At 46.4% G+C, this 67,186-nt stretch overlaps 1 protein-coding gene across 2 annotated transcripts; it reads right to left on the bottom strand.

The window, feature by feature from the left end:
- MARCO (macrophage receptor with collagenous structure) lies at positions 32,430 to 42,577 on the bottom strand. Of its 2 annotated transcripts, none has more exons than XM_021399903.1 (15): positions 42,353 to 42,577; positions 41,231 to 41,332; positions 40,709 to 40,939; positions 40,473 to 40,508; positions 39,277 to 39,321; positions 38,818 to 38,916; positions 37,386 to 37,493; positions 37,222 to 37,266; positions 36,885 to 36,980; positions 36,736 to 36,789; positions 35,701 to 35,745; positions 35,448 to 35,555; positions 34,522 to 34,563; positions 33,997 to 34,173; positions 32,430 to 33,662 (listed from the first exon to the last, which is right to left on the bottom strand). In XM_021399903.1, the coding sequence occupies exons 1-15, from the start codon at positions 42,465 to 42,467 to the stop codon at positions 33,532 to 33,534; spliced, it is 1,434 nt and encodes a 477-aa protein (XP_021255578.1). In that variant the 5' UTR covers positions 42,468 to 42,577; the 3' UTR covers positions 32,430 to 33,531. The 2 variants fall into 2 exon arrangements, with proteins under 2 accessions (XP_021255578.1, XP_021255577.1); XM_021399902.1 differs by having other exon boundaries at positions 34,519 to 34,563; positions 42,353 to 42,576.

A 67,186-nucleotide genomic window follows, 5' to 3' on the forward strand; every position in this document is an offset into this window, starting at 1 on the left:
AGTCTGGCCACAGGGAATTATCCAAGGACATGGAGACCCCAGAGCCGCCCTGAGTTAACTTCTTGGGCAAAAACCTGGTGCTGACGGGTGTCATTTCGTCTATTCTGCACGGAAAAAGCTTGATTTTTCCCAGGCATTACAACTGAGGAATGGGTGCTGTTGGCTAAACATGTGAAAAAACCATAATGGATATTTCAGTGGTGGTGTGGATTCATTTTCCAGCTTTCTCTGACAAACGGTGTGGGGGGTGCTGAACTTGATGTCTGTCCAGAGAGGGAAAGAGGTGAGAGAATTGTTCTGCTGATTATTTCCAAAGGCAGGATATGCAAACAGTATAAATATTTATTAAGAAACTTTGTTTATTCCAGGATTGTAACAAAGAAAGAGACTTAGACTGTGGTGTTTGTCCTCTCTGCAATGTCTTATTCCCCATTTGTGATTTGTGATTGCATATTTTATTTCCCTTTTGTGAAGACAATGGTAACTAGAATAGCTTAAAAAAGGAAAGTGGCATTTATTCGGCGGCTGGTCCAGTGGTTATATCATTTCTGCTTTTCAGATCCTCCCTCTGTGGTAAAGGCAGCAGCATCCTCACCCGGGCTGACAGCAGCAGTTTTCATGCCAGATTTTGCCCTCCCACCCTTCCTTCCTTCCCCTCAGGAAAAAAGACGGGGAAGTTTTACCTTACAGTGAGACAACTAAACCCACCAGATCTCTGCAGAGGAGCAGCTTTCTTTGTTCATTTCAGCCTAAAGTTGATTTCAAGCAACATCAGGAAGAAGAAAAACCAACGCAGACCCATTAGAGCAGAGCAGAAGGACCTGGGCAGCAGCTCCTGCACCTGGGTTGATGGTGTTCCACCCCGACCACCTCTCCTGACATCCAGATGTGTTTTCTCATTATTAAAGATGAAAAAGTGGCTAAGCACCCTGCACAGAAGACAAGTGCCATCCATGTGTCTGGTATAAATAGTCTGGCTGTGGGATCTTCTGCCCAAAATGCTGATGGAAGGGAGTTTTTACAGTAATTCAACGTGTCAGCTTTTCCACGAGCCATCTCTCCAAGCAGGGACCCCAGTGCGCTCAGCTCTGCCTCCATCAGCAGCACTCTGCTGATTGAACTGATCAAGGGCTGCTCATAGTTGGTCAGAGGACGTGAAGGCTGGGAGCTGTGCTCCTCTGAAGGGTGAATTGGTTCCTTCTTCGGCCCAGGTTGTGGTCTGGCTTGATACTTCTCGAGACAGATGTGTGCTTTATGCACAGAAGCAGCTTTCCCCCCTGCCTGGATTAGACCCCAATACAAAGGCTTTATCTGCGAAAGCCAGAAGGAAAAACACTGAAAAAGTGGAGAACTGTGGCCTCTCAACCTCCTGGTGGCAAAGCCCCTGATGTAAAGCCCCTGATGGTTTTGCTTGAGTCATTCTGGCTGGGGAGAATTGTGGCAATGAGCTGGGGTTGCCTGGCTTGTGCTGCCAGGTATCTTCTCCAGCTCATCCTTTCAACTTTCATAAGGGATGTGCGTGTGCTTCCCCTTCCCCCCATATACGTTACACTTTCAGATCAGTTTTAAAAGTAACCTCTTTAATATTGAATTATTCCTGATCTCTGTCGTCACTTGTAGCTGATTAGTTTAAGGACTGTGCTTGGTTTGTTTAATAACCTCTTGACACTAAACAAACAATCTTGAAAAGGGAACAATTTGCAAAACAGAAAGAAAACAAATAACCTACAAGGGCACTCTCTTCAAAATAGAAAGACTGATTACATTAAAATACCAAAATAATTCCAGACATTAAAAGAAAGCATATAGATATTGGCTTATCTGTATGCAAGGAAGATTTAAAAATACCGCAAAGTTAAAGTTTTCATTAGCAATACAGTGAAATCTCTCAATTAGAATTCCTAGAGCATATTAAGTGGTATTTAGTTTCTAACTTGATGCATCATTTTCTGTTAAATAATTGATCATGGTGCAGAGATTGTGTTTGTGTAGTTTAAGAAAGCGATTAGACCAAAGAACATTTGGGAGGGAAGTTGCATCAGTAAGTCCAGCACTGCTCCTACATGCTGCAGAGGTGCTTCTGTATCAGGGCCAGTCACTTGTTTGGAACAATGAAAGCTGCCATGGGTCATAAGGAGCTCATCTTGAACACAATTAGTGGAGTCTGATGCCTTCAGAAACTCATTTTGGCCAGGAATTAAGTGTACGAGAGAGGAGAGAGAGCTCCCCACCCCAAAATCACATCGCTTAAGTGAACGTAACAGAGATACTGATGGATGACCCAATGAGGAGCCCACGGCAGTCCTGGCAAAGGCTGCATGGCATGAGGTTAGCTTGGGGGGAACAAAAGCATTAGGGATTTCACCAGACTCTTAGAATCATAGTATCATAGAATCATTAAAGTTGGCAAAGACCTCTAAGATCATCTAGTCCAACCCAACTAAACCCCACCATCCCCACTAACCATGCCCCTCAGTGCCACATCTATCTGTTTCTTAAGAACCTTCAGGGATGGTGACTCCACCACCCCCCGGGCAGCCTGTGCCAGTGCCTTACCACTCTTTCTGAGAAGAAATTTTTCCATACATCCAACCTGAGATATCCTCCTGTACTCTCATGACCCATGCCTAATCCTCAATGCTGTTATTCCTCTACGTGACATTATTTTACCCTCTACCCACCTGGTGCCTACCGTCTGGGAACACAGTTCTGTTACACCTCTCTGTTACTGCAGTGCAAACAATTCTCTCTTCAGATGTGTGTACCTAAACATGATTTAAAAAGGTGAATGCTTGTTTCAGTCTATCAGCTGTGTTTGGATGAGGAAGGCCTTAACCCTCCTTTGTGGCTCTGGCGTGGCTGGAGCAGTTCCACTGTGGCTGCATGGAAGGCCCTAGTGGAGTTCCCACTTGTCTGAGGTTAAAGCCAAGATTTTGTTTAAGCTTTTCAAGGGCACATGTCTCTTCGGAAACTTTGGTCCAAGGTGAGCAAAGCTTTCTTCTAGGTTGCACAACCACCCAGATCTTCAGGGCTTCACTCCACTTTATGAGGTATTTAGGCAGATTGAATGGCACAACAGAAAGCCCATAATGTCTAATCATCAAGACTTTGGGTAACACTTCTCCCCGCCCCCTCCCCCCTAAGATTTTAATTTTGATTTGCTTATATTCTTTAATGAGATGCAATTACAGTTTCAATGTAATAGGTAGGAGGCTTTATATTTGTACTGCTTTGTAGTAAGGACATAATTACTGCATTTATGAATCAAATCCCTTTATGTATCATAAATACTTATTAAAACAGCCACTGGCAATTTTACCTCAACATGTTTCTTCATGAAGTAGGATTTATTGCCTATATAAAAATGCCAGTCTTTCATGGGTCTCTCTCCCTTGCAATTGCTGGGCTTGCAGAATTCCCGTGGCTGGTTTGGAGTGGTTCAGGAGGTGAGACATTTTATAATGCAATTAAATAGCTGTGTGTGCATATACAGCTCATGTGCCCCGAAGACACCTTCATGATTACTGTTTGTGCTCCAGTGATACCTCCAATCTGCCTTTTGTTCAGTACTGTATGAGATGCCATCTTCATCTAAGCCAAGTTTAGGACTGTCTTTGCTGTAACCTCTCCTGTACCACTTCTGCGGTAGCACACACCGTGCACCGAGCTGGGGCAGAATCAGCACAGAGCTGCACGAGTCTTCAGCTCCCCAGTTTTCTGCATGAAAGTGGGTTTCGTGCAACTGGAAAAAGTCTCCCTTCCAATACATTTTTTTGAAAGGCAGGCGTTATTCCCCTGTCTCTTCTTCCTAACTTCGGAGGGGTTTGGTGTCCTCTCCATCTTTCAGGGTAGTACAAGGCTGACATGGAAGGCAGCACCTCACAGGGTAGAGTTCTGGGAGATTTGACCACAGCAAGTCACTTGGCACTTCAGAGGCTGCTGACAGAAGCCAGGTTTGATCCATGGACTGTTGAAACAGTAGAAAAAAGTTACTTTGATTTATGAAGACAAAGGATCAGAGTCCCAGGCAGTTTAAAAGCAGTTTGGCAAGGCAAAATCCTGCAAGGTGTTGCCAAAAAACTTTGCACCAGATTGATCTGACTTCTCTCACACCTCAGCTTAGCCAACAAACCCCTTCAAAACAAGTGCAGTAAATATCCTTCCTGGAAATATACACCTGAGAAAGTACTTTACAAGAAGGCTTTGGTGAAACTAGAAAAATTGGTTCTCAACAGGAGAACAAAACAATGTCGATAGGAGTTAGTTTATAGATGGACAACAGTAAGGAGCATTGAAAAGAGAGGTATCAGGTTGGATGGATCTTAATGAAGACTCTTCCCAAAGGTAGATCATGGGACAGATTTTTTTTAAATGTTACTTCCTTAGTGGCTCAAAAGACTGCATTTATCCACCTACCAGCACAACAGCTTCTGGTACAGCTCCCAAGAAAATGTGAGGATGGGTGCAAGCTCATCCTAGTTTATGAATTGGATGTGTACCTCAGACACATGCAATAACAGATGGCAGTAGTTCTAGGGTGTCCCTTTCTGTCTCCCACCTAGTCTTACTGAGTGCCCTTCATGCTACTTTGTCCTTCACAACAGAGCACGTGCCATTTAGAAGAACTCTGTGGGTCCTAGAGTGCCTGCCTGCCCTAATTTATCCAATGACTGTTATTCCTTTTTCATCAATAAGGTGTAATGACACAATGAGGCCCAGTAGGTGGATCATTAATTAGGAGAGTTTTCACTTTTCAATTAAAAAAAGCAAAACAAATGCCTCCAGGATCCTTTTGCTGCAGTCCCAGGAGAAGGAAAGGCAATCACCCTGTACAGGGAGGGCTACTGGGGGGTTTCATTGAGCAAGGCAAGACACTGTCTCCAGGGCTGATTGATTGGCCCAGGAAGCTTGTTTCACCTGATATCATTTATCTTCAAGACTAATCAGGAGCAATGAATAAAAAAGAAGAGAGGTAAGCTTGTTAGTGAGAGTAGGCTGATCAACAGAAAATTACACAAAGTGAAGCTGTTATGGCAATAAATGTGTTTTAACAAGAAGTGACATTGTGGTGTGGGAAGCACCGCAGAGTTTAAATCTCACCATCCCCCAGGAGTGAGGGGGCTGAAGACAGGTTCACCATGTAATGCGGGGATGCCTTGCAGGTGGCAGCTAGGGGCTCTGGGCACTGCTTTACTGAGGTTGAGTGCTGAAGGTTGGTGGTTATTTCCCAAGTACTTGGTCTCTAAACCAGGTGGGACCTCTGACTATGATTCCTCTATCATATCTCTGAGCCAGTGGATGTGGTGGGTGACTGAGTAGATGCAGCAGGGACAAACCTGGGACCTGGCAGGAATGGAGCCAGTTCCCTGTGAGCCTCCTCTGTGCTGGTATTTTGGAATAGCTGTGGGCTCATCAGTGGGGTGGTTGGCTGGAAAGGGGCACAGCAGTTCCCCAGCAGAGCTGGCTGCTCCCCTTCTTTCTCCACAGGGTGGCAATGCCTGCCTTCAGCTGCACAGCCCATTCCATCACAGCCAGTGAGCTCCATGGGGATGTGGGACAACCCGCCAGGCCCCTGAGATGCCATCACACATATGAGTTTCTGGGATGCATTTAACTGGGCGTTGTGGATGCATGCATGGCTCTAGTTTCAGATCCCCTCCTGCAGAAGCTGCCAAGGGATGTATTAGCTACAATAAAAGCAGCTGAATCACCCTGGCTAGCCAAATAGCAAACATGCAAAGGGAAGCACTGAGAAGGCAGGTGCTACAGAGGAGCAGCTCCAGGGGAGAATTGAAATGAGTTGTGCTGAAGCAGCTGGGACTGTTTGTTTATTAAAAACACATACATAGACATGCCTGGGAGGATGCTGTGCCCAAGCACAAGCTCGCATCACTTCCACAGCTGAAGGTTAAGCTGTGACACGGCCAAAAGCCTTGCTGAGCTGAGCAGCATCCCTCTGCTGTGCTGATGCAGGCAGGACAAGGTCTGGGGCTGAACTCTGTGCCTGCCTCCTGTGAAGGGGTGCCCAAGGACGACCCTCTGTGCTCCTGAGCACTCAGGATACACCAAGCCAGGGAGCAGCGATGGGCTGCAATGTTTAGGTGTGCACAGAGCTGAGCGAGCTGTGTGCATGATTGTTCTTGGGACTGAAGTCAAAATTTGACCCCCTCTCTATTTCTCTAATAGTAGGTGAGCCCAGATACATGTCCTCTAACTATGTCATGTATCAGGATTTCTTAATGATGTATTCCTCTCTGATTTCTGTTTAATTTGTTTCCCCCCTTCCTTCTGAAGATTACTCCCTTTTTACATCCCTCAGAAAAAAGAGCGTTTAGTTAGTGGGGAAGAAAAGATTGCCATTGAAGAACTAAGAAAAGCACTGGATTAATTCTCTGCCTGCAGCCAAACTGAGAGTTCATCTCCTAATAGGCCATTTCAAAGCAGTTAGATTTACTCTTTTAGACTAACCATACTGTCTGAACAATATTTTATGCCTGTGCTAAAATATAATAGGCTGGAGAGACAACTCAGATGTCAAGAGTAGATAGCGCTGTCAAAGTAATTTGTCTTGGGTAATAGATAGACTGACATGACTTTGAAATATTCTGAGAAAGAAATCATGCCACATTTGAATGGCTTGTTTCCTTCCCTTTTAAAAAGCCAAGACTGTATTATTTAAATCGTGTCTATCCCAAAGTCTTTATTTTCTATGAAATACCCATTGATATTGCCGGTGATCAGGACGTGGTGCAATGGCAGTGTTTGATACGAGAATTAGGTGTCACTGGTGCGGTGCTTGCAGAGCATCCCCAGACCACCCATTAGAGCACCTCGATCCCTGCTCCTCTCTGCCTCTTCCTGGTGCAAGAATGTTGTTATAGCTTTCTAAAGCTTCTATCTTCTTCCTCCCCTAGGTAGTCAGTAAGTAGGTGTATGCTGAAGGGATATGGAAGATCATTTTATGAATGATCTGTTATGCCACCTTGTCATTTGTTCCAAAAGTTCTGGTAGAAATACTTAGGTTTTTCTTTTTTTTTTTTTTCCTTTTTTTTTCTTTATTAAGAAAGTATGTATGAGAACTTGGAAAAAATCCAAAAAGTCCGAAGAGATTTCATTGCCATGTGTTAGAAGATAAGGAAGTTGGTAGGGTCTTACTTCATAGAATACAGAATAGGTAAGGTTTTTAGTGCTTACTTACTCCATCCACACCTCTATGCTGGATAAAAGAGCAGGTCAGGAAGGAACCGGGCACCTTTATGTTCGTGTTTGGATGCATTTACACTACAGGGAAAGGAACTTGCCATATTAGGGCGCTCATTTAGGGATGAGTATACTGAAGGCTGGATGAGACTTGTCCTCCTGGGGATGGAGAGAGTGCTGGGAAGAGGGTGAGTGCCATGCGGGGAGTCTCATGTGTTAGTGGCAGAACTGAGACTGATGAGCAAAACGTCCCTTTTCTACTGCTACTCTCCTACTACTTGCAGCTATTCCTATTCAAGGCATGTTGTTATCAAATCTTGCGGGGAGCCCCTGGAGAATTTGCAGTTGATAACTAAAATAAACTCCTTTATGTTCGTAATGATAAAACAAAGCATTGAGTCATTTGAGCTGATTTTACCCAAGACATTTCCTGAATTATTGCTCTCTCGCAGCTGTCATGGGCTTGAAGCTTTCAAAAGCCCATTTTGTTTCTGTGCGTAGCTCAAAGGCTGGGGCCGTACTCCTGGGTTTGCTTTTTCAGCTCAAAGAGGACCGAGCAATGCGGCTCCTCAAAGTTAAACAAAAAATCCTCACGGTTAATGAACTTGTCTAATTTTATGCAGAAAATGCTGCCATCTTTCCTTTTAAAACTGACACCAACTTCCAAGTCGATGCCAACAGGGATAGTTTCAAAAACATCTCAGACGTGGATGCAAATCCCTTTGACTTTCAGCCAGACCTACGTGCTCCTAGATATTTTTCTGGGGAAGTTTTCAGTTGTCAGAGCCTTGCAGGCAACATCACACAAATCCACCTGGTTTCTCTTAAGGGCTGTGCCCAACCACCGAAAATTGGTGCCTCTAACTCAGCTGAGCCAATCCCATTTACTGTAATTGCAGGGTACCCCAATAAGAAAATGATGTGTCTCTACTTTAAAGGTCTTCAAAGTTCCTTTATGATCATCCTATGGTATTTTTATGCGTGTGGTTGGGTGTCTTTTTATATCTTCAGCAGCGAGCATCAAAATAAGAAGAAAACAACCCGAACACAGAAAGGCTAATAATGACCCTAAAATGATTAAACTCCTATGCAGATGAGTGGGTAGAAATGCTCTTGTCTACTTTGAGATCAAGTTGGCCTAAATTATATGGTACAGATTATTGAATTTAGAATAATATTGGTGCAGTGGATATAGTGGAGTGATGTTAAACCATGGATGTACAGCCTTTGCTGAGATCCAGTCAGGTTTCTTCATCTGATTTATGATGCAAAATTTAGGTCAGGTGGATTGATTCCTAATAGAGACATAATGAATCAAAATTCCTGGAATGGCTTTATTTTGCACAGAAGTGTCAACAAGCAGTACTTCTCTATTTGTGCACTTGGCATGTAATGATTCTCTTGCAAAAATCATAATCCATCAAGTCCTCCATTCAAGAATATCAATCAGTGCCAGGAACAAGACTATTTTAGCCAGGAGTTCTCAGTCATTTTGTTTTCCCGTTCATGAACACATAAGGCGCTGTGACATTTAAATTGTGCTTTGACATGTAATCATTAAATGTTTGAAAACGACTCATTCAGTTTTTGTTGCCTCATCCATTTGCTTACACCGGCTTCTTGTTTTGCCATTGTTTCAGCATCATTTTTTTTTAAAGCATATGATGCTCCTTACTATTGCTTTTAATACCTGGAGGCAAAATTATCTCAATTTCCTGACAACAAATGTACTTGTAGTATTAGCAAGCTAAAACTAATGAGAAGTTTGTTCCTTCAATAATGCAAATGAAAACAAAATACCCAGACCTTTCTTTTAACATACCTGTCTTGACCTAACAGGCCAACTTCATGATGTCTTTCATAAAACTTGTGATATAGACATGAATGTGGACCGATGGGAACTTCTCGCTAAGATTTATGTCCTACTTGTTTTTCTGTGTTATGCATATCTTTTTTTCCAGGGTAAAAGTAAAATGATTTGGTCAGGACATTGTAATTCTCAGCTTTCTGACAGTGGGCATCCTGATGGGGATTTTTTCTCACTCTTCTTGATGAATGGGAGTATAGATTTCTAAGCCCAGAGTCTGGTGGTGCAAGGTGCTGTGGAGATACCATGGAGAAGTGGTGTCTCCCCCACAGAGCATGACCGAGTGAACACGTTTTTCATGTTGGTCACTGAGCTGTAAAAAATCAGTTTTAAATAGATGTAAGGTGGAGACCTCTCTGGATCTGACAGAGCTGGAGGTGATCTTCGTACCTCTTCTTCCTTATGCTTGGGTGAAAAAATAGCTGCTGGCGGAAAGACTGGAGATCTTTAACCTCTCTTCCCCTTTAGAGAGGGCTGTATTATTTGATGTGCTGGATGCAGGCACATCATCTCAATTTCCAATCTTGCTTTTAGTACAAGCAAGCTAAAACTAAGAATGACCAAGTCTTGGTGTCCTGTAGGATGGTTGTGTCCTTACTGCTTGTCCCTACAACGTACATAAATCAAATTGCTCAGCCCTGGCAGGCATGCCCAGCGCTCTTCCCTCCAGCACAGGGAGATACTGCGTGCTCCCAGCCTTCTGTAGATCACCTGTTTTCCCTCTCTTGTAATTCTGGTGCATAACTGAGAAAATTATCCCTCACTTCTTCCTGGTGCAGATTGCTGCAGCTGCTTGCAGTCAGTGGGGCTGTGCCAGATTGCACCAGCAGCGAGCCTGGCTGAGAGCCAGCACTTGGCACAAACTTGCTGAAAGCTGTGTACAAGCAATGCTTCTCACTATGTATGTTATTACCCTTTTGTTTTGGATATAAATATGTCCCATACGTGCTAGCGAGCCTCTCGCTCGCTATTTCAATGGAAAATCCTGTAAAACATCTGTCATGCTGTCTCCTGTCAAATCAGTTACAGATGCATGTGTCCTTCCACATAATAAACAGGTATGAAATTGTCTTTATGCAGTGTGCCAGCCCTTGTCACCGCGAAAGGAAATGAGGGAAGCTTAAAAAAAGAAATCACCCTGAAAGCTGGTGCTCTGACAGAGAGCAAAGAGACTTACGGGCACAAAGTTTGTGGGCACTAAGTAATGAACAAACTATGATGGGTGGAAAAAAGCTCCTGGCTTGTCCACCTTCCTGTGCTACCGGCAGGCAAAGATGCTGGCACAGCAGCCCTGGTCCTGGCCAGACCTATCACATACCCTGTTATTACCAAGGGTGACTGTTAATTTTTACTGATTTTTTTTTTTTGCTGGGTGACTTTGGGTGACTTGGTCCTATTGAGGGACCTGCAAGCACATTCCTTTCCAAGAGACCCAGCATATATTAGAATCATAGAACCATTAAGGTTGGAAATGACTACTAAGATCATCAAGTCCAACCTCAACCCACCCCCACCGTGCCCACTGACCATGTCCCTCAGTGCCAGATCTCCATGGTTCTTGAACACTCCAGGGATGGTGACTCCACCACCTCCCTGGGCAGCCTGTGCCAGTGCCTCACCACTCTTTCTGAGAATATATTTTTTCCAAATATCCAGTCTGAAGCTGTCTTGCAATCCTAGGAGCAAAACTCTGCCCTGCTCTGCTCCCGTTGCAGGCCAGCATCAGCTTGGGAAGACCTGAACAAACGTGAGTCGTGTCTGAGTGTCCATCTGTTCCCCATTTCATAGGCATGCTGTCAAATTTGTTAAACTCCTACAAAACTCTGCTTGTTCCTGAACCAGTGGTGATGAAACCGCACAGGGTGCTCCGGGCCCGCCGGTGATGCACTGATTAGCAAAGTGCTGTTGGGCACCGCATGCCACATGCAAATCATACCTGTGAGACAGGCTTTTAGACAGAGATGCTGAAAGCAGAAGTGCGGCTGTAAATCAGAGCGTGACTTGTTCTGGAGAACAGTGTCATGGGAAAATGGCTGTTTAAAAACATTATATTCACATCATTGAGGACTGAAGCATCATAGGGAAGGACAAGAGATATTTTACTCTGGGCTCCAGTGAATGATGGTTGTAGGAAATAATTACAACTCGTTGCATTTATGTAGTGGATCGAGCATGAGGAACTGGCCTCGCAGAAACAGTAGGCATTGATTTATTGGTGTGGCTGACAAAAAGGCTGCTGGGCCAGGACCACAGACTCTGCCCATCCACTCTCTTTGCTGGAGGTGCATGGAGATGTATCCTGATGCAGCCAGCACAGCTGAGGGAATGGGAAGCCTCCCCTTCACATTGGCTGACGTGCTCACAGGAGCCAAGCTTCAGTGCTGGGGCCCACTCTGAGTTTTGCAGACTACTTCAGATACACCTTTGGCAGAGGCAGGTAGTGGTGGTAACATCCCACCCTGCTGCAGCTCCCTGTTAGTTTTACTACAAGATCTCTCTACCAGGAGGTATCGCAGCCAACCAAGGCATCATGCACATCAAACTTGCTTTTACTAGGCAGGGCGAACCCCATCTAATCTATGTGAAGATCTAGTGAAGATCTAATCTATGTGAAGACTAGGCAAAGTTTGCATGATATATTCACTTTGACACACTGTGTTAATAATCCATGCAGCTCGCAGTGCAAGAGGCTGGGGAGCTGGTTGTCAAAACAGCACTGTTTTCATTGAGGAAGGCTGTGGGGTCTGAAACCCCACAGTATTGACTTCAAGCTCCCAAATCACAGTCCCAGCTTGCCTTTGTGACATATCCTAGTGGATATCTGGCAACCACCCCAAGCCCTCTGCCTTCAGGCTAGGCTTCCATCCGCAACACAGGGGCATTGGATTCACCAGCAGTAGGTCTGAGGAGAGAACGGGGATTGAAGAGAATTCTGATTGAATATCAGAGAGGAAAACACAGAATCATGGAATCATACAATGGCTTAGATTGGAGGGGATCTTAAAGCCACCCAGTCCCAACCCCTGCCATGAGCTGGATGCCACCCATCAGCTCAGGCTGCTCAGGGGCCCATCCAACCCAGCCCTGAGCACCTCCAGGGATGGGGCACTCTCTGGGCAGCAGTGCCAGTGCCTCAGCTCTGACTAAAGAATTTCCTCACATCTAACCTAAATCTCTCCTTGTTTAGTGTAAAACCATTCCTCCTTGTCCTATCACTAACAGACCATGTAAAAATTCAATCCCTCTCCTGTTTGTAAGCTCCATTCTTAGTAAATACTTGGCACTTGCTTAAGACTATTTTAGTTTTGTGCAGATAGAAGAACTGCTAGAACAGGATAATTAACTAATTAGCTAAACATAATGCCTAAGTCTTTTGTTTTCATCTTTATGCCAACTTTATTTTTAAACTCCCTCCCCTCCAGCCAAAAATACAGCTGTTTCTTAAAATTTTGTCATTAATCTTGGTCCTCATTGTAATCAAGAACAAAAAATCCCCTTCATTACACTGTGGCCAGGATTTCTGCTAAGAGGATTTGGTTGATGTTTTTTTTCTTTTTGCATTGCACATTAGAGAATAGCTTTTTATCTTAAAAAGCATTTTGGGGGAAAAAGAATCTTGTTTAAATTATTATTTCTTTAGATGCACTGTATACAAAATATTTTGTGGAAATACTGTTCAAATCATCTTAGATTGAAAAAAAAAAAAAAATCCGGAGAGAAAATTGAATGATACTGCAAATTTTGCATCAAAATAAGGAGTTGCTCTCACCGAACGCTTCCACACTTAAGATGAGGCAGGTCTGAAATTCAGCACAAATCGAAGTTTTCACTCCTGTTTGTTTTGCCTTTCCTTCCAGTGATTTATCACCTTGGCACCCTGCCGCACTGTCTGAGCAGCCTTTCATTACTCTGTTCTTTGCTTTCGGACATGATGAAACTTTTTGGCTCCTCGATACCGCCTCAGCAAGGATGTGCAAGGAGCAAGCACGCATCCCGGTGCAGGGAAAAATACAACGAAAGGCCATTAATTAAATAAATTAATAAATTAAAAGCCAAACCCATGCTCCAACACCTCCCTTCTGCTTGCACGTAATTTTATTTTTCTTTAAAATTCTGCTGAAGGGTGGGAGAGGCTGGGGTGGGCAGGGGTGTGACAAGCCCTCCCACGAAAGGGAAGGTCATAGCAGAGCCCCAGGGAGCCAACTGGCTTCATCACGTGTGTGTTTTGTATACATCCAAGCCTTTGCTTTCTGCCTTTGTTTTGTGCCTCTCACCAAGGCATTGCAAACTCAGAGCAACGAGTCCAGGGCATTTTACTCATTGGTAGTGGCATTTTGAAACACTCAGCCCTGTGATTTTTCTTCAAGCCAGCTTTATGATGGCTGTTTTGTCCCAGCTTGTCAGCTGGGAGCTGCTGGAGTCGGCACCGAGACAACAAGCATGAGATCTGAGCTGCTTGTGCAGTTGAGAGTAGAGGAGGAACAAATAGCTGGGATGCTTCCACAAGAACAGTGAACAACCAGGCTGGCATCAGCTAATGTCAGTCACCCAGCCATGAAAATGTAGAGCCAGGTGTGTTTGTATACACACACAGGGCATCTGGATGGATCTTCCTGAGCTCTTCTCCTGGCAATCCCTGGCTCTGTAACCTGGCAGTAATACAGGTCGTGAAATTCATGGCCTTTCCCAAGTCTTGCATGTGACAGCCTGGTTTTGCCCATGGCTCAGCACACTCAATTCTCCTGCTAATGAGGCATTAATTATGCAGAGCTAGTTGGGAAATGTTTTTTCCACTCCATCAAAGACTCTGAGTTCTTGAGCATTGCCCTGCTCTGCAATTGCATGAACAAGGTCACAAAGGTGGCTCAGTTGCCATTTTGGGGAGTGGTTTTTTAATTACTTTGGTTAAAACCCTCCTCAGATACCACAAAATTCCCACCACTATGCTGCCCAACCACGTACCATGGCAGAGCCTGCACAAGGCAGGGGCTGGAGGGAAGGTGCTGCAGCAAAACCCTGTTGTGGGCCAGCTCCTCTGTCAGGTCACCTTGGTGTGCTGAGATAATGGCTCTGAGGGGGGCTACAGCAAAGAGCCTGGAAGCACAAGCTTAGGTGACCTCAAAGGTTCAGAAATTTAAAAAAAAAAAAAAAAGATTTAAATTCTTTAAGAAGAAAATTTCCCCACATGTGTTTTCTGAAGGCAGGATGGCATCTAATGTGATTTTCTAATACTTTATTTTGGCAATATGAAGTTCCATTTCTACTCATAAGCTAACACTTGAATATGTAAATTGCAGGGTAGGAATTAAATGAGTATTTTCAATTTCAAAGCCATGTATCAGCTACAGCATCTTCTACCACTAAGATCTTGCTAGCTGAGATCCAGATAACCCAACCTTCACACAGACAACACGTTTGTAGCTTGTGCACCGCACACACAGTGATTCAATCAAAACTTTATTCCCCAGCTCATTACTGAAATTACCTGAGTGTATGTGACTTTTGAAGATATTTAATGCTCAGCATGAAACCAACAGATTCCAGATTGAAACTGGTACTACTTCCAATGAAATCAATAGCATTGTTCATCTATCAGGAAATGCACGGAGGAGGGCAAGAAAGATGCCCAAGGGCATGCAAGGGTTGCCATATGCTGAGTGCTAAACAGACCAGGACTTCTCCTGGAAAGTAATGGCTATGAGGGAGATGAGGTAAAAGCAGAACTATATTGAAGAGGATGGACAGAGTGACTGGGGAAGGGTTTTTTTCACAGTGCAGTTGAACACAAGAACAAAGGCCACCACCACCAACAGATGTTTTGGACAGGAGGCTCAAACAAACACAAGGAAAGTCTTCCTCACCTGACACCTGATTGTGCCATGCCCTGTCTGCCTCCATGGAAACCTTTGTGTCTCAAGTGGTCAGCCAAGTCCTGTTTTGCTGTTCTCAGAGTAGAAAGATCTGCTTCCTCTATAGCAGGAGGGGTGTTGGGTTGGCAAGAGCAGGTCACATAACAGTCTGAAGTATTTAATCCAGCTAAAACTTAATCTTCTCTTCATACCACTGACTAATTTGCCAGCCCCAGAGGAAGCTGGGCAGCTCCAGTTTGCCATACAGCAGCAGCACCTGGTGCTTTTCACAGTGTCACTTGCCAGTCTGGAGCAATCAGTCAACTACTTAATAAGCAAAACACTTGAAACCTTTTGTGATATTTTTCTTTGTTAATATGAAGAGGTGACACACGTGTCTAAGCAGCACTGACTTGCCTCATGCTACTTTATATGAATGCATATAAACACCTGCGACCTGCCATCTCCTCATTTGTCAGCGGGGAGCAATCATTCAGCCACTTAACAATTGCCAGGAGTGAAGCTCTGAGGCTTTCAAACTGGAAATTAAAGAGCAGCACTTCGGTGAGCGATTGCAGTGCCCTGACGAAGCATCCAGGAGTCTTGAAAATATCCATGCTTTTTGGATACATTTATGAGCAGCTGACAGTTGATTTCTTACTCTCATTTCTAAGGAGGCTGGGTAAATTCTGTAATTAATGGTCATTAGGGATTTAGAAGACAAATGAGTTATTCATTAGCTCAATGTCCAAACTAATGAGCAATAAATGCTTATGAAAGACATGATTTATTTAGTATTTAGAATCTGTGTCATTATGTGATACCCAATGAAGATGCCAAGAAATTGAGATGACCTACACCTCAGAGCCACAGGAGACAGCTGTGTGCTTCTCAGGAGCGCATGGGTGCCAAGTCTGGGGAACTCCTGGAAGTCAGCAGTCCTTGCATAACTAATGAGGGTCAGCCCAGCCAGCCAAGACCAAGTTTCCTCCCAGTGTTGGATGCCTTCCTATCACGTGGGTGCTGGATAATAATTCCAGGCTATTTGGGAGAGCCTATCCAGGGCATTCAGTATGCACAGGGCACTGTCCTAGGCTGCACATCCTTGTCCCAAAGCTATTTGTGGACTTCCCTTTGATTCCACCCAGATGAGCAATCCAGCTGCTGCAGAAGAGCCCAACTATGCTGCTGCGCCGTAACCATTTGTTCCGGTCTGTGATCTTTCAAGGTTTTCCATTCACCTCACCTTTTCTTCCCTCAGACAGAGCTGGAGTTATAATAGTCAAGAACAAAGCCAGCATGTCAAAATGTCAAAAGCAATGAAAATTGCAGGAGAGTAAGTTACACCTTGTCCCAAGAAAAACCTTAATCTGTACCCTACTAAAGCAAGCCAGGAGAGACAAAGTGGGTGGCAGCTCCCCACACATGGCTCAGTGTACGGTGGGTTGGGGTAGGTCTTCAGTGACCAAATGAAAGACTATGGTGTCTGTTGTGGCAAGAGTATCTGCACCGTGACACCTCCATTGCCATCTGCCAATGTCATGAAAATCTGTCCTTTAATTAAGACATTTTTAAAAGACAGATGTCACTGAAGTGTGCTGAAGGAGACAATTAAGAAATCTGAAAAATAATTCAAAATAAAAGGATCTCTTCAGATGAGTGATTTTTGGCACAGGGGTCCTGTGAACCGCAAGTAATTACCTCAGAGAACGAGGTAAGCTCATTTTGCTCCTGAACCAGCTCCACCACATCCCTGCCCAGAGCGAAGAGGGCAAGCCCAACAACCCAAGGTGAAGGAAAGAAGAGAGGAGAACACGTTGCTGTGGCCCTGCTGTGTCTCTTCATTTGAGATGCTGGAAGCTATTGGCAGTGGAGCAAGGCAGGCTCTTGATGTCTTCCATGTCTTCACAAAGCTCCCTACGCTTTGCATTTCTTTGGCAGGGCACAGGGTTGCTTCTTCAAACTTGGGAAACTTGAGGGGGATCCTTGAAGGGACCACAGGTTTTTCTTACTTGACTACATCAAAGCTCGGCCTCCAGAGAGCTTTGGGTTGACTCTTCTCATCTCAGAGCTGCTGAGTTAATCTTGTCCATCTTGGCAGAGCACTATGGTTCTCAACCAGGAGCAAGTAAAATGACACTTGAATAAGACAAGCAATTTGTGGCTTTGTGAAACACTGGCACAGACTAATTTATACTAGTTAAGAAAGGCATTTATTGTTTCCTTGCATAAGCAGCAGCAGCAAAGGTAATGCATTCTCCCTTGCTGTTTTGAAGGAGGTTGTAGCCCTTTTTAATGTGTGACCTTCAAGCTCTACAGAAAACTTACGAATGAAAAGCTCCCGTGAGTAATCCCATTTGTAGTCACTGTAGTTGCATTCTGCAGAGGTTTGGTATAAATCTCTTACCTCGGAATAGCAGGTGATAAAGTAAGGATGTTTTCTTTATTTTTAATAAATGGATTATTTGGCATTCAGAAATCTTCCCTTAAGCCTCAGGCTCTGAATTATACTATTGCAAAAAATGTTTTTACCTTAATTGAAGAGCAGTTCTTGAAGACTGTAGCTCTGGCTGTGGTGGGCTCTTCTGTCACAAAGGCAGCCCTGGGTGATGCTGTATACCTGTGGGATTACGTGGGTGTGCAAAACCCGGAACACAGCGTGGGCTGGATTGCCCGAGTCCTTTGCAAACACTTCTGATTAACTCAGGGATGAATGAGAAAATCGGGTGTAGGGGTCATTTTTCTTGTCTTCTTGTTTTCTTAGTCAAAGTCACTTTCTTGGCAGATTGTAGAAGTTCATAAATGAATACAAGTGACGGAAAAGTAGTTTTTTTGTCAGGGCCAAAACTGCTTGGTCATGACAAACATCTTCCAAGGGCACCCAAACCAGTGCTCCAGTGGGCATTTGGCCCCACCAACCTCTGGTGAGGCTGCTAAGGGAGTCAACCGTGGCAATTAAAAAGGTATTTGGGTTTCTTGGGGTTTAATTTCATATTTGCCTTCCAGAATGTTGGTTTCAGACTGGACAAGAAGGTGAGCTAGACTCTTGCTTTTTCATTTATTTTATTATATGGGTGGGAGTGAGATGCCAAAAAGAAAGTGTGAAGAATTGAGAGCCAAGTTGGCCTGCTAGTTCTGCAAAATGAGAGCACAGAAATTATATTTTCCCTGCAACAAACAGACTTGATTTTGAGCATCTGCACAGATAAAGCAGCTGGGGGCAGACAAATGGATCCTGGCAGGGGAATGGGTCTCCATGGTAAGTTCAGATGAAAACTGTGACTTCTTTGACTTAGTTATGAGCCTTGAAAAGCTGCAGTTTGCTCATGTGATGGGCATGATTTGCATGGGTATATGTGGTGTCGGCAGGAGAGTCTGCCCCATGCCCACAATGGGCTGATAGAAGCTGTGACCCGTCGCTCACAGACTACCGTAAATCTCTGCTCTTAAAGGGATCCAGCAAATGTATCTTCCTTCTCTTATGGGGATACCAGGCTTCAATTGTAAGGAAATAACTTATTCTCTTTATACCACGTATCAAAATATTCTCATCTATCTCTGTACTCTTTGTAAGGATATGCGTCATCTCTCAGCTGAGCCTTAGAAAACCAGCCCTCCCTGTTGCCTGCTCATAAAATGCATGCTAAGGAGCAAATCTCAAGCCCTTTTCAGATAATGGGAGTGCTGGAAACATTCGAGCCATGAAGCAGCTTCTCAGTGTCAAGGCTCTCTCATCTGTGGTCAGTATTTAAGATACGGAGGACTTGGTGGGATGATTTTAAAGATGCTCTTAGGGGCTCTGGAGCACAAAGAATGACACATATTTCTGCAAAGCAGCCCATAGTGAGATCATAGAATCAAAGAATCATAGGATCTTAGAATCAGAGAGTCACAGAATAGATTGAGTAGGAGGCATCTAGTTCCAAACCCCATGCAGTGGGCACTGCGAATTGCTTTGGCTAGAGTTGCCTTTTGGGCTCCTTGAATGCTTGGTGTCATTTGGTGGTTAAGAGACAGCAGAACAGGACATGGGCCAAGACATTCTCAGGTTACTGCTCTGTGATGGGCAAGCCATGTGGGACAGGGCATTGTTTTGATCTGTTCTTCAAAAACAAGCCAGCAACGCAATGACTCACCCCAAACCAAACTCCCAAGCTGGTGTCCATCAGCAGTGGCCAAGCCACCATGCTCACCAGCAGCACTCTCCCTCCTATGAGCTTCTCTGTGCATCTTCTTTTTGTAGTTAGAGTCAGGCAAACCATTTTTGTGGCTTTTCTGTTTGGCATCATTCTATTTGGGATGGGCATTTTTTTTCTTTTACAAAAGGAGAAAAAAGTAATATGAAGTACTTGAAATGTTTTCAGAATATTTGTTGTGATTAAAATCACGTTGCAGCTGGAATTGTTTCACCTGCCCTGCGAAAGCTTGGTCAGCTTGAAAATGAGAAGAATTGCTCTGAAGTGCAAAGTCATCCCATGGGAACTGAGAACAGAAAATGTCCAAAGAAAAATGCTTGAACCAGTTCAACACGTTTTTTTCTTGTGAAATGGCTGAAACCACTTGTCATATTTGACGCTGTTGCTTTTTTTAAACTTGCCTCTCTCCTTCCCCTTCCTAAAACTGCGTATCTCAGTGAACATATACTGAAAATTTACAGATTTTGTCATCATAATCAGACATCATGCTATAAGAGAGAAAGCATAACATTTCTTTGCCCATTTCTGGTATTTACCATGAGAAGTGCACAATAAAAGGAAGCCCTTCTAAAATACTTCGTGTTATTCCAGAATTGAAATGCTTTGGCAAGGATAATGCTTCACTACACTGAAATCTTTTAGTAGGTTACATTTAAACAAGTTTTAATATTTATATAGTTGGAAATATACACCTCTCTGTACAAATATTTGGAATTTCAATTGCAAAAAAAATTATTTTTTCCTGAAGCTGCCATTACTGCCAGTATTTTCCACCCTGCCAACAAACAAACAAGCATTGTCCCTCTAGACAAGGACAATAGGGATGACTCAAATGTTTTTTATTAAAACTTTCAATCAAAGTTGATTTCAAAGTTGCAGAGAGTCTTTTATTTATGGAAAATTCAATTCAAGAAGAAAACACAGATTTTTAGCGGCTGAGAAAAATTACAGCAATTTGGAAAGAGATCTTTTAAGTTTAAAAAGTGGTCACTTTTTAATAACTAGCATTTAACAGAACCATTGAAAAATATCCAAGAAAATGGCTGTGTTTCAAAGCCTGCCAAGGCAGATGCAGCTTCAAGGCTTTGCCTTTATTTCCTGGAGTTTTTTTCCCACCTGCTCTGTTTGTGATAGGAATCACTTCCAAGGGCTTTGGCCAGCCTGAAGGAAGCTTCTGGAGGAAAGTCTGGAGACGGTGTTCACAAACTCTTTTTTAACCATGAGGAGTCTTTCAGAGGAGGAGCGGATGTCAGGTTTCCTCTCCATGCTGAACATCCTGGGTAAAACAGCCCAACTTCTTCCTGTGGGATCGGTGCAGTCTTTGGGGCACTCAGGACATGTGAAGACCCTGTGTCATGGCTGCAATGGGATGAGGAGGCTGCCACTGCAGAATACATGATGTCTTTGGAAGAAACCAAGGATTTGGATATTTATTTGGATTTGGCTGCAAGGTTTGGACACGGGCTCTTTGTAGGCAGTGCCAATGCTTTCAGTGGTCCTGGCGCATCCCACTGGGTACAGTAGGGAGTCTTGGAGCAGCAGCATTTGCAGTCCATACTGGAGGTTCATATCTTCCTTTTATCCATGCAATCAGACCAGAAGCAAGCTCGTGTTTGGCCAAAAATTTTGGCAAAATATTCAAGGTCAGGGGAAAATGTAACTAAAAAAACAAAAAAAGACCACTTAAATCTTGCAGAAAGAAAAAGAGCTAGTCAATATTAATCAATAGGTAGATGTTAATTAATGTCTTGTTTCTCTAGCCAAACACCATCAAGCTGGCAAACCACTCTTAACCTCACTTCCAGGTAAATTATGTTTAGTTGCCCTTTCATCCAACGCACTTTGTATACAAATGAGCAGAGACTCCCAGTGGGCTCCACTGAAAGGTTAGCAGCCACACACAGCATTCGGGATGAACGTTAGAAATCTTCTCAATACAAATGAGCATTTCAGCCATGAATGCTTGGATGTGATTAATAGGGACAAATTTTCCTTGGATGAGAGTCTGGAAGGTACAGTGGCAGGAGTGGTTGTTAATCATGGTGCCAAGGTGTCTACAGTTAAGTATTGTGTACTCCAGCATAGTAACTATTGTTATGACATCAAAATGTGTCTTTGGGATGGATGGTGCGTAATCCGTGTTATGTTTAAAGATAAGCATGAGAGAGTGGGAGTGTAATGAGGGACCAGTCCCTCATTTACAATCCTTTCAGACTCTGGATTGTCAAAATATCTCAGAACGAGTTTGGCAGATTTGTCACTTCCCCTTCCCGATGCGTGGCTCTCATTTAATTATTAACACAAGTGGCTCAGGATTGTCTCAGCAGGGAGGAAGAAAAGTCTCTGTTGGAAATGATGGGAGTAGACTTGAAAATCTCCAGAGCATAGTCGTCATGTAAGGCCTTTTGAGGTTGTACCAGAGGATAAAATGTCATGAAAAGCTAACTGTGATCACACCTGATCTGAAGTCTGTTCAAGCTGATAAAGAATTTCCATTTCTTCAGTTAGCTTTGGGCCAGTTCTCAAGAGTTGTGATGAAAAGAAGTAAGCACAGAGGGACAGGAGCCATGCCAGCCAGCCACCACTTTGTGAATCATTCTTCTGACCTAGCACCACCCTACTAATTGCAGGTTTGGCTGGCTAATGAGCCTTCATTCCCTTTTCCATCTTGGCTCACATGGGTTTTATGCCTTTTAGATGTGGTGGTCACCCTCCACTTGCTTTGTAACTCCCTGGGCTTGTGGGTGTGGGGCTGGGTGCTGGCAGTGCTGCTGAGGCCGTGATTTTTAATGACATTTTGATGGTGGCAGGAGCAGTGATACCAGGATTCACACCAGCTGAAGAGCGTGTCTTACTGCAGTTAGGAAACGGAAAAGGTTTGCCAGCAGAAGATACGTCTGCATTCAAAAGTGCCAGCAAACTCTTGTTAGCGCAGACAAAACCTTGGGAGAGGTTCCCTCCCTGGATGACATTTTTGGCAGTTTTCTGCATATTTTCCCCTTCTGCAATGAACACAGCTTCGGTGATTTTTTTGACTGTTGGTATCTTAAATAGAAATTTCTCTAAATGGGATTGAGACACTTTAAAAATCTTCACATCTCTTCTGTGAAACATTTTTTTCTTTAATTCAAGAAGCAAAATTACTGAAGTAATTAAGTATCCTTCAAAGCTATTTCTGCGCGTTTTCCTTTTTGTCTTAGTCCCAGTAGAATTGGTGCTGGATTCTAACGAGTAAGACAGAATGAGCTCGTTATATTTGTTTCTGAATTGGGCAATTGATTGTTAAAAAAAATAGTTTATGCTTCCAAGGATAATAGAGATGCATCTGTGGCATTTAGTAGCAGCAGATACATATATCTCAAGCTCAGTAACGGTGGCAATCGAGCAGTAATGGAGGAGGAGCAGACCTCAGGGGATATTCCACAAAATGGTAGATTTATTCCCTGTAATTAGTCTTCTCACTTGCCAGCTTTTTTCCACTGGTGTGGCAAGGAGAAAAACCTCAGGAGGACGCTGTGAAATTTTCTGCTCTTCCCTTAATTTCAAAACAATATTCCCATTGTGTTTACATCTGTCCTTGGTAAAATATATTGCCAGTTTTCCAGTATTCTCTGCCAGTCTGTTAATAATCCCCCTTCTCGTGTTTTCCCAATGACAGATGGTCACCATCGACAGTGTTTCTAGAAAGTAGCTGGGATGTTCAGAAGTCCTTACTGACAGCATGGGTATTGGGTCACCAGAGTGAAATTGGAGTCAGTGACTTAGATAAACACTGGGCCAGGTGGGCTTAAGTCATCTTTTTGGCTACTTTTGCCTAGGGTGTGCTTTCCTCACTGCTGAGACAACCTCTGCACTGCTGGGAGATTGACTTAAACGATATGCAAACTTGGTGAAATCTGTAGCACTCATTTTCTGTATAAAATAGAACGCTTTGCTTTTAGCTTTGGAAAGAAAACAGAGAAATTCCTCTTTTGTCTCAATCTCAAGGCTTGATTTTTTTTTTTTTCTTAGCTGTCACAGAACAAAAAGAGCCTCTAACTGCTCCAGTTCTCATACCTGCATTGCCAAGACTTCCTGGGCTTGTTGTGATCTTCCTTTTTTTTTTTTTTCTCCAGTTTAACTTGATTGTGGTAAGATTGCTTCTGAAACCCAGAGTCTAAATTCTGACCCCAGATTCCCTGAAAACTTTCCTTTGGTTTCATATTAATGGATGATTTTGACAGCCTGTTGCAGGTTCACCACATTTCCACTCATTCCTATGGTGCATGGATTCTCTTTTCCTCTGTCCAATTCTGAAAGCTGGATGCTCTCCTTATCCTTTGCTTGCATTCTTTCCTAACTTAAAGGCAATTGTCCCTTGAACAATACCAACAGCCTCCAGTAACCTGGGTGGTCCCCTCTCAGACCTCAAATTACCCTTGATTTCAGTGAGAACCGCACAAAATGATATGATAAGAGGTTTCGCATGTTCAACTCATTCACGAAGAATACTGGTGGGTATAAACCATCTTGACCTGAGTTTATTTGCCTCAGCTTAAGGACCTGCCCGGGTCTGTGTAAACCTGGCATTGAGCTCTTCCTTTCTCAGCCATGATTAAAATATTTTCTGTCTAAACCAACCTCACACACCTGCTCTCCTCATCTTGTTGTGTTGACTGGGGCTAACATAACATTAATGTTGTGTCATGCAAGACAAACAAGGTGCTTTTTTTTTTTAAAATTAAAAAAGACTTCTGCTCACTGGTAGCATCAGTATCTTCAAATACTATCAGCTACTAAAATCTCATGTGAAAAAGACTGAATATTTGAAAACTAAAGGTCACAAATATCAATAGAGCAGTGAAAACATGAGTTTGCCTCCCTAAAGGCTAAGTGATAGCCATCATCTGGTTTATAAATTTATATCACATGAACATCTTGGAACCATTTACAGCTAAAGAGCAGATGTGCAAATGAATAGGAGAAAAAAAAGCCCTAAAGATGTGGAAAAGTATTCACAAACACTTCGTTAGAAAGCATTAGCTGTGGTACTTGATTTAGCTGGCCAATGAGCCTTTCTGCACCAGAGGAGGATTTTCTTCTATTCAAATGCATTTCTTCTTTAAGAAACATGAATGAAAACTCCAAGCAGTTCTCTTCTGTGCTTATGCATCGACATTTTGCAGATAGTTTTTATAACTCAACATCCTTCATTGTTGTACACCACAGAGCTGAAGGATGATGTGGGACTGCATCCAGCATGATGGGTGAAGAGAGAAATGGCAGTAATCAGGGTTAAACTGCAGAAGTATTAATGTGGGAGTAAGCTGCAATCCAGAGGCTCAGATGAAGTGCTCTTCATGGCAGTATTATAATGCCTTTGTGCCATGAGCCTGCAAGTTATTGCACTTTCTAATAATCACTGCAGCTCATTTTAAAATGTCTTGTTAAAATAACTATCCTGGGAGAGCCTCTACTGCTTTCTGCACCAAAGCCAGTTTGTGGGTCACAGGAGGGCTTGTGGCTGGATAGTGCAGGCTGCCCATCAGGTTTAGGGGAAGGTGCAAGAGCTTAGCCCCAGGTTGGTACCCATCAGGAGCAGTGAGTCTGTTACGCAATGTAAAGCACAGCAACAATAGCAGAGTAGCTAAGTCCTAGGCTGCAGCAAGCAAGGATTTGCTCACTGGGGCAGCCATGGACACAGAAACAAAGGAAAGAATCTGCTTACCCTTAGAAGACTTCAAGGACACAGGAATCTCCAACAAGATCCTCTTGCCTCCACTGACAACCCTTAAATGAGGTCTGAGAAGGGGTGGATCCTGGCTCCAGCCCTTCCAGTCACTCAGATGCATTGCATACACCTGAGCTCCCCTGGGTTGGCTCCACCTTCCCACCAGGTGCTCAGTCACTGGTTCAAGCTGTGACTTGGCATTTCCACTACAGAGTCCATCCCTAATCCTTGGGCAACCAGCAGAAATGTGCTCAATGCACAGGAGTTCAGATGCACCCTCAGATGTGTCTCTGTGGAGTGGGGATGGGAAAATGGGGGACCAAGTGACCTTTCCCACACTGGGAAACTGTACCCACCAAAGGGTTGTGACTGGCAGTGAAAAGGAGGTGGTGAAGGATTTACAAAATTCCCTGAGGCCTCTTGGCAATGTTCAGCTCTGGCTGCTACTTCAGGGCTATAAGTAGCTGAGAAAGCTGATGGGAGCTGTGCTGAGTGATGGACAGGAGGCTCGTGGCCATGAGTGGGCTCTGGGTTTTCAAGAGGAGATGAAGAAGTGGAGTAGGATTTCTTTTATGAGTGCAGTAACAGCTGAGAGGGACTCAGAGCAGCAGAGAAGTCTGGCTCCAGGAGGCACTTAGCCTCTGATTCACTGCTAGGCTAACCCCCAGAAAGACTTTCTAAGGGAAGCTCCAGCTGTTGCTAAGTAATGTCACGGAAGGAGCCAGCCAGCTCAGTAATCACCATAAATGAATTCCTAGGAGATAACCACCCCAGCGTGTGCACTCCACATCGGCCAAAGGAGAGTTCTGTGTTTCCTTCACTACTTGTGTCAGCAGCTTCACAGCTTGTCCCGTGTGCCCTCTCTCCTCCTTTCACTTAGCTTCCTGGGACAGGATAAAATTCTACATAGGAACTGCTTGTTCCTTCTCATTCCTGTCATGAGATGCTTCCCTTAGCAGAATGGCCACAGAAACATTTCCAAGAGGAACACGGAAATGAATTTTATGAACTTTTTTTTCCTTTTTGCCATTTCCCATTCTGTTGTAAAAACCCATCCTGGTGGGATTTTCATCTGGATTCTCTGTGATAAAGAAAGCACAGCCTAAAGAAGTGCTAATAGTCCAGTGGGCATATCAGGGTCCAAAATCCATCTTACTCCTTACTCTTGTAGTGTCACATGTTTCTAGATGAGGCAAATTTGGGTATCTCTCAAGGGATGCTCACTCTAGAGCTTTTGCCTTTGCACAGCTGCTTGTCTGATTCATCGTGGATCTCATGTCTCCATCCCTGGAGACATTCAAGGTCAGGCTGGACCAGGCTCTGAGCAACCTGATCTAGATGTAGGTATCCATGTTCATTGCAGGGTAGTTGGACCAGGTGGCCTTTAAAGGTCCCTTCCAACTCAAATGATTCTATGGTTTCATAATTTATGTAGAGGATAAATTTCCCCCCTCCACTGGAGAAGTATCCATGCTCAAAAGGAATGTTTTTTATAGGTGTGTTAGAGAAGATACTGGGGACAGTGAACTGGCACCTGCAAAATATATTAAACAGTGAAATGAATGTAGCATATCATTATAACAGCTTTTGTGGGAGCTAAGCAGTGTTTGAGAGAGCTGGGCAAAACAAGAAATGGAAAAAAGGGGCCATATTCTTAGCAGGAGCTAATCCATGTAGCTCCCCAGATATCAACAGAGTAATGCTGATTTCTACCAGCTGCAGATGTGACCCCGGTCACAGATCCCTGCTCCATCTCCCGTGCTGGGTGATGCTGGGAGGCCTTTTGCTGAAGTCTTGTCACCCAGGACCCCCTCGCTGAGCCGGGCCCCACGTGTTTACCCAGACCACACATTTCATCCTTGCCTCCTCAGTGCGCTACATCTGCCCCACGGGGTCACAGCACGTCGCACAGGAGCAGGCCGCAGTGACATGCTGGCCTGTAATCAGAAGTGGCACTGCACATCCAGGAGCAACAGAGAGAAAATGTTGAAAAAGTGATTTTTTTTTCCCCACATTTCCCAGTCCATGAGGTGGAAAACCCTAGAGCACTGTGGCCACAGCAGCCCTTGGTGAAGAGAAATGCTTCTCTCCCTTGTCATGCCCTCCCCATGCCTGGAAAGGGTCTCTGAAGAAAATGAACTGGAAGTAGGGGGCTTCCCCACTCTTAGCCTTGCAGTTCTGGAATATAAACATGGGAGACGCAAAGGGTGTTCTTCCTCCACCCATCTATCTGCTAACCGCAGGCAGACCCACTTACAGTAGTGTGCAACTATTGAAGGCTGATAGAAATAAGTAGATCTTTAGAGACAGGGTATCTCCCGTCCCTCCAGCATTGCTACAGGAGTCTGTCCCTGCTTGTTACTGGAGAAATTTTATAGCCTTGCAAGTTAAGTCAACAGTCTTTACCCACGTCTGGGAAATATGCCCTTGTTATTTAGCCCTGGGATCCTTATCTCAGGGCCCTGGGTAATCGGAATTAGCTGTTACTCATCCAAACAGTGCCACTGAAGTTTATTTTGATCTCGTTTCTGCTCAGAAAAGGACTGGAGGGCCTCAGGAGTGTGTTGAGAGCCTTCCACCCCCACAGATCTCCTCACATCGCCACTCCATGAAGTCAAAGCATCTCCTTTAAAACCAGAGGGATGCACCACCAGAACAGCAGCACAGCCCCAGTGCTCATGTGAGCCTCAGCTGGCAAAAACCTTCCAGTAATTCCTTTTTGGATGCCAAACAGAATTAAAACCAGAAAGGGCACTTCCAGCCTGATCTTGGCGTGTGCCAAGCATTCCTCTTCTCCCTAAGCTCCAGCAAGTGTGATTGTACCTCTGTCTGGATGTGCCCCTTGCCCAGGTACAGTAGGTCTTCCAAAATTTGATTGTGGGTTTTCTGGAATTAACTGTGTGGAGGAAAACTCTTGTTCTGTCTTGAATCTAGTTTGAATGAATGTGAGCACTAAAAAATACAGCAAGGAGGAAAGAGCAGCTTCCTCCCTGCCCAGTAAAACCACTCTGGGCACAGAGCTGACCACATCAGGCTGACAGACAAGTCACCAGCACTGCGCTAAGCAGAGCACATTTTAATGACAGCAGTCATTTCCCATTATTTCACCCAGCCGCTCAATGCTACAGCAGTCGGCAAGGTCTCCTGTCCATCTGCTTGGGTAAGAGAAGGGCTCACATGCCCTTGTAACCACCTTTTTCATGTGTTCACCTTGTTCACATGTCCACCTTGACTCCTTGTTCCCCTTGCTATTCCTTCCTATGTGCCTGCACAGTACCAGCGACAATGCTCAACTCAAGCACCTCAGCTCACTCCCAGTGCCCAGCACCAGTTAAGAGTGAAGTTACTGGGAGAGGGCTAGCAGGATAACTCATGTGCCAAGAACGTGGAGGTTTCTCAGAACATAGTGATTTCTCTTGGTGGTTTCTCTCTGCCTTCAGAAAGCTTCAAACCAAGAGAAGGCACCTTCCTGGAAAGCAAGCTGCAGTTTCAGGATGATGCAGGAGCTCTTGGGTGAGATTTTCTGCCCTACACCATGCAGAAGGTCAGATGAGATTATTATAATGGTCCCGCTGGCCTCAACATCTGTGAAAGTTTGCTGCAGTGCCTTTGAATAGCCATTCAGCTTAGCAAGATATGACTTTTTTTTTTTCCTGTTGGCATGTTATCAGAAGAGATCAGACTAATTGTGCACTTATCTAGAATTACAGTTATGAAGCTGCTCTAATAAGGCAGTAATTCATCTCTTGAGTGATTTATGGTCCAAGCCTGAAAGCCCTCTGAATCCCTTGACTCCAGCAGGATTTCCTAAGGCAGCGAGATACAAGGTCATTGTGGAGCTGCCGTTGCATTTTTGATACCCTGATGGAGTGGAACCACCCCCTTCACATTACCACTTCCTTATTAGTACTTACACAAAATATCACCAAGTGGCCCTGGGATACGTGCAATTTGTGTACTACTTTCTGGTTCGCAAGGCATACTTACCGTACAGCCCCGAGAGTCATCTCCTACCTTCCCCCGTGTGGCACCTCAGTTGTCTGGGAGGGGATTTAGGTAAAAATTCTTTTTCCACTTTGGAACTTGCACTGCTGAAATTCATTTAGCTTCAACAAAGAAGAGCAAGGAGCTTTTATAGTCCCTGTGAAGTAGTTTTAACCTAGGACTCAAAAGACAAAGACCACTGTTGAATAGCAATGTTTATTTAGCGCTTGAACATTTAAATCTCTGCATTTGGATGTGTCTTTCGTTTAGAACTGGAGGCACAAGTTCCTCTATTTGCCTGCAAAACTCTTTTTTTTTTTTTCATCTTGCACTGAATCCCCAGAAAATCCTCAAATATTCCTGCAAATCTCAAAGATATTAAGGCATTAGCCCCCCTTCCTCCCCATTTAGACCTTTGAAGGCTGATGTGACTGGAATGATTCTGGAGTTGCAGCTCTGAGTCTGAATAAAAAATGAAGCGAAGCATTTTGTGATACTGTAGCCAGTACAATAACTAATTACTTATAGATTTTAGGTCACATTTGAAAAAGAGAAATACTGAAATAAATGGATAATCATTTGGCGCTACCACTAGCAGTTTGCTGAAATACTTTGGGCTATGTTGAGCTTGGTGTTGTGGCAGAGCTACCTGCCCTGACAAGTGTCCATCCAGCTTTGCACCAATGTCAGTGGGAGCCAGCCTGGCCCCTTCCCTTGGACCAGAACCTTGCATTTCAGGCTGGTTGGAAGAAACGGAATTAAATGGTAGGTTTGAGACCAGATGCTGCCTCCCACCATTACATTTAGCAGAGGAAGCTAAGGAACATGTCCACAGATCTGTGCTGATGAGTTCTGACTCTAATTCACAAGCAACAGAAGACTTCGGAAGAGAGGGATGAAAATACAATTAGTGATCCACATATTACGAGATGAGTTTAATCTTTAGAACCACCAAGCATGTATATCCAAATTTTTACCTCTCTAAGATGAGCAGAGAAGTCATTCTTTTATTACACCTGACATTTAGTATGATGGCTTTAATGTACTTTTAAAAAGAACAACAACCCTCAGACAGAACAATATCTTAGCTGTGAACAAATGAAATTGCCTTTTTACATTTTCATCTGGAATTATTAATAATTTTGCTAGGGTGAGATGTGTACTGGATGCATTCAGCATAAACCTGAGGCTATAAAACCCAAAGGAGCAGGCTTTTAGTTAGAGATGTTTTGCTTTTCAGCATCCCTGTGTACCTGGGTGGTGCTCTGAATTGCATGTGACTTCCGCTGAGACAATGAATATTGCATTCAGCCTCCCAGCACACCCCACTGGTAACCTGCAGCCATGCCCTCCACGTTGCTGTTTTTGTGGTTTGACTGCTATGCCAACGCTGAGACATGGTTAAATCAATACTCTTGACTTATTAACACATATTCTCAGCGCGATCTTCTGTGATCTAAAGCTCCAGGGCTGTGAGATCCTCACATCATTTCATTTACCCAATGGTCTCTGGCCACTGCTTGTTGACAGAACGCTCTGTTTTCTCCCCAAAAGGAGAAATATGTGAGTTGGTGACATGTGGAGACAATCCAAACCATGCTGTTCTCCCACCCCAAATCTCTTCAGATTTGGACAAGAAGTGGTCAGGGACAGGCATCTGGAAATAACAGCAATCCTAAGGGAAAGTATTCCTTTCTAATTAATTGTATCCCTTTTATCCATGACAGTGTAATTGAATTTTGCTTAACTAAATCTTTTTAATTGGTGCTGGGAGGGAACGATAAGAACAGCTGTACAATTCTTTGCTAGCTGTTGTAGACAGCCACCATGGGACGGGGAAGCTGGTTCTTTGGAAGTCCTAAAAGATGAGGCTGAAAGCACTCAGCTGTGTGTCGGTGAGGAAGAGGATGTGGCCACATAGGGTGACCTCAGGGCTACATGTTTTTGTGGGTTGTTTTTCACTCCTAAACAACGATCACATGGTGACATGCGACACTTTCCCTGCCCTGATGAGACTTCTCTTGGGCTGAAGAAGCAAACGTGAGGACATGAGTGCCCTCCAGATCAGACCAGAACACACCAGAGACTGAATCACTAAGGTTTTGTCAATGTTTTTTTGTTTGTTTTTTTTCCCCATTTTTTATTTTTCAAAATACCATTCTGGGAGGACTGGTTGACCACAACTTGGGCCACTGGGAAACCTCCTTACCCTGCCTCACAACTTTAGGCTAACTGCTTGGGTTCCAAGCATGCGTGCTATTGCCTCTCAAAGGGAACAAGCACATTTGCGTCCCTTATGGTTCCCATTGGAATGCAGGAGTGATGGCTTGCTGTAAGAAGAAAAGAGAAGCATGGAAGGATGCTGATACTTGAAATGCATCCACCAACGCATGGCACAGCCAGGACTGGGACAACATGAGGCTGTGCAGTGCTGGCACAGCAGGAGCAGAGTGGGTGGTGGCCCTTGAGCTCCACTTAGTGTCAGGAAGCAGCATCTTTAATCAATAATAAACCTCTGTCAGCTGTGCTGGGATTTGGTGTTGCAGCAGGCTGGCTGTGGTCTGGGCACGAGTGTATGGCTAGTGTAATGCAATGGAAAGCACAATGACAGCAGAGCAGAAAGATCCCACACCTACAGTGAGTGAAGATTCTCTCAAACACAACAGCATTAAACACAGAAATAAGGGAAAGAAGCTACTTACCTTCAGAAGACCTCAGGTAGGCAGAGATCTCTAGAGAGATACCCTCACCTCCACTGCCAGCCCTTAAATGAGGTCTGGGAAGGGGTGGATCCTTGCTCCACCTCTTCCAGTCACTCAGGTGCATTGCATGCACTGAGCTCCCCTGGGTTGGCCCTGCCTTCCCACCGAGTGCTCAGTCACTGGTTCAAGCCCTAACTTAGCATTTCCACTACAGCCTGCCAGTGCTCTTGCTGATCTGCAGAGAAATTATTTGACATTGCACCTGTTGTTTGGATAATTTCTCTCTCCTTGTACTAGTTTTGTCTAGGAGTTCTGAGTGAAATCCATGGGTTTTTTTACTTTTTGGAGTTAAATAAGGACTTTTCTTGCCTCAAGCAAAACACAGTGTAGCAGTGAGTATCACAATTTATACCAGATGAAGAGCTGTCCATCTGAAATCTGAATTAAAATTGGGGAATTTAGTGTGAACGTGTGAATCTGCTAAAGGTGGACTTTGAAATTTTGTTTCTGGCACCTGGCAGTGAGGCTGCAACCCAGCAGACAGCTCACAGCCTCCAAAACTCCTGCTCGGACATTCATTTCCCTTCCCAGAACAGAGTGCATTGTCCAATCCCATCCCGGTCACTGCTGGACATAGTTGGGGTTCAACCTGTCCCTGCTGTGCTGAGGAGCAGGTAGGCTGGGCTCTTCGCCCTGGCACACATGCATACAACCCTTGCTGGCTGACCTTGGCACAACAGCTAGTTACTGGATGCCTACTGTCCAGAAATGAGATTTTGGGGAATTTAAAGATCACCACTGGGTACGTGGCAACTTTCCCTTTTGTGGCAGTTTTGCCTGATGCAGAACATGCTATGCTAGCAAGCAAAGTGAGGAAATGGGAGTGTAAGCAGCACCTGCAGATGTGACAAGACAAGAATACACCTTGTAAATCCTTTATTTCCTAGCAGTGGCAATGCTTTATTTACATATGGTCACCTGCTGTTCTTACCAGCACGACTCAGTTTCTCCACTTAGATCCAGGTTTGTGAGCACCAAGCATGAGTGTACAAGCTGTGTAGCTAAGTGCAGTTGTGACTAACGCTAATGCAGAGATGTGGGATTGCTTACAGCCATTTCTGATGTGTTAAATACAATGTCACCAAGCAGGTTGCTGCAGCATGCACAGCTATTTATACACAGGCTGCTTGTAACCTGCCAAAGGCCCAGTGCCATTAAAAAGGGGAAGACTTTAGGCTTTAAGAAAGGGAAGTCTTTCAGCTATTATCTCAGACACGTAAAACTTTCATTTAAGGCAGAAGCCTTTGGTTTAGGGACCATATTTTCACTCTGAAAGGTTAATTAGTTGATACTTTGCCATTATTGCTTTTATTCATCATCTCTTTGTTTTAGTGAAGCACCTCACTTCTAAAGATCTGAAAGCACATAGTTTTATACACCAGATAAGCTGAGGGTTTTGTTCCTGGGAGTAGGTTAGGAAATGCTGACAGAGAAGGCAGGGGACTTGGCCAAGGTCAAGCACAAGGTCTGTGCTAAACCTGGATCCCAGGCTGGCATGGCTGCATTTTAACCTGTGAACATCATCTCATCTGGAGAACTTCTGTGTTTGCATAACAGAAAGATCACTTAATGATTTCTGTCTTGGGTATATGCTCTTTACCATGGGCTTTAGGCCAGGCTGACAACAGCACTGTGTTAAGGGCTGGGCCAGCAAAGCTGCAGCTCTTTCTGCAGGCTTCTCCTTGTCTCTCCTATACCACTGAGCGAAAGCAGAGCAGCTCTACAGCTACTGCAGGTGGGCTAGTGTCAGGCTGGTGGCAAAGCCATGCACTTGATCACATGTCTGAGCTCCAGTTGATTTCTGACAGCTGGGATGCCTCAGGTTATTTGTGGGTCTTGCCATTGTTGCTGATTCATGGAAAACTGAGTTCCCTTCGCCTGAAGAAGCTGGGTTGATGCTATGAACAAGGGTTCTGCAGAGCACATGAGTGGGCAGCAGTTCCTGGGGCAGCCCTGTGTCCCATCAGGCACACTCCACCCCCGCGTCCTCACTGTGGGAGCAGTTGTGTTCGCCCCAATTGGATTTCCTACACTCATAAATCGAATGTTCACTCCCTCCACAGTTCACGTTGTCAAGCCAAATTTGCCCAGTGCCTTTGGGAAAAGAAATAAGAGAAATAAATACAACAAGTAACAAAAGAAACAGTCACCCACGGACGGAAGAAATGGTAGTATGCACTTTTCTAAATGCACGTGTTGGGTTGCACATTTGGTGAACTGAAAACCCAGCTTTTGAGCACAGTTCAAGCAGCACATGACATGTAGCTGCCTGGTCCCAAGGGGACTGAGCTGCCCCTTTGAATCCATCCTCTTTGCTCTCCTGTAGCTTGTGTAGAGCCCCTTGCTGTGGTTCTTGCAGGGCATGTGTTATCTCCCATACCAGGCAGATAGCCTTGCAGCCCAGCCTGGGGAGCTGCTGAAGACTCACCTGCACTTGCAGTGTAGGCAGAGGTGGCACGGCTGTACCCCATCATTCTGCAGACCACAGTGGCATCCAGGTTGTCCCACTCATCGTCACATATCGTTCCCCAGGACCCTTGGTGAAGGATTTCCACGCGACCCCTCCTGCCCCCTCCTGCGATTCGTATGGTGTTTGACAAGTAACCTGATGGATCAGAGGAGAGAAAAATAACTGTACTAGTCATATGGGCAGGAGGCAAATAGCACATGGAAAGATGGAAGCAGTGACCGCCTAAGCTGTGTGAGTGCTCCCATATCCACGGCTGCAGCTGGAGTGGGACCAGAAGTTACTTTTGTCTCAGATCTGAATATTTCAGGGCCCTGTCCTGTCTCCGGAGGCTGAATTCAGTGAAATTGCTCAGCTCAGATCTCTCGGCTCTGGTAGCCGTGCTGCAGGTCAACCGGTGTGTGCAGGAGACATATTGGTCCTGATCTCAGGTAGCTGTGATACCAGAGTCAAGTGGCAGAAGAGGAAATAAAAGTCCAGTACCTCCTCCTCCCTGCTCTCCTTTGCTCCCTTTTGTTCCTGGAGAACCTGTTCCAAATTGAAAAACAAGCAATTATTTGTCTGTTGCTTGGGGAAAGATCCAGTTCTTACTTTTTTTTTGAGTGATTGGGTGGGTCACAGATGGGCACACTGTCTCTGTGTGGAAGGAACCCACTGAAGTGACTGACTCTCTAGTCCTGAAAGTGCACATGCTTGAAAAGACATGATGAGCTCTTTCCCCCAAAATCTACCTCCACAAAACATGTATTGCCACCTCCTTCTAGGGGATGAGAGCTGAGAATCACCCAGAGACTTTTTCTCCTCCTCCAGCCCTCTTCCAGAGGCAAAGCTCCAGGAGAGGAGTGCGCAGAGCAGCCCCAGAGGCTGCAGGCTGATTTTTGTTTGAGGGCTCTTATATTGTTAAGTGCAAACACCTAAAAGAAAAGAACATCTGGAGCACTGGTCTGTTCCTTCAGCATGTTGTAATTTCTGTTTTCTTTCTGTTTTTCTTTCTTTTTTTTTTAATACAGGTCTTGGGAAAGCATTCTGTGATTGGGAGTTTTTGTAGCGTTCGCCCTTTTGAACTGTTTTTTTTAAATCCTGCAATTAGAGAGGCTTCGTTAAATAGCCTTTGTGTTCCTAACTGCCATGTAAATCCCAGTGGCACAGTATATATTGCAAGATGTCTTTGTACACAGCAAAGAGGAAGGTGGAGTTGAGAAAATCCAATGTATTTGTTTACTTGCATATCTTTAGGAAGCCTCCCAAGGTGTAAATGTAACACTCCTCAGACTGACCTTCTGGAAAGACTGATCTGTCTGTTGAGTTCTTCCTGTAAATTTGCTCCAGAGTAGCTTGTGCCAATCTGTGCCATATGGTCCCAAGCCCAAGTGTCCCATCAGCTCTACAGACACCATGGCAAACAGCCTTACCTGGGTAACCCTTGTCTCCTTTGGCTCCTTTTACTCCTGGTTCACCTCTTAGACCTTGACTGCCATAATCACCCTTGCTTCCTTTTTGACCAGTTAGACCTTGGATGCCTGTATGGAAAGCAGAAATGTCATTTTCCTTTCCCAAATGAGGAGCATGGTGAGCACTTCATATTGATGTAGAGAATTGGAACATGACATCTAAAGCACTGTTCTTAATCATCAGAATAAATAATGCAGTCAAATAAATGTTTACCTGGTGGGCCCAGGTCTCCCTTTGTTCCTTTTTGCCCTGCAGTACCTAAGATCATCAAAAGAAAAAAAAAAAAGATACGTACTTATACAATTTAAAACATTTATGCAAACTAGTATTTATAATGGGTTTCACCGAGTCCACATTGGCTGTCTGCACGGCAGGCATCTATTAGTCAAGTAGGAGTCTTACTTTCCATTGTACTCAGGGCAGATCTCACCCATTTAGAAAATAAAGACGGTGGCAAGTTGTCTTCTGAAGTAGATTGATTTCTGCTCATTTGTATCACATCTTAAACTTCACTGATAGCACAGAGACCCTGCTTCCAGGTGGTCCTCACTGACCCTATAGAGAGCCTGGACAAAAATTCAGGTGCAGCAGACATATAAACACATAACGTTGGGCCAGGTGACTCCCTAACATCCAGGTATTAATGCATGCAGGAGGGTGCAGCACTTGGACCCGACAGCATCCGCTGCGTAAATTCAAAGTGAAAAAGGAAATACACAAGAACAGGCTTGTACAACAGAACATTACCCTGGGTTTTTGGGTGCCCAGGGTAGAGAGGTCAACTTCTTTGAGTGGAAGGTCAGAGAAAAGGCCAGGGCTAAGCACTCCAAGCTGGCCTCTTAAGAGACCTCTGCAGTGCTACAGAGTAGGCCAAGACAGGTGCTTGTTAGTCTGTCTTCCATCAGATTTACAGCCAGAAAAATTTGTTTTTAATGCCAGGGTATGGAAGTTGTTGGGTTTTTTTTTTTTTTTGGTTCATCTTAAACTGTCACTTTGTGCGTTTTCTATTTATGTAAAAATGCAGGCAACATCACTTCCTAGTACACGTTGCAGATGCCTGAAACAAACCCACCAATGAGCAGCTGCCCTGCAGCAGCCTGGCAGGGGCCTGATCCCACCATCACATCCTGGGATACATGGGGCCAGGAGAGCTGGACTCAACAAATTGCCTCTTTCTTGCTCTGATCCACTCCCCATGCCTTGCATAATGCGTGCTGTTGATCCCAGACCTGTTTTATTCTCCTTTACCTGGTATTCCTCTGTCTCCCTTTTCACCTTTGAGTCCCATATTGCCTGGCATTCCTGAAATTAAAAACAAATCAGCAAAGGTGAAACCATCACACAAAATGAGGCCACTGCAGGAGGGCCACGGGGTGTGGATTTTGGTAGCTTGGTACCTGGAGAGCCCCTGGGCCCAAGGTCCCCCTTCTCCCCCTTCTGCCCAGGGCTGCTGGGGCCAGGAGGTCCTGGGGGGCCACGTTCTCCAGCTGGGCCTTGGAGGTGATAAACAACAGCACATGTGAAGAGCAGCCAAAATATGAAGAAAGAAAATTCATTTCTGAGATAGTTCAGTCACCAACCCTGCACTGTATGGACTGAGTTGTCCCTATGGAGGCAGAACATACACTGGGTCCTTCCAAACGACAGACCTCCCCTAGCAATGCCAGTCTCAAAGAGATCTCAGAGCGATCAGTCTCATACCCATAGAAGAAACTGCACCTCCTTTCTGCTTACCTGCCTCTCCTTTCTGCCCAGGATGTCCGGGTTCCCCTGCGCTACCTGTAACAACATCCTGGCATCAGTGCTGGCAGGATTTAGCCAAATGCTTCAGCTAGGGCAGCCCTGCACCACAGCATGTGCGTGCTGACAGCTGGTTGTGCTGTGCCCTCTACACTTACCTTTGAAGCCTGGCTGTCCTGGCACTCCCTGGTTTCCTGGAGGACCCATGGGTCCGCGGTTCCCTGGATCTCCCTTCTGGCCCATTTCACCTTTCTGCCCTGTATGACCTATCAAGCAGCACAGGAAGTGTGAATAATAATAATCATCATCATCATCGTCGTCGTCGTTGTCTTTACCATCATCATCAAATATTTATTGTCTCAGAAGCCAGAGAGCACCCCTTCCAGCTGCACCAGTTGCAGAGATTGGCCTCACACCCACATTTACCGTTCACTGGTAAATGATCCCGCTGCAACTCCCCGGTCTATTCCCAAAGCATCCCTGCCACAAGCAGTATTTTTTTCCCTAGTTAAATCTTCCTTACTGCTGTCTAAAACCTTTCCTTCTCCTAGCCATAGTGGAGATGGAGGACAGTTTATGCTACTCCTGTGCTTTCAAGCAATTGCCATCTGCCTTTAGACTCCTCAGTATATCCCAATAGAGCTGAATTACTTGAAAGTGTTTCATTTAAAGAGTGATGTCTCCTTCGCCTTTATGCTCCAGAATTATCCCTAAGTCCTTGCCTTTTGCTATTTCTCCCACTTTCCCTTTTTTTTTTTTTTTAATCTGGACTGGCTTGTGCTAGCTCTGGTGTGTGTGGGTTCTGATGATTTACTTCGAAAGAATCTCTACCAGCTTGTCCAAATGTCCTTCCTCAGCTGTACCATGTACAGCTTCTGATTTTGTTTTGCTGTGCTGCTTTCAGCCTTTCTTCTCCGGGTGCATCCCAAGTGAGTGTGTTGAATTTTGGTTATTCATGAAATGCCACTAATGTGTGCTGCATGGGAGATACATGGTGCATGACTCTTCTGCTTAAGGTGCTTAATAGCCAGGCTTATATGATATAAAGTTCTCAGAGGTAGGTTTTACTATAGTGAGAGCTAACATCCGTGTGCTTCTGCACATAAAGTAGATTGTATTATTTTATACCATGAAAATGCTACTGTTCTAATTTGGAATAGGCAGCTAATTCAGTATTTGTGCCTTTCCTTAGACAAAGGTAACTTCATAAGGACAGTTGAATGGTGTAGAGTCCACATTTTCCATGTTTCCTTCCCCTGGCCCTCCTTTGGGAGTTTTGCTGGAGCACACCACAAAATGAAATCCCTCCAGATCAAGCCAGGAGTCCTCCTCTCATGGACTGGCATGCCACGCTCAGGGTTGCCTAATTTTTTATGAAATATGAGACCTGTGAAGATCTGATCTGGTGTTTTAAGTAGAACCAATTTAAACAGGAATAAATTGCTGAGACAGTGAAGAATCACAGAATTGTAGTATGGCTTAGGTTGAAAGGAATCTTAAAGATGATCTAGTTCTAACTCCCTGCCATGAGGTTGGAACTTCTAGATCCAGCATCCACCCTGACCTTAAATGCCTCCAGAGATGTCTTACCTGGAAGTCCCATCTGTCCTTTTGCTCCTTTTTCTCCTTGTTCACCCCTTGGCCCGGCGGGACCACGATCTCCTTTACTGCCCTGCAGTCCCTGTAAGCCTGCAGGGACAACACCACACTGATGATGCTGCACTGGGTATCATGTCTTGTGGACATCAGCAGGAGGCCACACAGCATGAGACACACTCTGTTCCCCATGTACCTGAGAGATGTCGGGGCAGAAGACATCTGCCCACTGTGGCCAGAGCAATGGCTCTAAAACCTCACTTTTAAAACAAAGATTTTTCCAGCCAAGTTTTGCTTTTGTTCGCATTGGTTTTATATAGGCTTATTTCCTTCAACTCCAGTGACATTCCCACTGGCTTACATCTTGACCAAAGACAAGATTGCCCAAAAATCATTCATAAAGTCATGTCATGCTCATCCACAGAAGTTATTCAGGTGTTAGAAAAGCCTTACCTTGAATTCCTCGGTCTCCCTTTATCCCCGGTGGTCCCTGTAGCCCTGAGATGTGAGATACTTATATCAGCTGATACACATCATCTATTCACAATAATGGGTGAGAAGAAGAGATGAATTTTTTAATCATTCTTTGTACATGTGCCTTCAGTCACCACTGAGACTGATGCACAGCTGGCAGAGGTGAGTGCAGGCACCCAAGCGAGGTCGGTGGAGCAGGGCTGGGTGTGCTGGGCAGGGACCAGCTGTGCTCCAGCCAAGCCCGGCCACCTGCCCACCCGCACAGACCTCTGGGGAGATCTTTCTTGAACACGCACTGAGCTATTGGGCTGTGATGAACAGTATTAGCGTTTGGCTGGATATGGTATTTCAGCATTGTGAATGCAGCCAGGAAGATGTGAAAAAATTATTTTTTAAAAATCTGGTTGTTTTTTTTTTCCTTCAGAAAAGCTCATCAGCATAGCCAAGAAATAAGGATGGATGAGATACAGACCTGACCTAACAAGGAGTGCATTTTAGATCATCGTTACAGGATCACAGAAACTTGAGTTTCTTTGGAAAACGCTGAGTCCAACCTCTTCTCAACGTGGAGCCAACATGAGATCAGGTCTTGCTGCATCCTCACTGTCTGGAGACATTTATCTCCTATGGCTGGTACAGTTCCATCCCAAATCAGTCATTGCTCACTACGGTTCAGTGCACAGTTCAGCTGGGGCCCCTGAAGAGCACGGACTGGGGAACTGTGCTTGAATTGTTCTAGAACTGTACAGCAGGACTTGCTATGCCTGGGGCAAGAAGCCCAGTGGTGGGATGCACATAAACCCTTTGTAAATGGTTCACCCCCTCCACGGTCATTTCTTGCCTCAGGTGGGGATTTGGTAAGGCTACTGCTGATAATGACCAGCCATGGTTTCTCCATCACCCCTGAGCTTTTCTGGCAGGGTGGCAGTGAGAAGATGGAGACAAAACCATGGTTAGCACGGACCACAGGAGCACTCAAGCAAGCCGAGGCTCCCAGGGATCAGTCAAAATGTGCAGCAGGTCTTCTCATGACAGGGCACTAGGGGTTTGTACATTTAGTAGGATCTGGATCTAGCAACTGAAATCCCAAATCCTCACCTCACGTCTCTCAGGGAAGGAAAAAAGGAGAGAGAGGAAAGGAGGAAAAGTTGTTCATGGCTCATCTACCCACATACCTGGTGGACCAGGTTCTCCTTTATGTCCAGGAAGCCCTGAAATAAATATTTAATGGTTATTTTTCTGTAGTCAGGACGCCAGGCACTGCAGCATTGCTAACTACCTGACAGCGAGAGCAAATCTTGCCGTAGTTATTCTTTTAGAACAAGATTTCCCCTGGTTCAGCCCACCCTTGCTGGTGCAGAAGAACCAGCTCTCCCCACCAAACAGTCAGCGTGAAGAAACTGAGCTGTACCTGCCAGCAGGGTGATGTTTCTCATCATCATCATCAAGTTTGCATTGCTGCTTTTAATTACAGTGATTTCCTTTTCAAAGTGTCTCCTCCAGTTTTCTTCATGTCCCATGTCCCTCTCTGTAAAGTTTTTCTCCAAAAGAAGGTTGTCAGCATAGGATCTTCCTATCGTCTCTTCGGCATGGAAGGCATTATTTTCCTGACATTTCAGCATCTCCTCCTTCATCTTAAACACTGTAGAAACAACATGTCCATGCAGTGAATATACAGATTGATCTGGCTGGGAATTGCTTGGTCAGCCAGGAGCACAGATACTTGGGCCCAGATGCATGGCACATATAGGGGTTGGGGACGGACCTCCTGCAGCAGCTACTTTGCCTTGTGTGCAGCTGTGCTCCTGCAGAGGTTTCCTATCTCTGAGCTTGTCCCCCGCACTTTTGCTGTCCCAGAGCACATAGCAAAGCTGCTTTTGTACGCCCAGGCTTCCAGAGGGTGGATGGAGGCTGCAGCAGGGTGGATGCATACCTTTGTACGCCAGCAGCACCTGGCCGACTGTCAGCAGCAGCAGGTAGATGACAAGGGCAGTCCGAGCACAGCATGTGGATGGCTTCCTCTGGATTTGGGGCTCTATAAATCAACAGAAGTAGGACAGACATCCTGATATCTCTCCTGCTACAAACTCTGCTTGTTTCCAGCCATTTCAGGCTTGGGACCCTATAACCTCCTGCGAGGTCCGACAAGCGAGGCAGGCTGCCTTCCTCTGCCTACTGCACTGATTGTGCATTGTGATCCACTGTCAGCATCTTTCCCTTCACTACCCTAACCTGCTCACTTCCATCTAGACCTAACCCAGCCTGTGACAGTGTGAGCGTGGCACTTCTCTTTCTGCACCAATGAACCCTGTCTCCCTCACATACATATGTCCCAGGCTGCCATTCAAGGAGGGTTGCTCAAAGTACAGGTTCTCCCTCCCCAGAGCACTGCATACATGTGTCTCCAGCAGTGATGCATGTATACATCAAAACAAATGAAAAATCAATAACAAACCGAACTGCAGAACAAATGAAAACAGGTCCTAACATTTAAAGCAAATTGTCACCAGCAAGTGTAAAATAAATGAAATACTTTGTTGAATTTTGGCATTTAGGGGAAAAAAAAAAGTATTTTGGGAGCACTAATAATTACTTCAGAGATGCAATAATTTACCCCTAATTGAGGGTTTTTTTCAAAGTAATGTAATGAGTAGTTTAAAGTTGTAGCTTTAGAAGAGTACAGTGGCTTAATTAGTTTTCCAGCAGGATGGTTTAGTCAGCAATAAAATATTTATATTCAGCTAAAAATTCAGAAACTTTCTTTTTTTAAATTGGATCTGGTGATTTTAGTATCTTAACTATGAAGACATGAAATTGTCTCAGTGCGATTAGACATTTTTTGAAGCAGGGGAAGAACTATTTTCTGACGCTCAGCATCAGCTTTAGCTGGAAAGAACAATTAAATTCTTTTAAACAGTCAGTTAATTTAGTAGCAAAATCTCTGTTAAAAAACCTGTTTAATTTTCAGTATAAATACAAGATTTCATTTTTATGTGGCTTTCTTCATAGACCCAATAAAATCCGCATCAATCCATTGAATAAAAAGAAACCTTACCACTTATCTGAAAGGTTGTAGAAGCAGCCGAGGAAAGCCCAATCTTGTCTGAAGTACTGAAGGTGCTCATATCACTTGAATTTCCATCTCCTCTGCATCTGTCTTTAATTTTCATGACAAAACTCTTGTGGCTAACCTAGAGCCTTGTCAAATGCAGGGCAACGGAGAACTGAAGGAACTTCCTATCTGCCTCCTGATTTGGAGCACTTTCTGGTATGCTTTTCCTATTTGCTCTGATTTTATAGACTTGTGAGAACTCTGATGTGGTAATTTGAATAGTTCCTCAAAAAATCCCACAAGCTAAGATGTTCAGCTGCTCTCGTGTGCTTGCTCAGAGCTACCACATCCACAGAGCTCTGGTCCTGGAAGAAGCTCAGCAATGAGTGTTTTGACATCTCTGCACTTCAGGGTTGGGCATGAGGTGGTTTCTAGTGCAAGTAAACCTCCTCCCTAAGGAAAGGAAATCCCTAGTTCATTGTTAGCTTCAGGATCTGTTCCTTGTGCTGCAAGGTGAAGCACTGCTTGGTGATTAAATGTGCACCAAAGTGATGGTGCATGACTGAAAGAGGAGATGAAGAATCAGGAGGAGCTGTAAAGACAAGCAAGTGGTGGTGGGGTGGGCGGTGCTGACGGCCAAATCGGTTGGGGTGTAACACAGCCTCTTGCTGAGGTCTCTTTGAACCAGTCGCTCAACTCATAGACACAGCTCCCACCACCTCACCACTGCTTTTCTCACACCCTGTATGTATCACTCCCACATTTCGCCATCTCCAAAATCTGTGCCAGGGCCAGTTTGCATTCTGTGGAGGGAAGCGACTCACCCAAGCCAGCAAGCAAAAGCTGGCGGTATGTAATGGGCAGAGCCCTCTACACCCACTCTGCCACGGCCTGCTGTCCCCTCTGAGGTGTGGACGAGCCACTGTCACCAGGTCCCATCCCTGGCTCTAGGTCCTCACTCAGCTGTGTGACTGCCAGGACCTTGTCACTTTGCATGGCCGTGGGACAAAGAGCAGCATCAGCTTCGTTTGAAGTGGAGCTGGAAATCCACAGCCAGACAGCCCAGTGCCTTGACAGCCAGTTCCTTCCTTCTGCACTTGGAACATAGCACTCTAAAAGGCTTAAACCAAAAATAAGTGGGGATTTTGAAGTCCACTTCTGTGTTCTCCTTTCAAGCACTCAGCTGTGACCTGGATTGGCACCAAGACAGAGGAAGAGGAGCTCTCCCCTATGGTAATGTTCTGCTACACACTGCACAAGAGCTGGGACGTTTTGCTTCATGGTGAAGGGCTAAGCTACCCCCTTGGATTAGGGTAGCTCAAGAGGTTACCAGCCTGAAGTCACTGCTCACCAGGTTCAGGCATATGTCTTCCCACCTCTCATGGCCGTGTTGTGGCCATGCCATTCTCATCGGCCCAGGTGTCAGGGGTGTTAAAGTAGGGGAACATATTTTGGCAGTCCTAATGCGCCCTGAGGTGATGTCCAGTTCTCCACTCGGCTATTTCAGGAAGGTCAATAGCAAAGATATATTTCTACCCTACTCCGCCATCAGCCTTGGTTGCCCATCCAGATGATCAAGCCTTATTCTGCCCATATTCCCAGTGAATTACACTCCATGCAGTTCTGCATGTGGCCATATTTGCTCCGCTCTCCTTGGGAGCATACACACTGCAGTGTATCTGGATGTCAGCCTCTGCAAACTGGTGGCAGATTTCCTTGTGCACGTGGCAGAGAGTATCTTGGCCATGCCATCGGCATCAGAGATCATGCATTCACTTGGGCTCTGCCACCTTTTGCTTTCTGCTGTCTTTCGTTTCTTGCTGCACCATCACTGGTTGCAGCAATACATTGACTTTGATTGTGCAATTGAGGTTACTAACTCAGGAAAGAAAGAATAAAAATAAAAGAAACTGCTGATTCAGCATAGTTGTCGCGGATTGAGAGTGTGCTGAAACAACATGATTAATAATGGAACAGCACTTTCCAGCATATTACGGGTCATGTCTGCATCAGCCTCCCCCTCCTGATGCTCTTTCTGCCCCTCCTGAAACACTGTGCAATGTCTTGGGGAAGGATCTGCAGTTCTGCAGCTCACCCTGGCCCTTCCCATGCTGTGCTGCTAGTAGTATGTGCTCGGATGAAGACGCTCATCAAGCCCTCATTGCAAAGGTGCACTGCATCTGGACTGAGTTTTGTGGATGGACTATAGCTGAATCAGTGTCATGGGCCCACAGGTAATTGATGAGGGAGGACAAGAATTTATCCTGAAATAAAGAAGACTTTAAAAAGTCACAGATTCAGTTAAGTCTTTTTTTTTTCCTCCCCAAATGAGAAGATATTCCAGCTCAGAGGTTTTTATCCATCTATCTTTCAGCATAGCAGTGTTTCCAGACCCACCTAATGGATTCCAAACTGTCTTAGGCATAAATAGGTGGAATTCAGGGGGCTTTAGTGACCCTCTAAATACAAGGAAAAAAAGAAGCGGGGACATAAACAGGCTCTGCGCTGAGAAAGCCAGGGCAGCAGCCTCCACCATTTTGGCAGTTGCCTCTTGATGGTTACCCTGTGCCCCAACACCTGTGCTCATGTTTCTGCTGATGGGCTTCAAAAAAAAAAAAAAGTAATCCTATCCACAGACCACACTGCTCTCCCACAGAAACATAGCCACGGTTTGACATGGGACATATCTGGCAGATGCACACCACAAAGACATCAGTGACCAGAGGTGGCTTCTGGAGCAGTAGGGTTATTCATAAACTTGCTTGTTTTGGTTCATTTTCCCTGTCTCACATGATTTTTCTGTCTTTTCCTCTTTTCAGACTGAGTTAGGCTGGTGAACTCTGACATCCCAGCCAGCTCTGGTGGTGGGTTGGCCACGGCCACCAAACACCTGCCCAGCCATCCGCTCAGGCTCCTCTCTCATGGGATGGGGAGAAAACAGAAGGAAAGTGAGAAGGAAGGATCCTGACACGATGGCAGTTTGGTAGGGAAAGCAAAAGCTGTGTACGCAAGCAAAGCAGAAAGAGGAATTAATTAATTCTCTACTTCCCATCAGAATGCAGATACACAGCCACTTCCTGGAAAGCAGGACATCAGCACGCGTGATAGTTGTTTGGGAGGACAAATGCCATAACCACCACTGTCTCCCATTCGCCTGACCTTTTACTGCTGAGCACAAGGTCTTGTGGAGTGAAATATCCTCATGATCAGTTTCAGATGGTTTTGGGTTTGCATTGTCCTCCCCACAGAAAGACCAACATATTCAGTGCAATGCGCAAATCTGGGAGCACCTCTGAATTCAGGGGATCCCGAGGTGTGTTGTGAGAGATCTGCCCACTGGCAGCTCTTGGAGGGGTCAGGTCTGGCATGTCCCTTCACTGCCCACTGGAGTGTCCCTGGCATCCCACTGACTGCCTAACCATGAAAAAAAACCATTGGATTCAGCTCTAGCGGCAAGGAATGCTGTGGTGCCCGGAGAGTTTCCAATGCAGAAGAGAGTTTGAGACCAAACTAAATTTGAACAACTGGTTTGTGCTGGGGCATGGAAACAAAGCAGGAGCTTGGTCCCCTATGGGAGCAAAACCCACCTTTGCCCAGGGACTGATTTAGCCCCACTTTGTGTCCCTCTTCATCCCTGGTGCTGTCCACAGAGACCTCACATCCCTGTGTGCCACCTCCTGGCTGCAGGGACAGCACCTAGGGCCACAGAGAAGCACTTGTGTGAAAGCGATAAAATCCCCAGTGCTGCCTGGCTGACATCTCTCCTTTCCAGCTTGATGTGTTGCTTGGCTTTGTTGTAGAGATTGAAACCAGATTTTCTTTCCCTTCCATGAGTTATTTTAATTTGTATTTCATCAGAACTTGCTTTTTTTTTCTTGCCCTTTAGGCAGGATCCAGCTGCACCATGGAGTTCAAGGAACCACCTGCAAAATATTTTAACGACTTCAACCTGCTCTTTGAGGTGAATTAATACCAGGTTGGCCTCTGCAGCACAGTGGAATGCTCAGGGTTGGCTGAGCAGGCCACCCTCAGAGCTCAGCAATACATTCAGCAAGGAAGTTGCTGTATGTGCTGCTGTGGTCCCCTCTGCCCAGGTGGATGCCCACACCCCACCCAGCCAGGCAAGGTGGTCCTTAGCCTGTCCTCACCTGTTCTTTGTGCAGGAGGACCTCTGAGGGTTAGGTGGGGTTCAGGGTGGTTGTAATTTCAGACATTAAACTAGGCAGATAGCCAGCAGATCGTTCAGAAGGACGTTCCTAAAGAGGTTTATTATCCAATGTTGTCCTTGCACTGGGGCACATCCCAATTAGTTGCATGCACATTAATATGTTACTCTGGGTTTACCACTGTAAACAAATTAAGGAGCTAATACTTGGGCTTCCGTGGAAGGACACCACAAGATGGTTTGTCTCTGATAAGGTTTCTGGACCAAATTTCCATGCCCTCAATGCTATCAGCAAACACTTCAGCTTGAAAATCCATTAACTTGTAAACACCCTATGCCCCTTACTCAATGAATGCAAAGAGCAGACGTGCAAGCAGCTATATACACAGACTTGAAGCATCCCTGACAGCAGTCCATACAGAATTAACTCAAAGCACCTGACCTGTAAAACAGATGTGCAGTGCTAGCATTAAAGCTCAGCCTTGGAAAGCTCTTCAGGCTCCCATCCCTCTTCTCCTGCCTACTCTGCAGCAAATCTCAGCTCCCATTTGGGTCCATTCCTGCTCCCAGTGACAGCCCCGTGGAGCTGGGCTTGCTCAACTCACTTCTAGGAAGTGATAACCTCAAGCATGAAACCACTGACATCAGCACATGGGGGAAAGAAATTATCAGAAGAGGAAAAGGTACTTTTATGGAAGTCATGTTGCCACTCTTCAAGGCATAGTGCTGATGGGAAACCACTCCTCTCACCATCACATCAGTGTGGCTGCTTTGCTTTAATTAGGGTTGATAACTGATTGCTGCTTCTCTGGTGCTGTCTTTCACAAGGAGAACTGATTCTCAATAAATTCTTTTGTTTCTCAGCATGGAGCTGTTGGCCTCAGCCTCATGGGTGAGGAAATATCCCAGAAGAAGGGAACCAGGAGTGGGGGAGAGATGGCAGGAGTGAGGTAAAGCCTGCTTTTCCCTCCCAAACAAAAGCAAAATCCTGATGTTCCCGTCTGAACACCTCACAAAATGGGCTAATGCTAGTAGCAGGGTGGATAAACTGGGATCAAAGAGCAAAACAAGTGACCTTTTCCTCTACATGCTTTCGGATGCTGTTCTGTCTAACAAACTGTCTGGAAGTGCCCAAGTGCCTGGGGAATGGCACGATGCTCAGATCTTGCCAGCAGCTTGCTCGCCGCAGGCATGGGCAGCACTTCCTAGGGAAAACCAATCCTTTTGTACCCACCTGCAGCCCTTGCTACCTATTTCCATATCCAACACATGGCTCCTTTTGGGAACTCGCTGGGAATTCCCTTTTACTCCTGCTACGCTGGTGATGACAGATCAAGCAGAGCTGAAGTGTTTTGATGAATAAAAATAGAATTTGCCCCACAGCCCTGACCCTTCTCTAATTCCAAGCCTTCACATTAAAACACACATTTTTTTTTTCCTCCAGTCTCTAGGTGTTCCTTTGGGTTCTCACATTTATGAGAGAGTTAAAGACCCAGAATGGCTCCGATAGAGTGGCCAGAGCCTCCAATGCTACCAGTTCAGGAGAACTGCTGTTCTCACAGGCCTGTGGATGCTCGAGCGGAGTTTTGACAGAAAGGTGTTCAAGAGGGCTTTGGATGCCAGCATCCATGCTGCCAACACACTTCCTAGTCTTTTCCTGATCAAGGTGAATGAGGGCTTTCTCTCTTTTCTCCTACCAGTGCATGAGCTTTTCTCCGGGGCCCGATATCTTGCCAATGACCCTATCCACTTCATAGGAGTTTTGGTGCTCTATCCTAATGCCACTGCCAGTTTGAGAGAACACCAGGTACTTTAGTGCAGAGAAATAAGAAGGAATGAAAGAGGGATCCTCATTGGAGGATGTCTCTGCTCCTCTAACCCCACCACGGAGCAAAGTGTAACTAAGTGCCATTGAACATGGTCCAGTAGAGCTACAGTAATCACAGAAATAAAAGAGTATGATCTGTAATGATTTCCCTCTGCGCCAGCCACCAGGGAACCTGGCAGGAGGCACAATTTAAGCAAAAACAAACACCAAAACCACAGATGCATATATACTTTAAAAGAAACAGATTGAAGAGGACAGGGAGAAATCCGTCAGAAATAGGTTTTCATTATTGGTCAAATATTTAACTCTAACCCAATAAAATAATAAGATCTGCTTGTCATTATTTGCCTTTGTTAATAAGCCGGATATTTTTAATTCAGTGCAGCACTCTTGGTGGCATCAAGGAATTCCACATGGAGTGCCCTGATTTACATTTCCCACAGTGCTTAAATTAACTGAGCTGGTATAAATGCCTGTTCTGCACCTTGTTTGATCTTCCCAGAGTGGGGGCAATAGTCAGGATCTGAGGTCGATTTCAAAGCACATTGGAGTCAAGAGGCAGCTTCTGCTGGAGCTGACAGGCCTTGGGGCTGGGAGGGCTGAGGTAGGGTCCAGGGGGAAGGGAGGTCACCCTGCCCAAGCAGGGAGTTTCTCTGCTGCTGCAGGCAATAGGGCAGGAGAGGCAGAGGATGCTCACTAGGAGACCTATGGAGCCCAGTGGTCCCCCAAGACCCTTCTTGGTGCTCCTCAGCCACCTCCTGCCTCACTAAGGAGGATATGGCCGGTGCCTCAGGTGGCCCTTCCTGCTTGGTGAGGCTCCTGCAGGAGCCAGCATGCATGTTTTGGGGCTGGAAGCAAGGGGGTGGATGTGTGCGTGGGGCTGAGTGAGGGAGGCTAGCCCAGGCAGTGGGAGGCTGAGCCAGGCTGTCTGGCCCTGCTCCCCTCCCACCCACATCTGAAAGGGATTTGCAGAGAGCTCTGGACAAGGCTCCAAGACCTCCCCTTGCCAGAAATATTAGAAAGATGCTGTTAAAAATCAGAGATGTTGGTGTGAGTAGAGTATGTGACAGACGCAGTGGGCTTCTGGCCATCCTAGTTTCTCTCAACTGCACCAAGCAAGCAAGCTGCTAAGCAGTCCTCACTGTGATGCTGAGTGAATTGGACTGAGGTGCCACATGTTAATCATTACAGGATTTTGTCTGCCCAGCATCAGTCTTGCATGAACCTACTTATAAAACCATACATTTCCCATTAAACCTAGTTTGAGTTTTGAAAGGGAATTCGCTTGGTGTAAACCTTTGTGTAGGACTAAGGAAGCCTGGGTGAAATGGTCCCACTTTAGGGGGAGAAAGACATTAACCTGACTTCTGCTTTGAGGTGCATTTAAAAGTCTCTGCTTAAGGACTATGGATTGATGGAGAGACCTGAGGTGGGAAGAGTATTAAAAAAAGATGTCAATGTGCCAATAAATACATGTGCCAGAGATAAATGCATTATATATTAGTCCATCAGAGAAAGCTGAAGAAAGGCATTCCTTTATGGAGAGAGACAGTCCAGTAGCTCACACCATTAGGGAAAAAAAGATCAAAGCAGAAATGAGCTAGTTTCCAAATGTCACCTCACCTTAGAATCAGAGTATCATAGAATCATTAAGGTTGGAAAAGATCTAAGATCATCTAGTCCAACCATCCACCTACCACCAATACCGACCACTAAACCACGTCCCTCAGTGCCACACCTCCGTGGTTCTTGAACACCTCCAGGGATGCTGACCGCCCCCCCCCCCCACATCCCTGAGCAGCTTGTGCCAGTGCTTCACCACTATCAGAAAACAAATCCTTCCTAATATCCAACCTGCAGCCACTCAACAGGTGGGTATTTAAAGAATAAGATCCAGAGGGGAAACAATCTCTACACAGAGACTTGGGTGCATGTTTTACAACTGGCAGCAACTTTGAAAATGGCAGTTCTCAATTAGAAGTGGCTTTTGAGAATTGGTCGCAAAACTACTTCCCAAAGCAACAGGAAGAATAGCAAACCCTACAGCGTAATGAAAAGAAAGCGGATCAAGGTCATCGATTTCATTCTCCAGCTTCGGAGTGTGAAGATCTGAGCAAATGAGAAACAGATGGGAAATTAGGCACTGGTCTTAGTTGGATGCCTTTTGCAACAGCAGTGGTGCTCGGGCTATAGTGCAACGTGTTTCTGGTGGAGATGTACTGGCTGGAGAGCAAAAGCCTATTTCACCTCCTCACAGAGAGCTGGGCCAAGAGAACTTGTTATAGACAGTGTTTTGTCAGCCTAGTAACAGTGTTAGTAGAGATACACAGCTTTTCTGGCACGAGAAGTCCAACCCTAGTCCATACAGAGATCTGATGTGATGTCTCAGTGACCATACCTGGAGAGGACACATTGTGCTGACAAAATGGTCATATTCAGCTCCTCCTCAGCCATCTGCATGCAGCTGCTGGTTGTGGGAAGAGGAGGAGGCTCTGCCCTAGTACCCACACAGGCAATGGCATACACAGAGCTCTCACATGACCCAACATGGGAAGGGGCAGACAGACAGCTGCTAATGGCAGGCATCACACTGTGCAGCCACAACTCAGTCCATCAGTATTTCCGAGGTCAATTATTCACACTTTTCAAACGATTGGTTGAAGAAACATTAAAATAAAGAAGACTGGTAGAAATACATCCAAGCCTGAGGACATAAGCGCATCACAGTCCTGCAGCAGCATCCTAGGCTGGCAGCAAGCTCACATTGCTTAATTATGATATGTTGCATACAGCAAATAGCAGGGGACAAAAGCCCTGCTTTATTTTCACAGTGTGGAGTGGCTGTGTCTGCTTTGCAGCTGTTCAGAGCACATATATCAATGCTTCTTGGCATCCCTGCGCACAGAGAGATGCTGGGGATATAATCTAGAGAGAGAAGCTTCGAAGGGTAAGTCCCAAATTTACCCTTGGGAAGTGCAGAACTGTCTCCTTCCTATTGTGAGAAGATTTCCTCCTCTTTCAAAACACATTAAAGTTCTTTGCAGAGTTTTTTCCCCTTTTGGTACCAGCTGCCCTTTTGCCTTGGCACCTTCTCCCTTGTCCCCCCATGGCTGCAGTGCAGGGGGGAGCGATGCCACCAGGCAGGACCCAGTGAGGAAAATGCCATTCCCATGCAGCTCCAGGAAAACAAAAAACAAGCCACATCCTGGGAGAGGGGAAATGAGAGTTTCCTGGAGCTCCTTCTGCCTTTAATTAAGCTCATTGTCATTTTGGTCAACTCCCACTCTCTTTCCTTCCCTCGCTCTTTTTGCCCTGAAAGTCTGTTTAGCAGACTCAACCCAGCTCTCGAAGCTCCAATTTTAATTAAAGCCATTCATTGGCTTTGAATGACTAATGACCTCTTATCAGGTACTGTGCTACAAATAACAGGCGGGTGACCTTCCCTCCCACTCTTCATTAATACGCTATTATTTTTTCATACTGCCTGCCCTGCCAAGACCCTTCTTGCTTTAAAATAACATTAGAATAGAAAACCTCCTTGAAATACATTTTAGCTAGGAGCAAAGGGCGCAGTCAGCGTAAAGAGGCTGACGGATGAAGACGCACCATTCATTGCAGGCACGCCCTTAAAAGCCTGGCTGCAGAGGGGTGCAACTCATCATGCAGTCTTCAGCAAGGATAAAGCAACTCCTGGAGGATTTCTAGTGTCAGATGGGGATTTCTGCATGGGGTGGTCATTGCAGAGTTAGAGGGCAGCCACACAGGGCCATCAGAGAAATTGTGGGTGCCCCATCCCCAGAGGTGCCCAAGGCCAGGTTGGATGGGGCCCTGGGCAGCCTGAGCTGGTGGGCGGCATCCAGCCCACAGCACGGGGTTCAGAACTGCGTGGACTTACAGTCCCTTCCAACCTCAGCTGTTCAATGATTAGGGGCAGCACAAGGGACAAGACTGATCAGGCACCTGGGGCTCAGGTTTGGGGAGCTCAGCTTATTTAGTCCTCTGGGGATGCTCAGTAAGGCACCATGGAAAAAGCTTTGCTAGTGGAGCTACAGGAAAGACAAGGATCTAGAGCACAAAGAAGTAAGTTCAGTTTCCATCCGGACTGTGTTGCTAGCTGTCTCTCTGATTAGCTGCTGAGAGTTTTGGTGGAGGAGGAGATCCTCTGCTGTCCTGAGCCACCCCAGCTCTGCATGAAGAGGAAACACAGCTGAGATAAGCAGAAGTCATTGATGGAGCCTTTGCTAGTGTCTTGACTTTTGTCAGGAGAAAAAGAAGAACAATATCAGAACGCAGTTTCTTTTCCCATGGAAAGTTCTCATTTCTGGGTGTGGAGGAACCTGACTGGGCTATCTCTGGGTAATGGCTCCTCTGAGCTGCTCTGCAGCACTTTCCTCATTAGGATCAGCTCACTTTGCCTTCCTTCTGCACTATTCAATTCCCACTAGTGCTAGAGGTACATGGTGTTCAAGAACTGTGAAGATGTAGCACTGAGGGACATAGTTAGAGGGCATGGTAGGAATGGCTTGGACTAGATGAACTTAGTAGTGCTTTCCCAAGCTTAATGATTCTATTAAGTCTCAATAAGCTTCTGAGGTGTGATCTGGACACAAGAGACTGACAGCTGCACAGCAGCTTGTTTCTCTGGGAAATTTATGACATTCCCAGATCCACAGGTGTGTGATGAGGTCTTCACCACAAATTCATATTGCTCTGTTGGCAAGAACTGAAGCTAAACTAATAGGATTGTTGAACTTTTTTAGACTTCTTAAGTGTTTCCTATAAGCCAAAAGGATGGGTGTAAAACAATGGAAAACACAACAATGACAGCAGAGCAGAAAGATCCCAGGCTGCAGTGAGAAATAAATCATCCAAACACAACAGCTGTGGGCATAGAAACAAAGGAAAGAAGCTACTCACCTTCGAAAGGCCTGAGATACAAAGAGACCTCCAGCAAGATCCACTTACCTCTGCTCCCCACCCTTAAATGAGCTCTGGGAAGGGGTGGATCCTGGCTCCACCCTTTCTGGTCACTCAGGTTCATTGTTTGCACCTGAGCTCCCCTGGGTCGGCCCTCCCTTCCCACCAGGTGCTCCATCACTGGTTCAAGCCATGCCTGAGCATTTCCACTACAACAGGAAAAGTTAAATTCCTAGGATAAGTTCTCTCATATAAATGACATGCCGAACACCAACAACCGCTTTAAGACACAGGTGACGCCTTAGGCTCTTTTGCAAATGGCCATCTTGAAGCAAAATCATCAGTTACCATTTAATACCATTTTAAAAGGATATAAGTGATTAAACTCAAGCCATGAGAACACCACGTTAAATCCAGAGATCTCAGTTGAAAAAATATCATTAATTTTCTAATCTGTAGAAATGGCCTGAGATAGATTTACAGCAGTATGGCAAAGAAATCCTGGCTCCTGCCAGCAATGTAAATCGCAGCCATGATAGTTACATTTCATACTGCACCAGAGAGAGACAGAATAAAGTGATGAAGAACAAACTGCCTGACATGATGTTTCACCTGGGCACAGCCAGATCCAGCAACGAAGCAGCTGCAGAACACCTTCATCTCCTCAGCTGTTTGTAAACAAATAGCAGGGAGAGCTCATTCCTTTCATGTTGCTTGGAAGCGACTCTTCTAGCATGTCCAAAACATTAAACCCCAAACTCACACTCTGAATTGTGAAGTTGAGACCTGGTGCAGGGCAGCCTTAAAGTCACAAGAGCAAAAAGCATTGGTCAGGGAGAGCCTTAAGATGATTTCTGACTGACGTTTGTGCAATAAGCTATTAAAACTCAAAGACCATAAGCTCCAAGCCCTCCCTGGACAACCTGTCCTAATGCTTAATCACCTTCACAGTTAGGAAGGACAGTTTTTTTTTTTTCTTCTCAGATGCCTCATGCTCAGCTCTGCTGCTACACATTAAGCTCCTTCCTTTTTGTCCTACCCTTGGTAGCTATGGAGAGCAATTGACTGCTGCCCTCATTATCATACCCTCATACATAGTTGAAGAGTCTCATCAAGTTCCCACTTCTCTTTTTGAGGCTGTGTCAGACACTTGGTGACATCTCTGCAGCACCCCAGCTGCTGTTTGCCAATACCCACTCTTTGGGACACCCCATTCCCAGTGTCGGTGGACGGCATCCTGCTCTGAAGCAGCAGAGGGAAATGTCTCCGTGTCACCTGCAGCTGCACAGTGCCCTGAAAGGCAAAGCCTGTCCTACTCTTCAAGCATGTCATCCACTGCCTGACTCCGTGCAGGAATCGCTCTCACTGTGGCATCTGCCTCTTTGGAAGCCGCGTACAAGCGAGCAGGAGCATGGAGCGCTGAGTTTCCCAGCCCAGCTGAGCCTCACTCAGTAGGAAGAGGATCCCTTAATTGCTTGAAATCCATCACATTCGGTGACACCTCGCTCTGGTATGAAGGAAGGCGGCACACCTGATGACATCCCCTTGCTCTGCACACTTCAGCCCCCGGAGCTGCCAAAGGGACGGCATCCAGCTTCGGTGCCTCGCACTTGCCCCAATATTTCCACCCTATTCGCGCAGTGACGCCGCAGGGAGGGTGAGAGAGACTTCTCCATGAGCAGGGCGAGGTGCTCGGGGCTGAGCGAGGAGGGAAACCCCCGGCTTCGGGACGGCGGAGCCCCGCAGCGCTGCGGGAGCGGGGCCGGCTCCGAGCGCACGGCACCATCCCCCCCTGCTGGTGGGCGCCTGCCCGGGGACGGGAGCGCTGCTGCGTGGAGGAAGAGGTTTAAAACGCTTTTAAAAGTTTTCCTCCCCCTCCCACCACCCCCCCCCCCCCCCCCCCCCCCCCCCCCCCCCCCCAAATATATATATATATGAAATCTGACATTCTGGTACCCAAATATGTTTCATTCCAATTAAAACTATCATCCAGATTTCCCAGAGATGCTGCACAGCCGGTCAGGACACCGCTGTTGCAAGCTGTGGTCTCAGAGATGTTCTGTGAAGTTTACTGAAAGGGTATCTGCAAGTGAAAAACGTGTAGGCATTCTGATTAGTGCTGTGAGTAATCACTGGGCTGCAGGTGTTTCTAGAGCTCACTGGTCAGCTCAGTGAAATAATCCACTGTCAGTAGTGGGGTGGCAGTGTACGGCTCCTTTTGGGGTAGCAGTTCAGAGGAAAGTATATTTTTCTCAAAGATATTGGTCAGAATAAGAGCATCTGCTGGATAACCCAAGCTCACCCCTCCTGTGTCTGATGGCATATATGCAAGTACAGAAAAGGCTCAGCGCCCCTAGGTGCCACCGGTGGAAGTGTGCCAACGTGGAAATGCAGGTGGGAACCCAATGTCTTTCTGTCATCCCCACTGTGCTGAGATAGCTTCAGTCCTTTTTTGAATGACATCGTATTGTGTCTTATCAAAAAAAATGCAAAAGACACCAATCAGGAGCTTAATCACGAAGCAACCTGCCTCTGCTTGGAGGAGAGCATGGCCAGGAGGTGACTTCCTCCCTCCCGCAGCCGTACAATGGAGGTAACAACCTGCAGGCTGCTCTCTTGAAAAGTTTCTCCCTGGGAGCGCTGGCTTTGCAACCTGCTGATGAGTTAATGCAGAACAGAGCCCTGCAGAACGCAGGAGTGAGAGCATCCCGGGCTGCAGGGATAAATCACGGGGGCCAGGGCTGGGCATCACAAGGCTGCCAGCTCGTAAAGGCTGAGCTCCTCCACTGGCCCAGCTGCTCACTGGGATACTCCGGAGCGAGCCGAGCTCGGCCCCATGAGCTTGCTCTTCAAAGCATTCCTGTCTTTACTGTCCAACGCACCAAATGTCTCGCCCAGCTGCACAGTGGGTTTGTGAGCCTTGTTAAGCACCGGGTTTATTGTGCTTTCTTGAGGAATGCGCACTACTGACGAGGAGCTGGAAGGTGTTAACTAAGGACTTCAGGCTCTGTAGGTCAGAGGAGGATATTTGGGGACTAACTAGGAGTACTCAACTCATTTCCTTACCTGGGTGAACGCTGGGTGTTCTGGTACTTTCAGTTGAAGAGGATTGTCCTTTGGGTTGTGTTCTGCTGGGGAGAAAGGGGAGGGCATCCCTCACTGATCCCAGCATCAGCACTGTGGTGGCAGAAATGCACCAAGTATCACTCAGGAGGCCAATAGCAGATAGCCATGGCCTGTCAGAACCAAAGCCTTTAATCTGTTTGTATTTCTATCACCACAAAGAAAAGCCTTTCACCTATGGCTTGCCCAGAGCCCTCTGTTGGCACACCACTGCAGCCTTGCTGATCTAACACTGGAAATTCAGCTCCCTGCATCCTCTGCATATTGTAAGCCAGAAAAGTTTATCTTCAGTGGCCACAGCAACACCTACACCAGGCTCTGTTGTCCTGATCATAGAATGATAGAATCATTAAGGTCGGAAAAGACCATGAAGATCATCTAGTCCATCCATCAACTCATCACCACGATGCCCACTGAGCCATGACCCTCAGTGCCACATTTACCCTTTTCTTGACCACCTCCAGGAATGATGACTCCACCACCTCCCTGAGCAGCCCATTCCAATGCCTCACCACTCTTTCTGAGAAAAACTTTTTCCTAATATCCAACCTGATATAGGAGTACCAAACCATCCCAGCCCTGACCAAGCACGGACTCCTCCAAAGATTAAGCCTTGCCCACGCTACTGGCTGTTGGAGTGCTCTTGGCAACGTTAGGTAACTCTGAGTTGTCTTTGAATTCACTTTAAGCATCTCTCAAAGCCATAATGGGTGATGTGAGTGGGAGATGTGTAATGGCCACAATAACCTCATAAAGAACACAGTGAGAAAGCCGAAGTACCTGAGTGCCATGGGTTCCGAGCTGCTGAGTCAATGGGCTGAAGAGCCATCCTCTCTTGTTTGCTCTGTCAGCTGACTGACGTGACCATAAGCTCCCCATCTGCAGGTTCTCCAGCCCCTCTCTAAGCAGGATTTGTCCATGACACATGGTTAATGGCATTAATTATTGGCTCTCTTCTCTCTGGGGAGAAGAGTGCTCTCCGAGAGTGCTCTCTGAGATACAGATTTGTGGAAAATGAAACCTTTCTAAACGCAACCTGGAGAACTGAATGAAAATCAAAATGGAGCTCATACCAAATCTGTGCAGAAAGGAGGCATGGGCAGGGCAACACTCATCTGAAAGGAGACTGTGTGTGGGTGCAGTGGAGAGGGCACTCAATTTCCAGCAAATTGGAAAGAAAAAAAAAAAAGCTTTAAAAACGTGAACACATCATAGATAGAGGAGAAATCACATTCACAGCAAGCTCTGCTGGCCGTGTCCCACCTTGCCTCCATCTCTGATGTCCATGGACCAAATGTCTCCTTGGTATAAGAGTTACAGAAAGGATCAGTTAGATGCAACAAGTCAACATTTTACCTGGCATCACCCTGGGATGTCAGTTTCATTTTAGCAAAACCAGATTGTTTTGCCTATCTAGTAAACTGGCCTGACTAGTATCCCCGTTCCCATGCATACACACACATACCAGACAATAATCTCCTTAACAACCCACAGATGAATTCCTCAGCTTATGAATCTGCCAGAAAACACATAATTTTCCCCATCAAGGAATGCTGCTTGGCACATCTTTAATATATCACTTACACAGCCCTCAATCAACCTAAATGATTCATCTAGCAACATCTCTTAGGCAAGGCTTTACGTGATTGAATGGTTCGTCCCCGCTGAAAAAGCACACACCATTCAGTCCCACACATCAACTATAAAAGTTATTAATAACAAGGAATTATTGAGATAAGAGCCATGAGGGCAGCTCTAGGCCCTGCGATGGCAGCTGGCCTGCTGTGAGCTCCATCAGCAGAACTCAGCCAGAATTTGCCCCCATGGGAACAGATCAGAGTCTCACAGGCTCCATACCAACCCATGCATTATATTTTATGTTGTGTTTTACACTTTATCATCCTCCACATTAAGATTTACTAGTGTTGCCTTGCTGCCTAGTGGTTGTAACTCAGGACGTGCTCGTTGAGTTGTAGCACAGGGTTGAACCTTGAACACAATTGCAACCCAGTGCAGAGCATGAAGGAAAGCTGCTCTGAGCAGCAAGATGGGGAACAGCTCGTCCATGTACCTGCAGGCTGCTCCTCCCCTCTTTGTGGTGCCTTGAGTCCATATCACCCACCCCTGAGATCAAGTCCATAGCTGCCCATCATAGTATCATTAAAGTTGGAAGAGATCTCTAGGATCATCTAGTTCGATCACCGACCCATCCCACTATGCCCACTGACCATGCCCCTCAGTGCCACATCTCCATGGTCTTTGAACACCTCCAGGGACGGTGACTCCACCACCTCCCAGGGCAGCCTGTGCCAACACCTCACTACTCTTTCTGAGAACAAATGTTTCCTAATATCCAACTTGAAGCTCCCCTGTTATGGGCTTGAGCACCCCTTGGATGGATATGCTGATGATTGGCCTGAGGTCAGAGCGCGGCGAGCTGTCTGAGCCCGCCCAGCCAGCACATTGTCCAGGGCACCTGGGAAGTCATTTTTCATCTGAGATATCGTCTCCCTCCAGGGCTGGCTGCATTACGTAAGGTTCTTTGGACCCCAGACAGGCGAAATGGGGTTATAGCTCCATGTGATCTCAGCTACATTTCCCATCTCAGCGTCCCGATTTTGTGTGCAGACATGGTAACTTGGCTCTTTTCCTGTTTGGAAACATTTGTTTGGATGTTCTGAGGCTTTCTCGAAGTTGTGGACCCCCGCCATAGGGTGTTAGATGGCTTTAGATAAGAAATCTCCATAAAACTGCAAGTAATATGTCTCCTGCAGTAAATCTTTCTTCTTAGGCAAGAGTGAAGCGGTCACATTGTGCTGCTCTACATCACAGCCCACCTGTTGCACGGAAAGTGCCAAGAAAATTATACGCCAGTGGGAAAGTGTAGACTGCGTATATGGCTTGGACCCAGCAAGATTCTGTGGGGCTATGGGATACACATTAAAATATCACCCCACATCTTGGAGGCTTAACTTGTGCAATGGAAAGGGAATCTCCAGCTAAACAGACAAGCAGCGTGCAGGATTAAGCAGCGCAGCCATAGCTGCTGCCTTTGCTCTGCAGGGGAAGAGGAGCCACCTGCCAGACAAAGTCTAACACAGTAGGGAAATGAAGATTTAAAACATCCAGCAGTGTCCTCTTCCCAGCAGACGGGGATCGCTCTGCTTCAGCGCCGTGCAGCAAACGTGGGGACGGATGGGACCTGCACAGACACAGGGTCCAATCTCTGCCATGTCCCCGACACCACCCATTTCCCAAAAGGACCTTCTTTTGCCCACCGGTGGGTTTTGCTAGAGGAGAGTCCCACAAGGCTGAAAACCCACGCGGAGGCGTCAAAATGAGGGGTGCGGAGGGCAAGAAGGTTGTGAAGCAGCTGGAAGGCAGCAGCGGCGTGCAGCAGCTCGGCTGTGCTGACGGGCGGGAGCCACGAGATGGCTCTGGAAGCCAGCATTTGGAACACAGCGTTTGGAACGCGGCGTTTGGAACGCGGCATTTGGAACGCAGCATTTGGAGTGCAGCAGTGTGAGGAAGGCCGGGAGGGGGCCGGGTGCTGCCGCTGAGATGCTGAGTTTTGAGCACTCTGATCCAGCTCTAGGTGTCCCTGTTCATTGCAGGGGAGTTGGACCACATGGCCTTTAGAGATCCCTTCAACTCAGACGATTGCATGGTTCTACACTGCCTGTAGGACCCTGAAAAGCCATGCAGCCTGGGTGTACCACCCTAAAATGTGCCACCACTGCAAGGTTTTGCTACCTGTGCTGTCACCTGCACCCGAGCATGGAATGGTCCCCGTGTGGCATACCCAAGGCACAGTGATGGGAGTGAATGGCTGATCCTGATGCAGGGCCAAAATCCCACTGACCGTGGCTCATAGCTCTGCAAAACACCCTCGGGCCCTGATCCTGCATCCCCTCAGTCGCTCCTCTCCCTTTCACCAGCTCCTCCTGGCTTCCAGTAAACAACAGGAGGCAGAAAAAGGCAGAAAAGGCCTGGAGAAGTGTAAAGTTGTTGTTAAGAAATAAGCAAGGCACAGCAAACAGTGACTCACAGAGTTTAATGCCTGGGAACAAAGCTGTTCTTCAATGGACCACATGCAGTGACAGCGCCTACTGTAAACTGCAAAGCCTCTGTAGCATCCAGCTAAAATGTGTGGCAAATAAAACCCGCTGCTCACCAGTCTCAGTGCTTCTGAGCATCGTCTGTTGCAGGATTTGTTGTCCTTCTTACAAATCATAAGGCAGGCATTGAAATTAATAGTAAGTAATGGCGATAATGGGATTTGTAATGAGCTGCTTCTGGTTGGGGGTTCCTTTACAAATACCGGTGCTGAGCTCAGAAGCAATGTGGTGAAAAGCACATTAGTCTGAATCTGTTTGCACAGGAGGACCGAAGTTTGCAGAAAATGAAGCTATGGTTCCACCAGGGTACAGGAGGCACAGCCATTTGTATGGAGCAGGATGAGAAAAAAACACAGTCCTATAGCACCGCCTGAGGAAGGATGGCTGTTGCCATACAACCAGAGCAGCTGTAGCACAGGAAGGGAAAAGGAAAGGACAGCTCTGGGGCAGACCTAAGGGAGAAGGGGCTCCCAGTTTTTTTCCACGATGACTGTGAACATGGAAACATTTGCAGAACTGCTTTCCAGGGAGGTGGATGAACCAAACCCTAAGATGATGTGGGGGCAGCTTTGCTCTTTGTTGCACAAAGCCTACAGCTGACCTTATGTGTATTATTGAGTACTGATTTGGATCTGTTATTGCTGAAGACTGCAACAGATGCCAAGGTTGAGTGGGACATTCCTTAGTGATATCTTGCTCCACTTCCACCTCCTAGCTCAGAAGGTACCAATCTCCCTCCCAGACGTGCTGTAACTCAGAAGGAAAGACCTGCTCCTAAAACACTGTGCATCCAAAGAAATGTCTGCCCCAAAGAACCGAAACTGCACATTTAATTTTTGGCTAATAATAATAATAATAACAATAACAATAAGCTGTGGTCTCTCACTCGGGCTCTGTCTCCTCACCTGTCTGGGCTGAGGCCTGGGGCAGCCAATGTTGGGCATCCAGATAGGAGAGCCCACCCCAAACCCACCCTTCCCACAGCCCCAGCTTTCTGCGAAATGACAGAGTGAATGCAAAATCTCCAGAGTGAAAAGGAATTAGTAAAACCCCATATTCATGAAATATTGAGAGCTAATTATATGTGCATCGGAAACCTCTGGGGGAAGGGAGATGGAGGCCTTTCATTAGACGGTAACTGGAACTTTTTCATCATTTGTCTAACTCAGGAATGTGAGGCTGCTGTCTGGAGAGGGATGTGGGATTTGGCTGCAGGGCTGGGCGTGCAGGTGGAGTGCCATGCCAGCGAGGGTTCCACTGTACTATGGCATGTCCTGGAGAGGGCTCTGGGCTGAGCAGCTCGGCTGGGGCCGGCTCCTGCCGTACCTCTTCACTTCCTGCACCATAAGGAGCCATTGTTTCCGAACCATGATCCTTATGGCCCCTTCCAAGTTGTGATACTCTGTGATTCTATGATTTTCATTTTCCCATGCAGCCCCTCAAAGGCTCCAAAGTCCCATCCCTAGCTCCAGACCTGGTGGCACCTCTCCTGAAGAGGACAGAGTCTGCTCTCCTCCAGCTGTCTCCAGAAACTTCACTTCCTTCCCTTTTGAATCTGCTCTCTGCTTTTGCAACAGAACTGAACTGCGAGCGGCCGCCACCACTGGCCAAATCCAAGGCCGAGCAGGATGGCTGCGGGAACCCCCTGCCTTCCTGCCGGGAGGCGAAGCCACGACCCGGGAGCAGCTGTCCCAAGGGCTCGGGCCGTGCCGGGAGTTCTGGATTCCGCTCCCCACGCTCCGCTTCTCCCTGTGCAGCCGCCTGATCCCCGCAGCCCCGCGGAGCCTCTGCCTGCACTCCTGGGATTTCCCCTTCGGATCCCCGATGCCACCATCCATTCCCTCCCCCATCGATCCCCCCCACCCCTTCCCGGTACATTTTCCATCACCTTTTGTTAGGATTACAGAGCAGGAGACCGAATGTACGCGGGGCTTTAAGGAGAAGCAAACACAGGCAGGCCGTGCTCCCCCTGATACGCGTATTTAGTGCCGCGATGAATTGCCGTGATTTCGGGCTGCCGCTGCGCTCAATACCTCCTCGGCTATGCTCTCCCTGGCTGGAAATAAACCCGAGCGAGGGGCAAAGAGCCCACCGCACTCGTGCTCCGCTTTATTTACTTTTGCTCTTATTGTTATTATTATTTTCGAAATTTGGAGAGAGAGTAAGCTTTTCAATTGCTGAAATAATTGCCTGGGAGAAAGGTTTCTTAATCTGTTCATCCATTATTGACTCGGGCTGCACTATTTGGCTCGCTGCTTTTTATCGCCAGAAGATCACGTCCGGGAGTCTTTTGCATAACAATTTTTAAAGAGGACACATCCTTATATCAAAAGTGGACGTGACTCGAATTTTGCCGGCGTTTGTCCCGAAAATGACCCAATTCCGGTTACTGCCACTGGGCAGCAGTAACATTGCATCATTTCTCCAGGCGATAGACTTATTTCGCTCTCCTCTCTGCCCCTCTCCCTGCCTCTCCCCCCCCCCACCTCCCCCCCCCTCGCAAAGCAGGGCGTACTTTTAACGCTGATTATTTTGTCTCGCTGCCTTTTAGCCCCACGCACGCTGTTTTCTCTCCCTGGGAACGGCCGAGCGGAGAGGAGCGGGACCTGCTCGGGGAGCGGCGCGGCCAATTAGCGCCGAAAGTTCCCGTGCGAGGCAGAAATTGCGCCTGCAACGAAATTTCGCTGTGAGCCGCCGCGGAGAGACAGCGGTGCTGCCCCTCCCGCAGCCCCTCCCGCCGCGATTCCCTCGATGAGGATCAAAAGAGCCCCACTCTCCCCCGCGCCCTCACATCGAAATGGTACCGCTGCCTCCCAGCCCCACCGGTCAAGTTAATTCCGGAACAAAGGAGGACACAAACACAAAGGATTGCTCTCCCCCCGCCTTCCTCTCTCCCCGACTCCAACTTCCCCGGTGCCCGGCCCGGGCCGCCCCCCCGGGTCCCAGCGCCCGGCAGAGGGGGGTGGCAGAGGGGACAGTGGGGACACGGGGCTCGATTCTCCTCTGCCAGTTGAAAAGAGAGAAATGCTCACACTCAGCCCCGAAGGGGTAAAAAAAAAAAATAAATTCAAGATGGGTCATCTCCCACCCCCGGGGCACGGAGCCCCTAAAGCAGCACCTGGGGCACGGAGGCAGCGGGGAGCATCTTCCGATGACGGCTCGAGTCGGGCAAACTTCCCACGCCGGTGGCAGGGAGCCCCACGCAGCCCGTGGGTCGAGGTCCCGCGTGCGTCCCTACGGTGGGAGAAGCTCCCGGAGCCGCTCCCAGCCCCGGGGTGCCCCCGCCCGCGGGGCCCCGTCCCGGAGCTCGGAGGGGAGGGCGGGGGCCGGGCGGCGGCAGGCGTCGGCCCTTTGCGAAAGTATCCCCGCAGCCTTCCTTCCTCCCGAGCGGACACGGGAGCGGAGAGCTGGGGTGGGAGAGAACGGGAGGACGTGGAAAACGCGGTGAAAAACGGCCCCCGGGTGCGAGGCTGGCGCTGGGGAAGGGTGAGAGGAAGACGCGCGCCGAAGCCGTGCCGCAAACTTTCAGCCCCCGCTCGCAATGCGCTCGGCGAGGGGACGGCAGCGCCTGACCCAAAGAGGGGAAAAGCGGCTCTCGGAGACATCCACCGTAACTTAAAGCCGAGTGCCTGGGCGGCAGGAAGCCGCCGGGACTGCGCGCCCGGCACAGGATCCGCTGCGCTCCTCGGTGTGCTCTGCCCGGCTCCAGAGACCCAACCCGGGAGCCGCTCTGCGGGGCCGCTCCGGGTGCTGCGAGGTAGGGGGGGCGGCGNTTCTTTTCTTTTCTTTTCTTTTCTCTTTTCTTTTCTTTTCTCTTTTCTTTTCTTTTCTTTTCTTTTCTTTTCTTTTCTCTTTTCTTTTCTTTTCTTTTCTTTTCTTTTCTTTTCTCTTTTCTTTTCTTTTCTTTTCTTTTCTTTTCTTTTCTTTTCTTTTCTCTTTTCTTTTCTTTTCTTTTCTTTTCTTTTCTTTTCTTTTCTTTTCTTTTCTTTTCTTTTCTTTTCTTCTTCTCTTCTTCTTTCTTTTCTTTTCTTTTCTTTTCTTTCATCTTTTTTCTTTTCTCTTCCTCTTTTCCTTTCTTCTTCTTCTTTTCTTCTTCTTTTTCTTTTCTTCTTTTCCTTCTCTTTTTTCCTCTTTCTCTTCCTTTTTCTTCTCTTTTCTCCACTTCCTTTTTCTTTTCTCCTTTCTCTTTAGTTATTTTTTCCCTTTTTTCTTTGAAACTCTTTTTCCCCCCTCGTCTTTTCAAGCTTTGCCTTTTTCCTTTTCCTCTTCCTTTTCTTTTCCTTTTTTCTTTTTTCCCTGATATTTTTTTTCTGTTTCATTTTTTTCTCTTTTGTCTTATTCCTTTTTATATTATTTCCTCTGTCTCTCTCTCTTTCTCTCTTTTTTTCTTCTTTTAATTTTCCTTTTCTTTTCTTGTAAGAAAAGCAACAAACCAACAACACCGCCAAGAGCCAGAAAGACACTTTTCTCTCCCCTCTACCCAAACTTCCGCGGGTTCTTTCCATCCCCAACCCTTCTGAAGAAAGAGGGGATGACAATGACAAACAAATAAACAACCCAAATCTTTCCCTGCAGCTCTCAGCGGCTCCGAAGCCGGGCTGCGTGGCGGCCAGGGGTGCTCCCGGCGGACATCGTCCCGCAGCCGAGCACCGGGACAGGGGACCACGGCCCCGCCGGATGCCGGCTCCGTCTCGGGGCACTGGGGGCCGCACCACCCGCTCGGGGCTGCCCCGCTCCGGCCCTCGGCAGTGGGAGCTGCCCACCCCCGCCCGCTCCCCGCACGGGCATTGCGAATCCCGGAGACAGAACCCCGCGCCCCGAAAAAAAGTTTCGAGCGGGGCCGCTTCCACCACCTATTTACCAACGAATTACACCGCTATTATTGCTTTCAATGAAGACCGAATCCCCGAGCGATAATTGAATTACTCTATTGAAGGGACTGTCAGGTACAATGACGTGGTATATCCCGCGCATTTCCCAGGGTCTATAGGCTTTGGGGACCCGGAATGTATGGTCTGACCTTACAGCTCATAATAATAATGCTGCACTTGTAGCAGAAATCTATTCGTATTCACTTTTAACAAAACCGCTGGTCAGCCGGTCCCTGTAGGAAGGATGAAATCCATTGTATTGGAACAACTCATTTATGTCCTTCAGCAAAGGCCCCAATGAGATCTGATCTAGACCTGGAAATAGGATTACCACAGCGTATATTAACCACGTTCCTATACTTCCTCCTTTCTAGGAAAACAAAAAATGTAAAGGATTTGAATTTGAATTTTGATTTCCATTTCCATTTCAATTTCGAATTTAATTTGGATCCCTCCTCCTCCCGCCAGCCTTCCTCGGAAAGAAGAAGAAATAAACAAGAAATTAAAAAATAATAATAATAGAAAAAATCAAACGAAATGGGAGCAATGGCCCCGTCCCGTTGCCGAGGAGGCACCGCGGGCACCGTGCGGGCACCTCCCGCACCCCGACGGCGGCAGCCCCGGAGCTCACGGCCGGACCGAGCCCACGGAGCGGCCCCACGGCCACTTCGGTGTTCCCGGAGCCACGAGTTGCGGGAGGGAACTTTTCCTAACGGGGAATTATTATTATTATTATTATTATTATTATTATTAATTCTTTTTCTTTTCTTTTTTTTTTTAAGCTTCCGTCCTTCCGAAGCAAACTTATCATCCCCGATCGCTGCGACAACTGTCTGCTCTAATATTTATCTATTTCGGTGCCGAAAAAAAACCCCAAAAAACAAAAACAAACAAACAAAAAAAACCCAGCGTGGAAATACGTTTCGCCTTTCCCTTTAACCCCTCCTCATTGATCCCGGCGATCCCCCACCCCTCCGCGCACAAACCCTCTCGATTTATAGCGAAGCTCTGAATCCAGAGCGGCTCCAGAAGAGGAGCACTCCGGATGGAACGATCCCCCCAGACACACACGCTCTGTCTCTTCTCCTCCCCCCCCCCCCCCCCCCCCCCCCAGCGCTCGGGAAGGCAAATTAAATAGTTAAAGGCTTCGATTTCTCTCTCTCTCCCTTTTGTTACCCAATTTTGGAACATTTAAGGATGGGTGTGTGTATTGTATTCAATAATAAAAGCTATAGGGCCGCCAGGACATTTATCATCCTATTACTGTAACAAATCCGGGCTCCCAATACATGAAAGGTAAAATGAATTACCGACGTTAAGCCGTCAATAAAGTCATTTCTGTAAATGGTGTCTCCGAAGGACCGCGGCATTATTCAACCGGCTTTATCAGCAGCTGGGAAATTACGGCGAGAAGCTCGCAGCGTGTAATATGGCCCTGCTTACTTTGATTAAGCGTCTTGCCAGGGAATAGTGACAGTGCTTTTGACCAGGTTTTATTCGCCGTCCTGTGATGAACGCCAAGCTGATCAGGCGGAATGAAGAGTAATTAAAACCTATAAATTATCTTTTGCAGCCCTTCTCAAGGCGTCTCTTGCAGGAGAGATAAGGCGGCGAGCCCCCATTTACGGCTCTGAAAGGGACCGCGGCTCACAAAGGCTACGTGGCTAAATGGGATATTGATAGTGTCCTAATTAGAATTTAATTAAGTACCCACGCTCGCTTTTGGGATAAAGATTTCAATTTTGCTAACTTAAATATAAATAAACCCAATTTCGGGCGAGTAAATGATACGGTGTTGTGGATGCGGGCGGGGGG

The sequence above is a fragment of the Numida meleagris genome, chromosome 5 (genome assembly GCF_002078875.1).
Source record: "Numida meleagris isolate 19003 breed g44 Domestic line chromosome 5, NumMel1.0, whole genome shotgun sequence".
Taxonomy (NCBI): domain Eukaryota; kingdom Metazoa; phylum Chordata; class Aves; order Galliformes; family Numididae; genus Numida; species Numida meleagris.

Excerpts from the sequence above, each read along its gene's own strand:
- MARCO (XM_021399902.1), bottom strand. The coding sequence starts at position 42,467 with ATGAAAATTAAAGACAGATGCAGAGGAGATGGAAATTCAAGTGATATG. Across the intron at positions 36,790-36,884 it reads TGGGCCCAGGGGCTCTCCAG|GAATGCCAGGCAATATGGGA; the intron begins GTACCAAGCTAC and ends TTTTAATTTCAG. Across the intron at positions 35,746-36,735 it reads GGGAGACAGAGGAATACCAG|GTACTGCAGGGCAAAAAGGA; the intron begins GTAAAGGAGAAT and ends TGATGATCTTAG.